General features: G+C 34.6%; 2 protein-coding genes, 1 non-coding gene and 1 pseudogene across 3 annotated transcripts; all 4 read right to left on the bottom strand.

Annotated features, from left to right (window-relative positions):
- Nucleotides 1–36,149: 36,149 nt before the first annotated feature.
- On the bottom strand, nucleotides 36,150–42,753 carry LOC145962394 (uncharacterized; annotated as a pseudogene).
- On the bottom strand, nucleotides 37,402–37,475 carry Trnas-gga (transfer RNA serine (anticodon GGA)). Its single transcript has one exon. It is a non-coding gene; the product is annotated as a tRNA-Ser (tRNA).
- Nucleotides 42,754–45,984: 3,231 nt separating the features above from the next.
- LOC145962395 (uncharacterized) lies at nucleotides 45,985–46,962 on the bottom strand. Its single transcript, XM_083083457.1, has one exon. The coding sequence runs from the start codon at nucleotides 46,960–46,962 to the stop codon at nucleotides 45,985–45,987; it is 978 nt and encodes a 325-aa protein (XP_082939583.1).
- A 1,116-nt stretch (nucleotides 46,963–48,078) lies between these two features.
- LOC145962396 (uncharacterized) lies at nucleotides 48,079–51,127 on the bottom strand. The gene is made up of 2 exons (XM_083083458.1): nucleotides 48,236–51,127; nucleotides 48,079–48,189 (listed from the first exon to the last, which is right to left on the bottom strand). The coding sequence occupies exons 1-2, from the start codon at nucleotides 51,125–51,127 to the stop codon at nucleotides 48,079–48,081; spliced, it is 3,003 nt and encodes a 1,000-aa protein (XP_082939584.1).
- Nucleotides 51,128–55,495: the final 4,368 nt, after the last annotated feature.

Below are 55,495 nucleotides of genomic sequence, written 5' to 3' on the forward strand. Positions count from 1 at the left end.
TAGAAATTAAAATTTTTATTTCGCATTTTGTCAAATTGAAAATAATTGCAATGGATTAATGGGATTTTTGTGATTAAAATGACACCAAACACGATATAAATCGGATCATTTTTAATTAAATATGTAATTAAAAATTAATAATTTATTTAATTAAAAATGATCCGATTTATATCAAGTTTGGTGTCATTTTAATCGCAAAAATCCCATTAATCCATTGCAATTATTTTCAAATTGAAAAAATGCGAAATAAAAATTTTAATTTTTATGAAGACAAGCCGTGATTATAAGATAAGATAAGATCTGGAGATTTTCAAGCTCACTCGAGAAGCCGAAGAACAAGCGATAAAAACATGTCTGATAGTAATACGTAAAGTCGCGCGGTTTTGTGTACATACATATCACAAATGACCAATCGCATGGCAACTGTGCACGTGCTCACGCGAGTTTATTTATCATTTACGAATGTGTCCGAAAAACAAAAAATATTCTCGATGGTTGGGAACAGAGCTGCCAGATCCGGGTCGCAAACAACATGCAACCCGTAGTGGAGGGGGTAACAGACATGTGAGCGTAAGCGTACGTGTGAGCTCGGCGCTTCGGCTAGCTTCGGGTAGTAGAAGAAGACAGAATACAGTTTTCTGTCTCCTTCCTACCAAGCTGACAACGAAGGCGACGGCGACGGACGACGCTGCTTACTTCTCGATATCTCGATATGACCCACAGCGTTAAATGTTTGTCCCTTACAGTTTTTTATATTATATATTTTTTCATATAAAAAATCAAACCATAATATTTATAAACGAACACACACACACACACAATATATATATATATATATATATATATATATATATATATATATAAACGAATTGTGAGAATACATGTTGAGCACGTTTGTCGAAAATGGTTTTGCTTTTATGATAAATTTCATGCTAAAATTTCTATTGTAATAATTCATTTTTAATAAAAAAAATAATTATTTATTTCTAATTAAATTTATTTCTTAATTTGTTATTATCAAATAAAATATAAAATAATATTATTTCTTCAATTTAAAAACGAAAAATTATTTAAAAAATAATAAATTTTTAAATCAATTATTTATCACTTTATATAATTATATTTTATTGTACACAATACAAATTTTAACATGAAATTTCTGATAAAAGTAAAACCCTTTTCGACAAACGTGCTCAATAACGCGTTCACAATTTGTTTATATATATATATATATATATATATATATATATATATATATATATGTATACGTATGTATATATCGTTTTTAAATATTATAGTTTGATTTTTTGTAAAAATATATAATATAAAGAGCTGTAAGAGACAAACACTCAACGCTGTGGCTCATATCGAGATATCGAAAAGTAAGCAGCGTCGCCCGTCGCCTTCGTTGCCCGCTCGATAGAAAGGAGACAGAAGATAGTATTTTCTCGTCTTTTACTCTCTTACTCTTTTACTTAATATATAATTAATCTGAATTAATATATAATTATAATTATACATTAAACTTTCTTTCTATACGTATATATTTATACACACAAACGATATACAAATGTATACTACGTTTACGGCAATTTTTAAATTATAAAATAATGAGTGGTGATTTTCCACACCACCCATGGGGTATCACCAGTGGCGCGTTAGGTTTTTATATGTGGACCTTCGCCTGGAGCCCTATTATACCACGTTATATTGTATTGTTTCGTCATTTACAAGTGTGTCTGTTATACAGACAAAACTTTTATACACCTATGATATACCTACCTTTGATACACTTTTTACAAATATGTTGTCTGTTATACAGACAAGATGTTTTTCACATACTTACGTTTTACAAATATGTTATCTGTTAGACAGACAAGATGTTTTTCACATACTTACGTTTTACAAATATGTTGTCTGTTAGACAGACAAGATGTTTTTCACATACTTACGTTTTACAAATATGTTGTCTGTTATACAGACAAGATGTTTTTCACATACTTACGTTTTACAAATATGTTGTCTGTTATACAGACAAGATGTTTTTCACATACTTACGTTTTACAAATATGTTGTCTGTTATACAGACAAGATGTTTTTCACATACTTACGTTTTACAAATATGTATGTTGTCTGTTATACAGACAAGATGTTTTTCACATACTTATGTTTTACAAATATGTTGTCTGTTACACAGACAGAATTTATTATTTATGACATGAAGGACCAGCTATATCAGTAGTATCTGCAGCATGTAATCTTAAAATACTTTTATCTTTTTTAGCAGCGGGAGCATATAATTTGTCCGCTGACATAAGTGACAAATGTTTTTCGTCAATTTTCATTTTCATAGCTGTTTCTCCTCTCGTTTTTAATGCAGATTTAAATACACAAATTGCATTAACAGTAGCCGACGAAAAACTGTTACGTTTTTTCGTTTTTAAATTATTTAAAAGAGAAAACATCCTCTCCGGATCGGCATTTGAATTTGGAAGCGATCTAATAGTATTTATAACATTTGTTAAATTGGGATATTTAACAAGATTATTGTATTGACTTTGTAAAATTTCTTTCCACATGCTGTCGAAATTTAATTTAGAAAAACTTTGTTTTTCTTCCATTGTAAAATCTAATGGTAGGGCAATCCATTCTTTTTTTAAACCATCTTCGTCAAAACAGCCGATAGTTTTAGCTATAAAAGAAATATCATTGAATGATGTTTCTCTATTATTATCAAATAAACTTATGTATGGCCGAAAAATTTGTAATTTTGATAAAAATATGTTATTTATAGGTAATCTTTTACGAATTTCTTCCGCAGCAGTCACATAAAATGTTAAACAATTCTCTCGAACAATTTTAACTATGTTTATGTGACCTTTCAGCGTTAATTCATTTAAATATTCTTCACATTCTGATCCCAAAATAATTTCATCAGCTTTTTGATTTTCTTTCAGTGAGAATATAATATTTGTAGAAAATGGTTTTAAATATTCTTCTTTTAAAAAATTTCTACAGATTTGGAAAAGAAAATTTACAGATTTTTGGGATGGAGTTCCGAAAAGGTCAAACCTCCGATTTTGCTATCATCACTTATACTTACGTATTTTGATGCGCTGATTACGAAAATGATAGTTAAAGTTACCGACTACTTCATTTTCATGGTAAAAACCATAAAAAAAGAAATCGTTAAAAAATGACGTTTTTTGATTTTATTTTATCAATATACTGAAAATTAAAAAAAAAAAAGTTTCAAAGAAAAGTTGTAGATCTTTTTAAAATATACATTTTATGTGCTATTCATTTTTACTGTTATTCACCACGGTCCCGATTGACCACGGTCCCGATTGACCACGGTCCCGCCTAAACACTCTAAAAAGAAATGATACGGCTCGCTTCGCTCGCCGCACCGGCCTGCGGCCCGCTAAAAAATAACTACCTTAGGCGATAGACATTGGGCTACGCTACCGACAGTGCCGCCCGACCCCTCTCCGCGGGGAAGGCGGCTTAACGGGCGCGCTAACGCGCGCCCTACCGCCTTCCCCGCTCCGAGGGGCGGGCTCCGCGATTAGGAAACATGTATTTGAACACTATAGTATATTAGCTAACAAGTGCGGGGGATCAAAAATCGGCCGAAACTGCGGACAGTCTCGAACAGTTCACACGCCAAAGGTTCCAGTATATTGTATATCTTTCTACTCTTCTCACTAAGTCAGAGTGTATATAGAGCTTTACAGCAAAGCAGCATTTGGTTTCAGATAAATTTTGTGACAATTGCAGTAGTTGTTTTTCTATTTTTTTTGTTCAAAATCTTTAAGTTCTGATTTGCTTTAGCCTGCCTTTTAAGGTTTTTTAATATTTATTATAGATAAATGAGCTTTGCCATTCCTAACACTGGTTGTTTAAAAGTTTATTTCTGTTTTGTTTATCATAAAAAAATGGACAGAACGTATAATTTTTTCTCATTGGCGTCTATTCTTCAAAATCGTTCCTCAACTCTCCAATGGCTTAGAGATATTGGTTTTATTCCGACGCAAAAATTTTGTAAAACTCATAAAAAATATATGGTTTTACAAGAATCACAGCATGCTTGTGGACAATTTCTTTGTATGAAAAAAGGAAAATATCGACATATTGCAACTGTTGCTGAAAATACATGGTTTGAGAGATGCCATATTTCTCCTGCAGCATGTATCTTTATAACGTATTGTTTTTCGGTCAATATGACGTTTGAGCAAACAATTCGAGAAAGCAGCATTTGTGATGGGCAACAGATATCTCGTGAAACTGTAGCTGATAGATTTTCTTTTTGTCGAGAAGTCTGCATGGCTGCACTTGATGAGCACTTCGAAAATGAAGATCTTTTAGGAGGTGTTGGTAAAGTAGTAGAAATTGACGAATGTAAGATTGGTCGTCGAAAATATGAACGAGGACGTATTGTTGAGGGGTCATGGATTCTCGGAATGATTCATCGTGGACATTCTGCTAATTATCGGCTTGAAATTTGCCCAGACAACAAAAGGGACAAAGATACTCTTCTAGCTTTGATAAAAAAACATGTTGCACCTGGAACAGAGATTCATACAGATTGCTGGAAAGGTTATATCGATTTGGATAAGCACGGATATGTTCATAAAACGGTAAATCATTCTGAGAATTTTGTAGACCCTGAAACTGGTGCTCATACTCAGAATATTGAGTCTTCCTGGCGCTGGATGCGTCGACATTTATCTCGTGGTGCTCATCAGGAGAATATTGCAGAACATTTATGCGAATTTTTGTGGCGTCGCCGTGTTCGAAAATTGAATGAAGATCCTTTCAAACAATTAATTATTGATATTAAAAAATGTTATCCAGGAAAAATGTAACGTATTAAAGAAATATATACATATATATATGAAAGCAGTTACAATAGCATCTAACATTAGTTTTTAAGTAAAAAAAAAAATCAAAAGCAAAAAAAAATTAAAAGCAACAAGAAAAAAACAAAAAAACAAAAACAAGGAGCTACAAAAACTTTCTACGTCCACGTCGTTAGCTCTGGGTAATGCCAAAGGAAAGTTAACTTATCGTACACAGCATATCGTAGTGTGATGAGATATATCTTTAAGTTTGATTTTCTAGAGAACTATCACTTGTATGGTAAAAATGAATAGGACATAAAATGCATATTTCGAAGAGATCTACAACTTTTGTTTGAAACATTTTTTAAATTTTCAGTATTTGATAAAATAAAATCAAAAAACGTCATTTTTAACGATTTTTTATGGTTTCCACCATGAAAATGAAATAGTCGGTAACTTTAACTATCATTTTCGTAATCAGCGCATCAAAATACGTAAGTATACGTGATGACAGCAAAATCGGGGGTTTGACCTTTTCGGAACTACACCCGATTTTTGATGTAATAAATGAATCCTCGTTTCTAATGCTTGAAAGAATGCATTAAATGCATTAAAGAAATTTAAAACATATTTTAAAAACAGAAAATAAGCTTTCATCTCTACGTTGCCCATCATAGACAGTAGATATTCTCCAGAATTTGTTTTTTCGCTCACAACCATTTCAGTAAGAAAGTATTTAATTGTATCCCAAGATTCAAGAAGCCTTTCGATACATAAATAACGCGACAGCCAGCGTGTATCACATAATTTCAATATTTTGCGATTTGTTTCTTGGAAACATTCACAAAATTCAAGAAAAATAGCCGAACGTTTTGGACTGCTATTGAGATAAGTAGCAATTTTTTTTAGAAATTCCTCGCAATATGCAGGTATTTTAGAACAAGCAGCATGCGCTGCTAATGCGAAGGAATGACATGGGCATGAAAATGTTAATAAATGTGGACATGTTTCTTCCAATTTTTTTTTAAACGATAAATGTTTTCCTGTCATAACAGATGCATTATCGCATGATAAGGCTACAATATTTGAAAAAGGTATCTGTAATTTCCACATTTCACATTTAAATGCCTGAAACAACTTTTCTGCGCTTGAATCTTTAGCATCAATGTCGATTAATTTAACTAATTGTGTGCGAATATCTAATGTCTCTGGATCAACGTATCGAACAAGAAATGTCATCCATTTATTATTTGTTATATCAGATGTTTCATCAATAAAAATTGTAAATTTTGTATGTTGAAGCTTATTGACGACACGATCTGTTTCAACTGGACATAGAACATTTGTAATAATGTTTTTACATTTCGTCCTGCCCATGCTCATGTTTTGTAATATATTAGGATCTTTTCCTATGTTTTGAAAGAAGCTAAGGATTTCTTTAGCAGTTTGATGCGAAATATTTTTATCAGCGATTAATGCCGCATACCGAATTTCTGCTGATTTTTTTCGCTCATCAAACGACAAAACTGAATCATTTACTATATTTATATTTTCCTTCGTATTCTTTATTTCTGTTTCATGTTTTTTAGATATTTCTATATGTGCTTTGGATTCTGCGTGACGATAAATTTGCGATAAACCACCAATCATAGATTTATCACAAAATGAACAAAAAAATGAATTTTCATCGTGTGACACTTTGCGTAACCATGGTTTAAATAATTCGACATCTAACCATTGTTCTTGAAATTTCTTCTTTAAATTTATGTTAATTGTTGCGGATATTTTTTTATTTGAATTTTTATTATCAATATTTAATAAAGACGGAGTATTTTCTTTAATATTATTTTTATGACACGCAGAATCCGCATGTCTTAAAACATGTGTGTTGCATGAAATATTTTTATTGCATATAATGCAATGATATAAGCTCTCGTCAAAAGATACTGTGCGTATCCAATGTTTAATTCGATCGTCATTGAGCCAAGCGTTTGAAAAGCTTCGCTTAAGTTTTTTTCTTGACAAATCACACATTTTTATAAAACAAAAAATAGACAGAAATAAAGAATCAAAGAAGAGTGGATAAAAGAAGGTAAAGACGAAAAAAGATAAAGATATATAGATATTTTAAATAATCAGAACTCACAATCGGGATTGTGACAGTTTCTTGAACACCAAGATTTCACAAATCACGTATAAAAAAATACGTTTACTTGAGTGTACAAGGCGACAAGATTATCTGATGAAAACGCCCCGAATGAACGGCATAAAACAAATGAAACGGCATGAAACAAATAAATGCCGCAGTGTCAATTCACGGTGACAGGACTGACAGGTCGAAGCACGCTAATATATTGAAGAGCAACATGTCTCGTAAGTAAATCATTTATTTGTAGACAAATATTAAAAAACTTTAATCCTTAATTATTCTCTTATCATTTTTCCTTTATTAATAATTTTATAGAGGATATAAACGCCGAGATGGATGCGCTGGTGCTGCAAGAAAGGCCAAATATGCAGCAGTTGATGCAACAATTGTTGCATCAAAATCAATTGTTGCATCAACAGCTGCAAACATATATGGAGCAGCAGCAGCAGCAGCAGCAGCAGCAGCAGCAGCAGCAGCAACAGCAGCAAGAATCACAGGAACAGCCACAGCAGGAGCAAAATAGTATATTATTTTTTAAATATTTTTATTAAATTTTATTTTATCAAATTATATATATGTATTATTATAATTTATTTATTATTTATGTTTTATTTTTAGAAAACAAACCAAAAAAAAGAGGAGGCGGACGGTCCCGTGCCCGCTGGTATCAAAAAAATGGGGGCACCAGGGGCGGATGGGGCGTCCGAGGCAGAGGGGGCGGCCGAGGCCGAGCCGGAGGCGGCCGAGGCGGAGGCGGCCGACGCCGAGGCGGCCGAGGTCGAGGGAACACAACAATAAAAAACTATTATTATTATTAATACTACTATTATATTACAATTATCAATTATTACTATTATATTATAATTATTCTTTAAAATATTTAAAAAAATAAATTATACCAAAAATAATAATTTAAGAAATATTTATTTATCCCTTCTTTTTTTTTTATTTATCCCATCTTGTCTGTATCACAGACAACATATTTGTAAAACGTAAGTATGTGAAAAACATCTTGTCTGTATAACAGACAACATATTTGTAAAAAGTGTATCAAAGGTAGGTATATCATAGGTGTATAAAAGTTTTGTCTGTATAACAGACACACTTGTAAATGACGAAACAATACAATATAACGTGGTATAATAGGGCTCCAGGCGAAGGTCCACATATAAAAACCTAACGCGCCACTGGTGATACCCCATGGGTGGTGTGGAAAATCACCACTCATTATTTTATAATTTAAAAATTGCCGTAAACGTAGTATACATTTGTATATCGTTTGTGTGTATAAATATATACGTATAGAAAGAAAGTTTAATGTATAATTATAATTATATATTAATTCAGATTAATTATATATTAAGTAAAAGAGTAAGAGAGTAAAAGACGAGAAAATACTATCTTCTGTCTCCTTTCTATCGAGCGGGCAACGAAGGCGACGGGCGACGCTGCTTACTTTTCGATATCTCGATATGAGCCACAGCGTTGAGTGTTTGTCTCTTACAGCTCTTTATATTATATATTTTTACAAAAAATCAAACTATAATATTTAAAAACGATATATACATACGTATACATATATATATATATATATATATATATATATATAAACAAATTGTGAACGCGTTATTGAGCACGTTTGTCGAAAAGGGTTTTACTTTTATCAGAAATTTCATGTTAAAATTTGTATTGTGTACAATAAAATATAATTATATAAAGTGATAAATAATTGATTTAAAAATTTATTATTTTTTAAATAATTTTTCGTTTTTAAATTGAAGAAATAATATTATTTTATATTTTATTTGATAATAACAAATTAAGAAATAAATTTAATTAGAAATAAATAATTATTTTTTTTATTAAAAATGAATTATTACAATAGAAATTTTAGCATGAAATTTATCATAAAAGCAAAACCATTTTCGACAAACGTGCTCAACATGTATTCTCACAATTCGTTTATATATATATATATATATATATATATATATATATATTGTGTGTGTGTGTGTGTTCGTTTATAAATATTATGGTTTGATTTTTTATATGAAAAAATATATAATATAAAAAACTGTAAGGGACAAACATTTAACGCTGTGGGTCATATCGAGATATCGAGAAGTAAGCAGCGTCGTCCGTCGCCGTCGCCTTCGTTGTCAGCTTGGTAGGAAGGAGACAGAAAACTGTATTCTGTCTTCTTCTACTACCCGAAGCTAGCCGAAGCGCCGAGCTCACACGTACGCTTACGCTCACATGTCTGTTACCCCCTCCACTACGGGTTGCATGTTGTTTGCGACCCGGATCTGGCAGCTCTGGTTGGGAACGGCCAGAAAATCAGTTGTCTTCGAGTTGAGCTGCCGAGCGGACGCCGAGCAACGTCTCAACGAGCGCGATGGGTAGATGTAAGTACAATATTTATTTTCAAATATTCGCTTCTCAATTAATACTTCTCTGATTCTTTAATAGTTGACAGATATATATAATATCAAATTTTATAGACAGTATTACAGTGCATAAATTATGATATTCTACATTCGTCAACTGTAAAAACTTGTATTTCATAGACTTTCTTCTCTCCTCTCTCCTCTCTCTCTCTCTCTCTCCCTCTCTCGCGTGCGCGCGCGCTTACTCGCTTACTCGCTTACTTATTCGCTTATTTTTCATATAAAATAGATAAAAATTATAAATATATTTATTATTTGCTAGCTAAAAGCGTGGGCAGTATTCGCGGTAAAACCCCGACAACAATGGCGGCGGCAACGACGGCAACGATAGCGAAGACGACGTCGCTAGGACATCATGGCACAAGAAGTGCCATGGCGACGACGGCACTAGGAAGTCATGGCACTTCTTGTGCCATGACGGCAATGCCACAAGACAGTCACACTTCCTGTGCCATGGCGACGACGCCACAAGAAAGTCACGTTTCCTGTGCCATGGCGATGACGCCACCAGCAGACACAAGGGAGACACGGATGATGATGCCCACATCATCAAATAACGTGTATACACGGAAGGCAGAAACGGCGGAAACGGGAAAAATAGTAAACGATAAAAAAGTAAGTAAAATTATATTTTATATGAAAAAATATTATTGATTATATATTAAATATATATTATATATTATATAACTATAAATATATATTATTATAATTGTGGATAAATTGTTGGTGGCATTATTAGCATCGTGCATGATCCAACACACACACGCGCGCGCGCATGTGTGTGTATCGCGCGCGACGCTGGTAATGGGGCCGACGAATTTATTCAATTACAATGTATATTTTTTTATTTCCTTTCTTCATCGATGAATATACATACATGAGTTGTTTTTTTGTCATTTTTATATAGTTAAAAATAATTAAAGATATATGTGTGAGAGAGTGTATGTTTCTAAAAATATTAATATTTAATTTTTATATATTTTTTTCAGCGTATCAATGATGCAGTGCGGCGGGCGGCAACTCGCGAGCGAAAAAGACACGTCGCTGGTATGCGACGTGTTTTAATGGAACCACGATATATGGCCCCAGGATATATGCCTGCTCCCTACGCATCGGCAGGATTCGTGCCTGCATCGGCAGGATATGTGCCCGCGTCGGTAGGATATGTACCTGCATCGGCAGGATATGTGCCCGCATCGGTAGGATACACGCTCGCGCCTGCTGCAGCGACAGGATATCTTCCCGCGCCATCCACACAATACGTAACACCTGCACCATTAGGATACACGACTGCGCCTCCCGCACCGTCAAATTACGTGCCGGTGCCACCCACACCAACTTATGTACCTGCGTCTTCCGCACCATCATATATGTTTGCGCCTTCCCCTTATGTAACGTTTAAATAGAGTATTTATAAATTTATTGACATTATAATATGACATTATAAGTTTTTATTTCATACACATACACACACGCGCGCGGGCGCATGCATATTACACTTATTATTACTTATTATTACTTGCGTATGTTGTGTAAAAAATATAAAATAAATTTAATTTTTAATATTTTTATACTTATTTATTTATACGTTCCTTTATTCCCCCTCCATTTCATTTATTCCCACTTTTACATACTATTTTAAATTTTATTTTAATCATTTTTCATATTTCCCTCTTTTTTTTTAAATTTTATTTATAAATTTATTGATATTATAATATTGGTTAAATATTCTATCTCTCTTTACACACACCTTTAGCTCTTTCTTATATATTTCCTATATAAAAAGAACATATATATATAGTTTTCTTTTAATATATATAAGAGTGTATGTGTGCGTGTGTTCTATCTAATCGCTCGTTCAATACATATCGTTTTGCTTCATGCTCCTCGCATATTTGGCTATTGACGTTCATTTATATATATATATATATATATATATATATATATATATATATATATATATATCGTGAAAGTTCATTATAGTTCATTATATTTTTTCTCTATAAACTTTCTTCCTATTTTTCTAATATAAAAATGCATTAATTTATGCATTTTTCTTTTATTGCATACATAAAATATGCAATTAGTTCCTTTCTTTTTATTTTGCTATTTTAAATATATGTATATAATGTAATCTGTACATATTCTTTACATTTACTACACAAATGATATTTATGAGAATAGATTGTTATTTACAGCAATTTATTAATTTATAAAAAAGAAAATTTGATATATTTTATAAATTTTTTTATGTTATGAAGCATGTATATAAAATGGTACAGTACAATTTCACAATAAATGTGTGTATTTATAAGCTGTAGTTTATATTAATAAAAGAATAAACTTTTTCTTTGAGTATATTACAATTATACATATATATATATATATATATATATGTATATATATATATATATATATGTATATATATATGTATAATTGTAATATACTCAAAGAAAAAGTTTACTTTTTTATTAATATTCTACAGCTTATAAATACACACATTTATTGTGAAATTGTACTGTACCATTTTATATGCATGCTTCATAACATAAAAAAGTTTATAAAATATATCAAATTTTCTTTTTTATAAATTAATTAATTGCTGCTGCTGCTGCTGCATAAATATATGCAGCTGCTGCTGAAATAATTGTTGCTGTTGCAACAATTGTTGCAGCAGCTGCTGCATATTAGGTGCATCCTGCAGCACCAGCGCATTCATCTCCTCATTTATCTCTTCTATAAAATTATTAAGAAAAAAAATTATAACAGAAACATTAAAATTTCTTAATAATTTTGTATAAATAATGATTTACTTACGAGACATTATGTTCAATCTGTCGCCGTGCTGAGCCGTGGTGAACAGACACTGAGGCACACTCGGCATTTGTTTCATGCCGTTTCATTTGTTTTATACCGTTCATTTGTTTCGCGGCCTTTTTTTTCATCAGATAATCTTGTCGCCTTGTACTGTCAAGTAAACGTATTTTTTTATACGTGCTCTGAAATCTTGGTGTTCAAGAAACTGTCACAATCCCGATTTGTGAGTTCTGATTATTTCAAATTTCTATATATCTATCATTTTTCATCTTCTTTTATTCATTCTTCTTTAATTCTTTGTTTCTGCCTATTTTTTGTTTCACAAAAATGTGTGATGAATTAAGAAAAAAATCTAAGCGAAGCTTTTCAGATGCTTGGCTCAACGATGATCGAATTAAATGTTGGATACGCAAAGTAGCTTTTGATGAGAGCTTGTATCATTGTATTATATGCAATAAAAATATTTCATGCAACACACATGTTTTAAGACATGCGGATTCTGCGTGTCATAAAAATAATATTAAAGAAAATAATTCATCTTTAAGTACTGATAATAAAAATAATAATAAAAATTCAGATAAAAAAATATCCGAAAAATATAAATTTCAAGACCAATGGCTAGAGATTGAATTATTTAAGCCATGGTTACGCAAAGTATCACATGATATAATTCACATGATATTCATTTTTTTGTTCATTTTGCGATAAATCCATGAGAGGTGATTTATCGAAAATTTATCGTCACGCAGAATCGAAAGCACATATAGAAATATGTAAAATTAAAACAGAAACAAAGAATACAAACGAAAATATAAACATAACAGATGATTCACTTTTGTCGTTTGAAGAGCGAAAAAAAATAGCAGAAATTCGATATGCTGCATTAATTGCTGATAAAAATATTTCGCATCAAACTGCAAAAGAAATCCTTAGCTTCTTTCAAAACATAGGAAAAGATCCTAATGTATTACAAAACATGAGCATGGGCCGAACAAAATGTAAAAACATTATTACAAATGTTTTGTGCCCAGTTGAAACAGATCGTGTCGTCAATAAAATTCAGAATACAAAATTTTCAATTTTTATTGACGAAACATCTGATATAACTAATGATAAATGGATGACTTTTCTTGTTCGATACGTTGATCCAGAGACATTAGATATTCGCACACAATTAGTTAAATTAATCGACATTGATGCTAAAGATTCAAGCGCAGAAAAGTTGTTTCAGGCATTTAAATGTGAAATGTGGAAATTACAGATACCATTTTTAAATATCGTAGCTTTATCATGTGACAATGCATCTGTTATGACAGGAAAACATTTATCGTTTAAAAAAAAATTAGAAGAAATATGTCTACATTTATTAACATTTTCATGCCCATGTCATTCCTCCGCATTAGCAGCGCATGCTGCATGTTCTAAAATGCCTGCATATTGCGAGGAATTTCTAAAAAAAATTGCTACTTATCTCAATAGCAGTCCAAAACGTACGGCTATTTTTCGTGAATTTTGTGAGTGTTTCCAAGAAACAAATCGCAAAATATTGAAATTATGTGATACGCGCTGGCTTTCGCATTATTTATGTATCGAAAGACTTCTTGAATCTTGGGATACAATAAAATACTTTCTTACTGAAATGGTTGTGAGCGAAAAAACAAATTCTGGAGAATATCTATTGTCTATGATGAAAAACGTAGAGATAAAAGCTTATTTTCTATTTTTAAAATACGTTTTGAATTTCTTTAATGCATTTAATGCATTTTTTCAAGCATTAGAAACAAGGATTCATTTATTGCATCCAAAATCTTTAAACTTTCTTTTCCAAATCTGTCGAAATTTTATAAAAGAAGAATATTTAAAACCATTTTCTCCAAATATTATATTCTCCTTAAAATAAAATCAAAAACCTACTAATGAAATTATTTTGGGATCAGAATGTGAGGAATATCTGAACGAATTAACGCTGAAAGGTCACATAAACATTGTTACAATTGTTCGAGAGAATTGTTTAATATTTTATGTGACTGCTGCAGAAGAAATTCGTAAAAGATTACCTCTAAATAATATATTTTTATCAAAGTTACAAGTTTTTCGACCATATATAAGTTTATTTGATAACAATAGAGAAACATCATTCAATGATGTTTCTTTTATAGCTAAAACTACCGGCGGTTTTGATGAAGATGATTTAAAGAAGGAATGGATGGCCTTACCATCAGATTTTACAATGGAAGAAAAACAAAACTTTTCTAAATTAAATTTCGACAGCATGTGGAAAAAAATTTTACAAAATCGACACAATAATCTTGCTAAATATCCCAATTTAACAAATGTTATAAGTACTATTAGATCTCTTCCAAATTCAAATGCCGATCCGGAAAGAATGTTTTCTCTTTTAAATAATTTAAAAACAAAAAAACGTAACAGTTTTTCGTCAGCTACTGTTAATGCTATTTGTGTATTTAAATCTGCATTAAAAACGAGAGGCGAGACAGCTATCAAAATGAAAATTGATGAAAAGCATTTGTCTCTTATGTCAGCGGATAAATTATATGTTACCGTTGCTAAAAAAAATAAAAGTATTTTAAGGTTACATGCTGCAGATACTATTGACATAGCTGGCCCCTCATCTCATAAATAATAAATTTATTAAAAACATTACGCTTGTAAAAATAAGTACGTGAAAAACATCTTGTCTGTGTAACAGACATCATATTTGTGGAAAGCAAAAGTATTAAAAACATCTTGTCTGTGTAACAGACATCACACAGAAAAAAAGGACATTCTTGTTTTGAAAATATATTTAATTTCAACGTGAAAATCTTGAAATGAAATTATATTGCGTTAATTAAAGAAAAATATAATTGCTTGAATAATTGCTTACTTGAATGAAGCCATTTTATATAGTTCAATCAAGAAAAATATATTCTTATGATTTAAGATTTAATTTTCTTGAATAGAAAAGAAACAATGTTAGATAAAAAAAAACATTTTTGAATCAAAGATTATAATTTTCTTAAAGTAGAATTAAATAATTATATATTCTTGTGGTGACAATTACAATATTAAAATAAGACATAATATTGTTGAAATTTAAAATTATTAAATTCTTCTAAGAAGATTATAAATTGTTGCGTATATATGAAACAATGAACGCGTTAGTTTAAGTATATAAGTTTTGATTTGACACTTATTTTTTTTTCTGTGCATATTTGTGGAAAGCAAACGTATTAAAAACATCTTGTCTGTGTAACAGACATCATATTTGTGGAAAGCAAAAGTATTAAAAACATCTTGTCTGTGTAACAGACATCATATTTGTGGAAAGCAAAAGTATTAAAAACATCTTGTCTGTGTAACAGACATCATATTTGTGGAAAGCAAAAGTATTAAAAACATCTTGTCTGTGTAACAGACAACATATTTGTAAAAAGCAAGAGAATAAAAATTATCTTGTCTGTATAACAGACATCATACTTGTAAATGACAAAATAATGCAATGTGGTATAATAGGGCTCTAAGCGAAGGTCCACATAAAAAAACCTAACGCGCCATTGGTGATACCCCGTGGGTGGTGTGGAAAATCGCCACACTCGTTAAATTTTTTTATTTTATTATTTTAAATGTATATATATGGAGAAAACAAGTTCAATTATTATATTAAATAGTTTTATAATATATTTTTGTAATATAATTAGTATATATTTATATTTGTATATATATTTGTATAATATATTTATAATATATATATATATATATATATATATATATACACATACACATACATATTATAAACATATTATACGATAAAAAAGCTGTAAGAGAAACATTGAGCGCATATCGAGATATCGAGGAGCAAGCAGCGTGTAGCGTCGCGCGTCGGCCGTCGCTTTCGTTAGTAAGAGGAAGACAGAAGACTGTATTCTGTCCTCTTCTACTATCCGAAGCTAGCCGAAGCGCCGAGCTCACACGTACGCTTACGCTCACATCCTCATTACCCCCTCCACGCCGTGTTGCATGTTGCTTGCGGCGGAGATCTGGCAGCTTTGGCGAGCGGTTCGTCCTCTCAGAACAAACACCACGAATCCGAATTATTAGTTCTGATGTTTAATTATTTTTGGATTCTCTGTAGGCGGCGAGCAGTTCGTCCTCTCCGAGCCGTCACTTCGAATCAGAATTATTAATTTTAGTAGTTAATTATGCTTCGGATTTTCCGTAGGCGGCGAGCGGTTCGTCCTCTCTGAGTCGTCACTTCAAATCCGAAGTCCCGATTTAATTATTATAATAAATTTATTAGCACGTGCCTGGATAAGAATATATGTATACGTTAACGTCGCGTCGCGTGGGATATGGATTTATTGAATTAGGATTCCTTTGAATAATCACAAGATTTAGCACACACTAATATATATTTCTAAATTAATACACACAATGTAATATATTTAAACTAACACTTAAACCTGAGAATGAATTTATAAATGAACTTAAAGTTTAAAATTGGGATTAGAATTAGAGTTAGAGTTAAGATTACGATTTGGAATTAGGATTTAGAGTTAGAGTCCAGCTTAGGACTTGTCGGTTCGGTGTCGCGAGTTAAACTGACTGAGTCTGGGCCTACTCTGAGGTCCCTCGATTTCGGCGGCTCGGCCGCTGCGGCGCACAGTGCTGAGGCGGAAAAAATTGATTTTCAAAAGTTTAAATTTATAATTTAATTTTACTATGAAAATGATGTCTAAAGATCCAATATCAATACTAAATGATTAATTTTTTTTATTCTTTATCTTTATTAACATTTTCAGTGGGATAAAGCCTTAAATATTTCTATTGTAGAAAATATCATGATAAGTAACATTCAATTTTGAATGTGTTTTTATATTTTTTAATCGATAGATTATAATTATATTTATTATAAAAATTTAAATTAACTTTGAATCTTCCTTAGAAAACGAGAAATAAATTCTTATTGACCATATTTCTGTACAAATATTGTTTTAAAAATGTCTTTAAAAAAAAGAAAATATAAATTGGAGGAAGTATTTCCTTGTTACCCAAACCTCTCCAAAATGTGTTTTTTGTCTACAATGGAAGGTAATCTTTCTAATTTAAAGAAACTTCAACATCCAGCTGCGCATATTTGCGCCACTGAGAGAAATTCGAATTTTTATTCAGAGATGTTAGACTTGAATGCATCACGTAACTAATATGGCGCAGTTTTCTCGCTTGTTGTATTCCGTTTTTTTATTTCTCTCTTAAATGGCGTTTTATGTTAACTCGTTTCTCGCAAATAGAAAACATCTTAATTGTTTATTTATATGATTCGAATAAATTTTGCCTCGGATCGAGCGATTATTAGAGCTGATCTGTGTTTTTGCGTACAAATTGTCTGTGATTGGTTATTGGTCGACTGTGAGAGAGATTTTATTTATGCATTATATATTTATGCATTTAATATTTGTTTATATATGTTATAAAAGTGTTACTTAAATACGAATTTTATTATATAAATACATATTATGTATAAAAAGTTAATTTCCTTTAATTTTATTTCTAACATAATTTGCTTCATTCTCTCTCTCTTCCGCGCTCTCTCTCTTTTTCCCTTTGATTTCTTTATAATTCCTTTAGTTTCCTTTAAATATAATATATTTTTATTCCTTTAATTATTTCATCTCATATAATATTATTAAGAATATAATAAGTATTGTTATTGCGTTCACACTGTTTAATTTTTAAATTTTCATGTTTAGTTTTTAAGAGTTTGCTATACAGGGCGATCCCGAAAAACCTTCTGTCTGTAAAATGACGTATTCCTGACACCATTCTAAGACAATTTTTCCTTTTTACCAAAATTTGATTTGAAGCGTAGTTTTTGAATTATTAAAGGAAGTAGTTAACGTATGACGGGTCGAATACAAGAGGCAGGCAAGGGTGGCGCGATTCACCGTCAGACGCGGGTGCTTACGCGGGGCGCCTGCTGCGATCAGCTGGTCGCTATACACATACAGACACACATGCGAACACATACATTCTCTTTCTGTCTGTCTGTCTGTCTGTCTGTCTGTCTGTCTCTCTCTCTCTCTCTCTCTCTCTCTCTCTCTCTCTCTCTCTCTCTCTCTCTCTCTCTCTCATTCGCTCACTCACCTGTAATTTTTTTTTTTTTTTTTTACGAGAGAGGGGAAAATGCATTTTATGCATACCCACCGGTCGATCCAGTGAGTTATGTGGGACTCGAGTACCAAGTCGAATTACCAACTCGGTACTCCCTACCCACTAAAAACCCCTCTCTTTTCACGAATTTCCTTTGACACACTGTCCCTCTGACTTCCCGAGATCTGTTTTCACATAACATCAAAAAATAGTAATTATTACCTTGTTCGATGACTTTTGATGTATTGCTGTAATTACTTGAAGGAGAAATGAATTTTCCGATAGATCGTACGTTCTCAAATTTAACGTAGATATCACGTTGCAAAAGACAAGAAATCCACACTAAATTATTAACTGAAAGTTTTTCTTCTTTCATGAACTGTATTCTTTTATAAACTTTAACGTAATCACATTTATTTACTCACTTGATGAGACGAGAAATTTACTAATGACTCTATCACTAATCACTATGAATCACTGTCGAATAACTGTTGGCGATTAAAAATCACTCGATGAAAGAAACAGGCGCGGACACGTTACTACACGACGCGACGACGCGACAATGCGACGATAATTACTCGGCGACTGCAAGCAGTTTTTTGTCATGGTAGGTTGCGGTAGGTTAAGGTACTACTGGCGCTATCGAACGCGATCATGTGTTCGATTGAAGAATGCGGTAAACATAATAAACATTTAACATATTAATATTATTATTATCATAAATGTGTGTGATATCCATACATCGTATGATATCTATTTAAAAATTAATTAGATTAAATAAGTGTTTTTAAAATATTTATTACTTTTACTATTATCTTAAATAAATATTTAATATTAATATTTTATATGATAACGTTAAATTTGAGAACGTACGATCTATCGGAAAATTCATTTCTCCTTCAAGCAATTACAGCAATACATCAAAAGTCATCAAACAAGGTAATAATTACTATTTTTTGATGTTATGTGAAAACAGATCTCGGGAAGTCAGAGGGACAGTGTGTCAAAGGAAATTCGTGAAAAGAGAGGCGTTTTTAGTGGGTAGGGAGTACCGAGTTGGTAATTCGACTTGGTACTCGAGTCTCACATAACTCACTGGATCGACCGGTGGGTATGCATAAAATGCATTTTCCCCTCTCTCGTAAAAGAAAAAAAAAATTACAGGTGAGTGAGCGAATGAGAGAGAGAGAGGGAGGGAGGGAGGGAGGGAAAGAGAGAGAGAGAGAGAGAGGGGGAGAGAGAGAGAGAGACAGAGAGACAGACAGACAGACAGACAGACAGACAGACAGAGAATGTATGTGTTCGCATGTGTGTCTGTATGTGTATAGCGACCAGCTGATCGCAGCAGGCGCCCCGCGTAAGCAGCCGCGTCTGACGGTGAATCGCGCCATCCTTGCCTGCCTCTTGTATTCGACCCGTCATACGTTAACTACTTCTTTTAATAATTCAAAAACTACGCTTCAAATCAAATTTTGGTAAAGGAAAAATTGTCTCAGAATGGTGTCAGGAATACGTCATTTTACAAACAGAAGGTTTTTCGGGATCGCCCTGTATGTACCACATTGTTTTCTGTTTACATCAATCTAAACTACTACTCATTTTATCTAATTTTTTCACTTACCATTTACATATCCAATTTTCTAATTCGTATAAATCATATATTAATAAACTATTCTTAAAGTTTTAAGATTATTTTACGATGGCGACTTTTTCGATTTCTCGTGAACATTTGCCGGAAATAATTTTAACTATTAATTACAATATAGACGAAATAAAAACATTATTAAAGAATAAATTTGCAAATTTGAAGACAAATCACTTCGATAAAATAATTGAAGATATTCATAGACATTTTTTGTATCAATTGAAGAAAAAATGCCAAAACAGTAAAAGAAAATCTGATAGATTCAAAAAAGAAAATAGAAATTGGTTAAATGGAATATTTACAGTACAACTTGAAGAAAAAGTTGACTGTGATGTGCAAACTGAACCTCTAATGAAGAAAAAGGTAGAAAACCTACAAAATCATTCGAAAAATGTTGTGACCGAGCAAAACGGTATAAGGCAAAGCATCTTTGTGAAGCTTTTCCTATTCAACAGTTAACTTTGGCTGTCAAGAATGTATCAGATACGAATATAACACGCGCGCGAGACTATATTGATACTAATCAAACATTAGCAATGATAACGAATGCAGACTTAAGTAAATATCAATATGAAGTAATTCGAGAAACACGAAAAAAAAGCAGTTTTGATATCTTGCCTCCTTATAAGAAAGTTTTAAAGACTAAAAAAGAATGTTATTCTCGAGAAATAAGAATAACTGAAAAGAAAGCTGAAATAAATCTTCTAAATTTATTAGATCACACTTTTGAAAGGATGTTTAAAAGTTTTGATATAAAGACGATTGCAAATATTGACAAAGAGGAATTAATTTTAATTTCCAAATGGGGATGTGATGGGGCTTCCGGTCAAAGTGAATTCAGGCAAAAGTTTTTAGATAACTCAATAAACGCATCTGATGCATTCATGTATATGGTATCTATGGTGCCAATTCAATTAGTTTCTAACGACAGTATTATGAAACAGTTTTGGCAAAACTCACGTCCATCAAGTCCAAAACTTTGTAGGCCAATTCAGTTTGAATTCGCCAAAGAAACACCTGAATTGATAAAAGAAACTGTACAACACATAGAAGAGAAAATTTCAAATTTGCATGAGATAATAGTAAATATATCCGGGCGTACATTCGAAGTTAAATATAACATGTTATGTACAATGATTGATGGAAAAACAGCTCAATCGCTCACTGATACAAAATCATCTTCAACTTGTTATATTTGTAAAGCTACTCCTCGAGAGATGAATGATCTCAATCGAATTCATCAAAAATCCTACGATGATAATGCTTTAAAACTCGGTTTATCTCCTCTACATGCGCGTATTAAATTCATGGAATGCATTCTTCATGTCGCTCATAATCTGTCTTTTAAAAAATGGTCAGCTACGAAAGAAATAAAACTTGAAAGAAAAGAGAACAAAAAGAAAATTCAAAAAGAATTTCAATCTCGAACTGATCTTAGAATAGATATGGTACGTCAAGGTTGTGGAAATACAAATGATAGAAACACTTCACGCCGTTTTTTTTCCCAGCCAAAGCTAACAGCAGAAATCACAGGAATAAACAAAGATTTAATTAAGCGTTTTTCAGTAATACTGGGGGTCATTACATGCGGTGCTTCTATTGATCCGAAAAAATTTTGCATATATTCTTATGATACTGCAAAAATGTTTGTCGACTTGTATGGGTGGTATTACATGCCAGTAACTGTTCACAAAGTTCTTCTTCATGGCGAAAAAATTATTACTGCAGCAATGCTTCCCATTGGTTTATTATCCGAGGAAGCACAAGAAGCTCGGAACAAAGATTATAAAAACTATCGAATTTACCATTCAAGGAAAATTAGTCGTTTAACTAAAAACGAGGATGTGCTACACCAATTATTAATCTCATCTGATCCATATTTATTCAGTTTACGAAAAGAACCATCAAAAAATATTTTGTCATTAAGTGAGGATGCGAATTCTCTTTTCCAAGATGAACCTGATTAATCATCTATTTAAAAAATTAATTTTATTTTTGCAATAATAATAATAATAAGAAGAAGAAGAAGAAGAAGAAGAAGAAGAAGAAGAAGAAGAAGAAGAAGAAGAAGAAGAAGAAGACGAAACGATAAGACAACAACAAGGAAAAACGCAACCACAACATGAACCAATAGACACAACAGACATAGAAGAAAAATTCGCACTAACATATATAGAATATAAGGACACAAATACAGACAACAGACCTTACATACATAAGATACCAAATAACCCACACATCAACACAACAATAGCACACATCAACGCAATCATACAAAACAAAATAAATAGCAACACAACTATGGAAGAACTTCAATCACTCATCTACACAGGAGCACTTACCACAGTAAAAATACATACTATACAGAGAGACCAACAATTAAGCAACACACAAAAGAAACTCGCAAAACCGGCATGGCAACATAGAATACAGGAAAAGATAAAAAAAATTAGAAAAGATATCGGACAACTAACACAATTTATACAAGACAAAATATCAAATAAGAAACGAAGAACAATAGGAAATATGTCAAAGCAAGAAGCAACAGAACTGCTAGATGAAAAGAAACAGAAACTACAAGCACTGGCCAAACGACTCAAACGATATAAAAAAAGTGAAAACAAGAAAACAAAACCAATTATTTAACACAAATCAGAAAAAATTTTACCAGACATTAGATAACTTAGAGACCATAACACCCCACCAAATATCAAAAATGTCGAACACTTCTGGAGCAGCATATGGTCAAACCCAATACAACACAATAGACAAGCACAGTGGATACAAACGGAAACAAACAAATACAGCACAATACAACAAATGCCCGAGATAATAATCAAACACGAAGAAGTCACTCAAACAATCAATTCCACACACAACTGGAAAGCACCCGGAAAAGATAAAATAGCCAACTTCTGGTTAAAAAGGTTTAAAGCAACACACGCACACTTAGCCAAACTATTCAACAGTTATATCACACATCCACACAAAATACCACACACACTTACACAAGGAATAACCTACCTGAAACCTAAAGACACAATGGACACAACTAACCCAGCGAAATACCGCCCTATAACATGCTTACCAACGATATACAAAATACTTACAGCAATCATAACACAGAAATTAACCGAGCACACAATACACAACAAGATAATCAATGAAGAACAGAAAGGATGTTGTAAGGGAGCCCGGGGATGCAAAGAACAATTGGTAATAGACGCAGAAATAACACATCAGGCTAAAATCAAACAAAAATCGCTGCACTTCGCATACATTGACTATCAAAAAGCCTTCGATAGTGTACCACACTCCTGGTTAATACAAATATTACAAATATACAAAGCAGACCCCAAACTAATACAGTTCTTAGTAACAGTAATGAAAAACTGCACTACACTCAACATCCGAACAAATACAGGTAATATCTCATCACAACCCATACAGATAAGACGAGGAATATATCAAGGAGATTCTTTAAGTTCTGGTTCTGTCTAGCCCTGAATCCACTAGCCAGCATGCTGAATAACACAAAATATGGATACAACATCACAGGAATATACCCACATAAGATCACACACCTACTATACATGGACGATTTAAAACTGCTAGCAGCAACGAACCATCAACTAAACCACCTACTTAAAACAACAGAAATATTTAGCACAGACATAAATATGACTTTCGGAATTGATAAATGTAAAAAGAACAGTATAATCAAGGGTAAGCAAAATAAACAAGAAAACTACATACTAGACAATAACAACAATCACATAGAGGCAATGGAAAATACAGACGACTACAAATACTTAGGATACAAACAGAAAATAGGAATAGAACACGCAAAAATTAAAGAAGAATTGAAGCAGAAATATAAGCAGAGACTAACTAAGATATTGAAGACAGAATTAATAGCAAGGAACAAAACGACGGCAATTAACATTTGCAATACCAATACTAACATACTCGTTCGGAGTGGTGAGGTGGAGCGACACGGAGCTGGAAGCACTCAACACACTCACACGATCACACTGTCACAAGTACAGAATACATCATATACACTCAGCACTGGAAAGATTCACACTGGACAGAGAGGAGGGGGGAAGAGGTTCCATAGACATCAAAAACCTAAACTACAAACAGATCGATAACTTAAGAAAATACTTCACAAAACGTGCAGAAACTAGCGACCTACACAAAGCAATCACACACGCAAACACATCAGCCACACCACTACAATTTCACAACCATACATACAATCCAACAGACAATATAACAACAACAGATACAAAAAAAGAAAACTGGAAACAGAAAATATTACACGGTAAACATCCACAGTATCTATCACAACCATACATCGACCAAAAGGCATCCAACACATGGTTAAGAAAAGGCAACATATACAGTGAAACAGAAGGATTCATGATTGCAATACAAGACCAAACAATCAACACTAGGTACTATAGTAAACACATAATCAAAGACCCCAACATAAAAACAGACAAATGTAGACTATGCAAACAACAAATAGAAACAATAGATCACATCATAGGTGGATGCACAATACTAGCAAACACAGAATACATCAGAAGACACGACAACGTGGCAAAAATCGTCCACCAACAATTAGCTATAAAACACAAACTAACATAACGACACACACCCACATACAAATACACACTACAGAATATACTGGAGAATGACGAAGTCAAACTATACTGGAACAGAAATATAACAACTGATAAAACAACACTACACAATAAACCAGACATCACATTCATACACAAAACATACGGAAAAAAACAACACAACTAATTGAAATATTCATACCAAACACAGCAAACATACAGAAGAAAACAAGAGAGAAAATTGAAAAATACATCCAACTGGCTGAAGAAATCAAAGACATGTGGCACCAAGATAAAGTAGAAATAATACCAATTATACTATCAAGCACAGGAGTCATACCACACAATATCCACCAATACACTCATGCACTACAACTACAACCAAACATATACATACAACTACAAAAATCAGTAATCATTGATACATGCTCACTCACACGGAAATTTCTAAACGCAACATAACAGCTATAAAGAAAACACGCTTGATCACGATCCGCGTATCTTTCTACTACCAACCAGACATATGTCTGAGGAAAAAAGATAATAATAATAATAATATTAATAATAAATGAAACTTAATAGATTTTAATTGCTAAATCATTATCTTTAAGTTAAAAAAAGAATTATAATTCTATTTATTTAAATTAAAAAGTTGCATTATTTTTTCCGACAGTATGCGTTCTGGCACAACTGTGCGGCGGTCGAGAGTGGGGAGTCCCTAAAATAGGGAGCTTGGAGAGTAGGATAAGCTAACGAAGCGCCGCGCTTCGGCGCTTGCTGGAGTTAGGTGTCATGGCGCGCCATTAGCGCGTAATTAAAACTGCGCTAAACGGACTTTATAATTTTATAAGAGAAAAGGAAAAGAAAAAGTTTCGAAAATTGGCGGGACGTGACAACGGAGAAACATGTGTATTATACAGTTTTTTAAAATTTTTAGTTTGTTACATTATGTATTACATGTTGTATAAATTATTCGTAAACTTATTTCTTTTAGAAATGGTCAGATATGATAGACAGTTTTGCAGACAATATTATAATGGCTACTCTCATTGCAAAAAAATTAAAATAAATTAATAATAATGTAAATTAATCGACATAATTTACATTAAATAACATAACGCATGAATAATTAAAAAAGAACATAAATGTAGATACCATGCAATGTAGATATTGGAGATAGTATTGCAGATTGTTCTGAAGATGATATAGGATTAATGTCTCCTTCATCGCACGTTGTACTTTGAATAGAAGGTACACACACATCTATCAAATCAGCATCTGTCAAATCTTGTAAACAGAAATATGATTTATTATCAAATCGGAAAACTAATCAATAATAATATATAAAAAATTTAGAAAGCAGCCGCATGGTTATAAACAAATAATTAAATATGTTATGTGTAACTTACGCACTACCATCCGCGTTTAGCTCTTATTGCCCGTTTAAATTTAAGTTTATGTTTTAATACACAGAGCCTAATTTCTTATAGTTATTTAAATATGTTATGTTACGTCCTAACGTTTCTCACTCTCTATTCCTTAGAATAGACTTTTCACCCTTGTGGTCAAAGACGAGGACCGGTTGAACATTCAATAATTCAATAAAATCAAAGACAAAATATGTTTAGGGTAGGAGAGCGTAGGGAAAATTCCTTTATTATAAAGCTCACTTGGAAGAATAGTTAGATGCTGCATAGATGTTCGATCAATCGTAATAAAATTCTTGAGTTGGATTTAATTCGCTAATATCCGATTATTATTTGCAGATCGCGAGTGACGAAGAAGATGGAAAAGAAAATCTTTAAGTATAAAGGAAGTTGGTGTTACGTCCCGTCACAAAAATTTTTACTTTGAATATATAATCACTATCAAACTGCATTATATTACTTTATATATCTCCACTCTTTAAATTTTGCTTTATATAATCAATCAACTTACTATTCATATTATCCTATATAATCAGAGAAAATATTATATCAATCTACCAGTGCTCTATTATAATATACGATTGCGTAGTATAATATATAATCCTGCCGCAAACGTGCGGTAATCATGCAAAGTTTTCTAATGCACGATTTCTTTATATTAATTAAATATTATAAAATACAATCCCACCGCGTGATTGACAAAATTAGATTGCCGAAATTCTCAAATATTCTATAATCCCTTCGCAATTATCGAATCTATTAAAGGAACTCAAATATCTTAAAATCCCACCGCGATTATTGAATCTAATAAGGGAAAAGTTAAATTCAACCTTTCATAATTCTATAAGAGAATATATTCAAGACTTCCTTCCTGCCAGAGACGATAACCTAAAATATATATGCCTCCTTACATAACCTCACTCAAAGTATTATTGACTCTAATTAAAGTCATTAAAATAATGTAGTAAAATTGCAAAAGAATATTACCAAGTAGACGCTAAATTACATAATGCTTCAAAACTAATGCTAATAAAAAAGGAGATGCACGTATATGTATCGTTGCTCGATGACAGAAATATATTCATGAAGTCTTGCCGGAACGAAAATCAAATCCACCTGAAAGAAAAATAATATTAGAAGGGATTTAAATTACAAAAGTTAATTTTTACGCATGCAATATTATAAGTCGCTATAAAGTGCTCAAGGCTAAGATGCGAGCAGCGCGTTATCTCTTGGTATGCATAAGCATCCGGTGCTCGCAGACGCTTACGTCACTTATATACGCACTTCGCTAAGCAAAAAATATTCATCGAATAAATTCTCAAGGCATAATGCAGCTAAGACTAAGGCTGTGTTCCGATATTCACTGCCAGTACTGATAGTACTGCCAACAGCGTTTCGATATATGTCGCAGTAAGCTTTCGGAACACTTTCGCGTACATATGACGTCATACATTTTGACGTCAGTTCCTGCTTTCGTTACTGCCGTTCGCGAGGTGAGGCATCCACAGTAGAAAGATGGCGGCGCACATGGAACAAGTGTGTCTCATAGACGCTGAAAGTAATAAGGAGTACACTATTCTCATAAATACTGAAGATGCAGAAAAAGCACGAAAAAGTACGAAGACAATGATTGCAATATTTTCATAAATCTGAATTGTTATAAATCAGACTATAATTCAAGAGTCTGAATCTGAAGGATAAAAGTCTGAACGCAATAATTGTGTATAAAGTTAAAATAATATTAACAATTATTTTAACTCATATATTCCCACTAAACAAAATTTCCTTTCATCAACATTGCAATAACGTTAGATTTAAGCTGTGCGACCTTTTCCGTGTCGTCCCAGAGACGATTATGCAACGTCGCCACAACTTGAAATGTCCTCACGCATTTACTGTTCCTATGGAACGTTCCATTTGCAACGTTTGTGAAACGTTTGTAAAACATACATAAAACGTCACTGAAAAGTTCATTCGAAACGTTCCATTTGCAACGTTTGTGAAACGTTTGAGAAACTTATGTAAACCGTTATTGTAAAGTTCGTGCACAACGTTCCACATGTAACGTTTTTTAAACTTTGCTAAACATACAGTCGGATTATTGCCAAAACCAGAGATAACTCCATTTTTCCATTATTTGAGTTAAGGGATAAAAAGATGACATTTTTTGTAACCTTTTCCTGTAGAAAATGTCATATCATTTTTATTCCTTAACTCAAATAATGGAAAAAATGAAATTATTTGGGTTTGGCAGCAACATTTTAATTTTCAATTGTATAAGGTATTACACGTTATACTGCAATATATTGATATACATATAATATATTTATTTATATTATTTCTTATATATTAGGGTTGGCAAAAAACTTATTTTTTTTATTTTAAACAAAATCATTGTTTTTTTGTTTAGAACAATGTTTTTTGTTTTATTTGTGTTTTTAAGTAAAGTAAAAAAACATGTTTTAAACAAAAAAAGCATGTTTTATACAAGCAAAAAACACTTAATAGCTTTGATCTGTGTAAATATTTAAATTTTTCGCTAGCGTTAAACTGTAAATAACATTGCCAAAATTGACAACGCTATTTACCGCTTCGAAACAAATGCAGGCGTGAACGTGCAAAATGTGGGCAAATGCACACATATTTTTGGTTACTTCGGAATTTCAATTTGGAGTCTACCGTATCAATTTTACTGTTTGGTTTTGTTCTTGAATTTATTAGTTACCAGTTTATTAGTTACCAGTCGACATAGAGTACATAAGTACATACTACATTCTGCAACTCAACACGAAGTAGGTAAGTGGCGATAATGCAAATGCAGTGTTGTTATTGTTGTTAGGTTGTGATCGGACCGAGTATGTAAACGCCTATAAAGGGTGTCAAACTCACCGGAACGCAGGTTGCGACGAGTTCCGCTTACGGTCGCCAGTTACTTTTACCTTTATAAGTAACAAGGCTTTATAAGTAACAAGGTAAAGAGATATGATCCTCCGGGGGCAGTCGTCCTTCCTGCAGGAAGTACTCTCCGCTCGCGCCGGTCCACGCCGAAGATCCTCAGAATTCTCCTTGTCGTGGAATGTTAGCCTCTCTCGTCCTTTGGCCGTCCCTGGTCGACACTCTGGGATTACCAGGGTCAACTCCTGATACGCCGGGGAAATTGTGGAGAGGATTATGAGAATGTTCGCGCACTCACTCAGAGACACAGAATTAGCTGTTATAAAACTCTTTAATAATGATGCGCTATACAATTCTTTTGTGAGCTACAATTACCCTACGCGTGGTACAACGCTTTTAAGCGCACTCGTGTCGACGCGTATGTCTATTTCGCGAATGATGCGAACGGGTTATATTACGACTCTTACTAACGATCTTAACTCGTTTAGAAGTTGTCGCGCACTGAGCTCTCGAGTCCTCGCGTCCTCGCCTTTTATCCTCTCGGTCTTCAGTAGGCGCCCTACCATCGGCCGTCCGGCCAATCGTCGCGACGCTCCCACCGCGAAGCTCTCGGCCAATCGCGTCATTCTCCGGGCTGGCGTCCACGCGATCACCTCGCTCCTCGCAATTACTTCCAATATAATGTTATTTGTTCCCAAACATGTACCGTTAAGATATTTCGCTCTTACTACATGTAATTCAGGCATGCTTGTATTCGCCTCGAGCATACTTCGCGTTTCCGACATAGAGTTCGATTTCCATGCTATTGTCAATTCCATTGTTATTACAACAATGCGCTTTCGATAGCTCATACAATAATATCGCTCTACCGCATATCGCATCGGCTTAAAATATAATAATGCTTTTTATATTCCTAGCTATATAAAACTATATATTAGGTGCGCAACTAAGTTCTCGCTGTTTTTTTTATGAAAATGCAACTTTATTGTGAAAAAATGGTTACAAATGAATCATTCAAAGTATTGCCCATCGCTAGCTACAACTTTTTCCCATCTTTCTGGCAGAGCTCGAATACCGTTACGGTAAAAGTGTTCATCTTTTGAGGCTATCCACGAATCAAGCCATTTTTTGATGTCTTCATATGAGCGGAACTGCTGATCAGCCAGACCATGTGCCATCGAACGGAACAAGTAATAATCGGACGGCGCAATATCTGGGGAATATGGCGGGTGGGGTAGGACTTCCCATTTGAGCGTTTCCAGGTAGGTTTTAACGGGTTTGGCAACGTGAGGCCGAGCGTTGTCATGCTGTAGAATCACTTTTTCGTGCCTCTGCTCGTATTGTGGCCGTTTTTCGCGCAGTGCTCGGCTCAATCGCATCAATTGAAGTCGATACCGTTCCCCAGTGATGGTTTCGTTCGGTTTCAACAGCTCATAATAAATAACACCGACCTGGTCCCACCAAATACACAGCATAACCTTCGCAGCGTGAATATTCGGCCGAGCCGACGACGTAGAAGCATGACCGGGCAGTCCCCATGACTTTCTTTTCTTTGGGTTGCTGTAATGAATCCATTTTTCATCACTCGTCACGATGCGATGAAGAAAACCCTTCCTTTTTTGCCGCTGGAGCAGTTGTTCACAGGTGAAAAAACGACGCTCAACGTCCCTTGGCTTCAAATCATAAGGAACCCAAGTTCCTTGCTTTTGAATCATTCCCAACGCATGCAATCGCTTGGAAATGGCTTGGCGGGTAACTCCTAATGCTGATGAAAGCTCTTGTTGCATTTGGCATGGATCCTCATCGAGCAATGCCTCCAATTCAGCGTCTTCGAAGGTTTTTGGCCTTCCTTCACGCGGACGGTCGTCAACATCGAAATCACCGTCTTTGAAGCGACGGAACCAATCACGGCACGTTGTTTCACTTAGAGCAGCATCTCCGTAAACTTTGTGGAGCTCTCGATGCGCTTCAGCCGCCGTTTTCTTCGAATGAAAGAAGAAAATCAACACTTCCCGCAAATGACGATTATTTAGCACAAAATCAGACATTTTCACACAACCAAAAGTATATGACGCCAAAACAAAATAACTACTGTGTCAAAACGGTTTGTTTACGCTTGGTACCATATGTCTAAGCTTGGTTCATGACGTTTTGGATATGTCGAAATCGACCAACACTTATTGGTGGCGCAATCTATTGACAAACAGCGGGAACTTAGTTGCGCACCTAATACATAAAAATAAACTTCGTTATGATTTTATCTATCATATTATTTTTATAATCTATACTACGCATGAAATAAACTAAATAGAATAGCATCAATCATATAACGATTAATTACTTCTAATGATTCTAACAAGAGTCGAGTGTAATTATAAAAGTAATTATTTTCTGTAATTATAACTTATTCTGAATTAAAATCATATCTTTACTAAAATAAATTACAGTCTGATCTTCCTCGTGAAAGATTGATCCCATAAAATAAAATAAACATAAATGGTACGCTATTACATAACGCCTATTTATCCCGCGTCTATATCTTGCGTTAACAAATGTATTTTATATATGAGTTTTTTATCGTTCTATTGATTACTTAATAATTTACTGTACAAGACCTTAAATACTATCCGGGTAATCTTGTCTCGCTCTATCATACGCAATCCACTAGTGCAATCGCATGCAACGGCAATTCTAGTCTTTCGTCCGGGAGACCCGCGATCCCTTCGCCTGTAATATCCGTCCGACGGCTATTATCAATTGGAATCGTCTCCTTTACGACTGACTCACGCAATTCAGTCGATCCACGCCTTGTATCGCGCGTGTGACAGTTCTTCGTTCGAACGACGATCACTCGGCCGCCTTATCTCTCGATCAAATTGTGTTCTCTGTATTGGCATGCATGTATCGCGACCTCCCGTCTGCAATCCACTGGTTACCCGGATCCTAAGTCTACTTATCCTAAATTAAGTCTTTATTTATTCTAGTTATATATATTTAATATTCTCAGGGTGATCTCGCTGTGCTGGTCGATGGTCTTGGCTCCGCCGCCTCGCTCGCCGGGCCCCCGGCCGCACTTGTGGCTGTCGGTCGCAAGGTTAGGTTTTCAGTTGTACTATAATTTAAAGTACTATTTGATTATTTTCAATATTTTACTTATTTACTTACACTTTCGATCACATTCTTTCAGTTCTTAACAAATACATAATGACGGGAAGGTAGAAAGATTCAATATGGTGTAATTTCACTAATTTCATTGAAATTAAAGAACATAACAGATCTGTCAAAGCAAGATGTAAAAAATGCGATACAATTATGGTAGGATTGGTCGCTAGAATGAGGACACATGTGAAGAAGTGTAACTCTACAATAGTTAATGTTGATGAAGATAACGCTTCTGATAGCAGCAGCATCCGTTCCCGGTCCCCGTTTCGCTTAAGTTAGTACATAATTGTTCGAGATTACGTTCAAAACGGCGAGAAGGGCGATAATCGCGCTTAAATTGCCGCGCGCCCAATAACGTGTGCTATGACGCGGCTCGAGCAAATCGCGGGCCCCGAGCCTGTCGTCATAGCGCGTCAATCACGTCGTTGGTCGATATCACCGGCGGCCTATCAGGAGCGGCCCGTTGGCGGTCAACCGCCACAACACAATATTTATGATCGAACAATTAATGCCCTTCCAGAAAGTTCCTAAAAGACTTCCAAATAAACAGTTTTTAAACAAAACTGTCGTCGGGAAAGTCGTCGACATCTCGAGAAGCCGGGATTCTTATGGAAGGGCACTCTGAAATAAATACGCCGCGCGCAAGGGCCGCCTGGCACAACTCCGAGTATTTCCGACGCGTGTACGTTATATCTGCCGATTAAAAATTCTTCGCAAATTTCTCAGTTCGACCAGAGGGGAGGCTCTTCTCAAATTCTCGCCGAATATTTCCGTTGCTCGCGGATTTTAGTCGTGAATGATCCTGTAAAGTAATTGGTTAGTGTAAATTCATGCTCGTGTGAATAAAAAAGTTGTGTCGTTAAAGGAAAGAAAACTGATTTATTCAGCAAACCGCATCCTTGCTCACGCGAACTCCTTTTAACCTTCTCGCGCGCGGATCTCGCTCCGCGTACTCCGCTCCCTCGCATACATAATTGCTGAAAAATATAGAGACAGAAGTGTCAAATCATAATAATATATAGTATACATAACATATTCTATTTTCTATTTGGTATCATTAAAGCATTGAACATTGACTACCTATATAGTAATTTTCGCGTAACTTTTTACTTTTCTCTTGACTGACAGTTTTTAATATTTTCTTTACAGCGGCAGCGATAGATACAGTCACACATACTTTACCATCAACATCAAGATTTACAATATCCACGCTAACACAGTCCAAATTGAGGTCAATGGATATGGAACCATTTATTGTGAGAACATCAATTGCAAACAAGAAAAAATTTGACATACAGATAGCTAAATTTATTTACGCCACAAACTCGGCCTTCAGACATGTGGAACACCCAGAGTTTATAAAATTAATAAACTTGTTGCATCCTGGCTATAAACCGCCTTTAAGACGTCAAATCGCAAACGAACTACTAAATGAAGTATTTGACTCAGAGTTGGTAAAAATAAAAGACTGTTTAAATGGAAAGAGTGTTTGTATGGCTCAGGATGGATGGAGTAACATTCACAATGATTCTATAGTGTGTATATCAGTGACAGATATCATTGACGAAACTGTGCATTTATGCGATACTATTGATACCGAAGATAATAGCCATACCGCGGAGTACTTGCTAAATTTGGCAGTAACTTCAATCAAAAGTTGTCAAAAACATAGTTGCAGAGTTAGAACCTTTGTGACCGATAATGCAGCAAACATGCGTAAAATGAGAGAACAATTGGCAATGTGTGAAGAACTTGGCATGCCTGACATTATTACTTATGGATGCTACGCACATATTTTAAATCTTCTTGCGCACGACATTGAAATTCCAGGAATCAAAGGACACATTAAAAAAATTATGAAATACTTTCGAAACACACATTTTGCCGCTGCTAAGTGTAAAGAAGCAGGTGGAAAAGCTTTAGTGATGCCACAAGATGTTCGATGGAATACCTTGGCCGATTGTCTGGAATCATATATTAGTAACTGGCATATTTTGTCTAAAGTTTGCACTGATAATCGAGTAGCAATTAGCTCGGATATTTCATCCAAAGTTAATGCTATGGATTTAAAAATTAAAGCAATGGATTATTTGGAAAAACTAAAAGTAATTTCAGTCGCTTTAGACAAAATTCAACGAAATTGCTGTACAATTGGCGAGGCCACAGAAATTTGAATCGAAATAATAAATCATTTTAAACTTCAACAGAACAATTTTTTGGAGTCTGATCTTAATTGTGTTCTGCAGCGTTTCCAAATGGCAATGACGCTTGCACATTATTTAGCAAATTTGCTAGATCATCGATTTAGAGGACTTCAGTTAAGCCAAGAACAATTAGATGAAGCAATGGAATATGTCAATTCGTATCACCCTGCAGCCATGCTTGACATAATGTCTTACTGAGCAAAAACTTCTCCGTTTAAAAATTATCTTTTTTTCTGAGGAATCCATTAAAAATGTTAAGCCGATAACATGGTGGCTTGCGCTAAAAATTAATGTCAATACTGTAACGTTCGACTTGATAACACAACTCCATACAGCAATTGCTTCTTCTGCTGGCATAGAAAGGCTGTTCTCAGCTTTTGGTTTAGTGCACATAAAATTGAGAAACAGATTAGGCATAGAAAAAGCTTCCAAATTAGTAACAATTTTGAAGGCACTCAACAAAAAAGGTGAAGTTGATCAAACTGAACATAAGATTGAGACTGAGCTGACTGAGTCTGTATAATCTGATCTTTTAAAAGTTTTTTTTTTAGTTGAGTAGTAGAAAAAACAAAAAACTACTATTCTTTGTTAATATATATAAAACTATATTCTTTATTTTATTTTGAGTTATTAAATTTAAAAGAAGGTATTAAAAAAAACCTAATATATGTAATATGCAATGACTGCAATGCAATTGCAATATGTTATCGTTACCGTTCATTTTTTTGTACTTAAATGTTTACTTTCTTTTTAGTTAAAGGATTTTATTTTTAGTTAAAGGACGTTTTATTTATTTGCAATGGGTGCTAAAATGCAATGTGTTATGGTTTATTTTTTTATAGTTTGTAGTTTTTAGATGAAAAAGAAGAATTGAGGTTTTTATTTTTCTTTTATTTATAATTTATGTTGAGAGTTAAGCATGAGGTTACTTAATAAGAATAGGAAAGAAACCAAAGTATTATATATTAAATATTATTAACTAGAACTTTTTTTTAGAACTACTGATCTGCTATGAGTTATGTACTATTAATTTAAAATGCTAAAATGTAAAATGTAAAGTCAGTCAATATCTTCTAAGTAATCTTTATTGTATTGATTGTTATTTAATATCCAAAAATAAATATTCTGCTAAAATAATACTCATCTTATCATTTTTATTTTATTATTTATATTTTTATATCTATATGTTACATAAATATAGATAAAAAACTAAAAACACTAAAACAAAAACTTTTTTGCAACATACACATCTATTAGTTTTTGTTTGCTTTTGATTTTTTTTACAATTTCTTTTCCAAATAATCATATATTTTATTTGCGATATTTTAAACAGTTCTAAATAGTAGTTTAAAACAGTTTAAAACAAAAATGTTTAAAACAGTTTTAAACACATTGTTTAAAACATGCCAACCCTGTTATATATTAATATTTATGAATTACATTTTATATATCTTAAAGTTTTATAATATTTTGTAGGCAATGTATTATTATTATTTTAATCCACGCGCGCAAACAGCGAGTTGCCTCTTGCGTCGCTAACGATAGCTAGGGAAGAAAAGGCGCGGGAGAGGGCAGTCGTCGAGATGTGCTCGCTACGCTCACAGCATGTACTTAACCTCAATAAAGATCTTTTGAAGAATCTAGAAACTGACTACGCCCGACCGGACTAAGAGAGTCTCCCGACAATTTAATTTTTTAAATTTAATTGCATAAAAGTTACTTAAAAAATACGAATAAATTTAAAAATATTATCACGTATCTCCATATATATCTAGTCATAAATTTTGGTGTTCTCCTTCTGCATCTCGGCCTGTAACAGATAGATTCAATAGTGTTATGGAAAATATATTTTGAAAACAATATCATTAATTTACAATACACACACACACACACACACACACACACATACACACATATATATATATATATATATATATATATATAAATGAAAAATATACCTGCTTCTCTCAGATATCTAGTTTTTGCGTATTTAAACCATGTGGATACATGATCTTGAAAATTTTTATTCGTGTCATTAGGAAAATGTTTTCTTATTGCACTTATAAATATGATAATAAAAGGTTATATATATTTTCATAATTAAAAAAAAAGAAATTTACCAAAAAATATAACATTATTCTTTTAATTTTTTTTAGCAGGTAAGAAAAACGGTAGCAAACAAATGAAATGCCTAACTTCCCTTTGCGCTGCCAACGGCGCAGTCGGGAGTTAAAAATAAAAGTAAGAAAATCTTGACTTCTACATACTTTTTAAAATTTCCATTGTATGTAATGAGCTCAATTGATAATTTCCCTTGCGCCCAAACCAAGAGCATTTAGATCCCAGCTTATTGGTAAATAGTCCAATCAATGGTATTTCTCCAATCCATTTTTACTTAAAACTTGGGCAATATTTCCTCCTAATAAATAGAAGAACATTTCCTATACAAAAAATAAAAATAGTTTATGTTTCGTGTAGCATATAGGACTTCATTTTTAATGTAATTATAATTTTAAATTATTTAAGTATATTTTACTAAAAGAATTCATACCAATTGTTTTGATGCGGTTATATTTGCTCTCAAGTTATTGTCAAACTTTAACAATGTCCTATATTTATTATAAGGTTTTGTAGGAATTATATTTGTCGTACTCTGTATAATATTTGGGTTTGCTGCAGCAGCTGCGTTTGAAGCAACATTGATATTAATTCGAGAGTCTAATTGTTTTAAGAACTCATTTTGCTGTTCTACCATTTTCCTAGTTGCCAAAACATTGTGTAATATTTTTAATATTACGTGGTTATCTGAAAAAAATAGTATTTGTTAAAGATGTCCAGAGAAAGATAGGGATGTATGTGGGAGGAGGTCGGACGTGTCTTTACGCCCATTTGATCAACGAGCGACCGAATCCATCCGCAACGGCATCGACGCATATCCTGTGGAGAGAGCATTCACACACTTTTCAGCCTAACGAATAATTGCTAGAAAACAATATTTGCAGACTAGAAAAATATGTGAGGCGCAAGTGGCTGGATCGGGAATCGAACCCGAGTCTTTCGCTTTCCGGGCAACTGCTCTAGACCACTGAGCTATCCAGACCTCACACCTAATGCTGCTTTTTAACACAGTGATATGCGACTCTAGAGCGATGTTGGTATCTCGCTCGATGGATGCAATGCCGATTGCCATGGAGGATCCTTGAAAAGGTCGCTCGCTGACCAAATAAGTGCCGGTGGAGGTATTCGCGTGCATGCTGGCTTCCGACTGGCCTTCCGTATGAAACGGCACCGACGAGCACAACGCCGTAGAGTGACCACATCCCCCAAGATCCCTCTAGTATATAATAAAATCCCCACTGTACCAAATAGCAGTGGCGGATGGACTAAGATAGGGCCGGGGCAGGCCTCCAGATAATTAAATAAATATTTTGTAAAAGTAAGATTAAAGTAAGATTAAAATAAGATTAAATAAATATTTTGTAAAAGTTACATGAAAAAAAGTAAAATGTAAGTTTTTATGTAAGTTTCACATTTTTACACTTAGCTTATTATTTAATAAGGTATAAACATCCCAACAATTTTTTAGATATTAAAATTAATAATACCTGTTCGTAAATCTTCAATAATAATGTAACCCGGAATTGTAAAATTCTCATCTCTATTTATCATTATAGCAGCAATATTATTTTCTTGGACTAAACAAAATAAAATTTACCTATCATTTTCGTTTTATACTTTAATTTCTAAGAAATATATCTTCTTTGTCGACTTCATCTACTATTGCGGTTGAAGTGCCATTATTGTCATTGAAACCACCCCCTCCTTCAATGATAACAATATCTTTTTCGGTATTTATATTATTATAGTTCCGTTCCTCATCTTTGTGTATTGACAAATCTACATGTGCAAAAACTAGGTAAATATGAAATAAAAAAATATTGTTCATAGTTAAAAAATAATAAATAATAATAACCATTATTGAGTTCTTGTGGAAGCAAAACTGGTGCTGTTTTATCATGAAGTAATTCATCGCATGGATCTAAAAAATAGTAATACACATGTAAGCGCGCGTGTGTTAAATGTTGTGTATTTTTTGGAAAATGAGGGTCATATTAGTGGTATTTATTTGAATTTATTTTCAATAATTAATACATCTTACCTGTCCGTATATCGTGAGAAATTGTTATCGAAGGAGGCGGTGTCATTCTCTGTGGGTCGTTATCGGAATTGTCACTGACATCTTGGCTCTTATGCTTTCTTCTACGATTACCTTTCCCTAGCTGGGAACATGATGTTTCCGTATCTGAATTTAATTTTCTTTTCGCGTAATTTAATGCCTTCTGATAGGAGTCTGCAATTGGAGAAAGTTACAGTAGAAAAAAAAGAAATATTTTTAATGCATTTAGGACTGAAACCATTATTCATGCTCTGCTTTAAGAGGATCCTAGCGACGGGCGAACTCCGACGGATTAGCGCCCCCATCTAAACGTAACTAAAAATGTTGATAATATCGATAATATCGACATTTTTAGTTCCGCCATTACCGACATTATTATTGAAACATGCATAATATAATAGAAAATGCAATCTTTTGCATTGCGTTCAATATATTGAAATGAGATAATATCAAATTTTTATTGATTTATATATACATGCATATATATAATATATTTTATATATGTATAAAATATATATACATATATATATTAAATATATTATATATTATATATATGTAAATATATTATATATATAATTGTATATGTAAATGTTTATATACTTGTAATATCAATTTACAAACATTTACACATTACATTATATATTTATCTCATCGCGAATATGAATAGAATAATGAATTTATTCATTTTTTCAATTTACAATTTCTGAATATAGAGTAGGCCCATCCATCGCCCATTCTTGTGAGATGCAATATACCTTTTTTGTCTCTCCAATTTTAATTAACGAAGATAATCTTTACATTGAAATTTTTTTAGATCGCCTCTGGGACAAATATATTCTTTAATTACCACAGCGCTCATGCAAGCCGCATCTGGTATAAAATATTTTTAAAAACCAGCACACACGAATAGATCGCCTCTGGGATAAATATTTTTTAATTACCACAGCGCTCATGCAAACCGCATATGGTATAAAATATTTTTAAAAACTAGCACACGAATAGATCGCCTCTGAGATAAATATTTTTTAATTACCACAGCGTTCATGCAAACTACATCTGGTATAAAATATTTTTAAAAATCAGCACACGAATAGATCGCCTCTGGGACAAATATTTTTTAATTACAACAGCGCTCATGCAAACCGCATCTGGTATAAAATATTTTTAAAAACCAGCACAAAAGAATAGATCGCATCTGAGATAAATATTTTTTAATTACCACAGCGTTCATGCAAACAGCATTTGGTATAAAATATTTTTAAAAACCAGCACACGAATAGATCGCCTCTGGGATAAATATTTTTTAATTACCACAGTGCTCATGCAAACTGCATCTGGTATAAAATATTTTTAAAAACTCGCACACGAATAGATCGCCTCTGGGATAAATATTTTTTAATTATCACAGCGCTCATGCAAACCGCATCTGGTATAAAATATTTTTAAAAACCAGCACACGAATACATCGCCTATGAGACAAATACTTTTAAAAGCAGCTAGCTCACTAATAAATCGTCTCTGCCACTAACTACTACAAATATATATATATATATATATATATATATATATATCTTTGACCATAGAGTATACTAGACTAACTACTATATATATATATATATATATATATATATAGTAGTTAGTCTAGTATACTCTATGGTCAAAGATTACATACTTTATATGTATATATATATATATGTATATATATATATATATACATATAAAGTATGTAATCTTTGACCATTTGTCAAAGATTACATACTTTATATGTATATATATATATATGTATATATATATATATATACATATAAAGTATGTAATCTTTGACCATAGAGAGGCAAGCGTTTGACATTATACTTACACACCATTATATGAACACTATAAAATAAATAAATATGTACTATATATATTTTACTTTCATTACTATAATCGACACGTTATAACTTAAATTAAAATTTTTATTTCGTACTTTTTCGATTTGAAAATAATTGCAATGAATTAATGAGATTTTTGCGATTAAAATGACACGACATAAATCGGATCATTTTTAATTATATATATAATTAAAATTTAATAATTAATTTGATTAAAAATGATCTGATTTATGTCATGTTTGGTGTCATTTTAATCGCAAAAGTCTCATTAATCTATTGCAATTATTTTCAAATTGAAAAAATGCGAAATATAAAAATTTTATTTTTCACAATAAGTTGACATGTATACATATGAAGATAAGAAAAACGAGCCTGCGAGCGAGACTTCGGAACTCTTTGATGACTCGTCATCTCGCTTGCTCCTTACTCCTTCTCGCTCTCGTTTCGAATCGGAGACCTTTCCTTATCTATAACAACTGTTAGAGATTTAAAATTATATTGTTTCTTTCCCTCTTGCATGCGTGTGACAATAATTTATATATACGCATTATTATTATTGTGTTCCCTCTCATATTTTTTCTTTCGTTTTCTCGATCATATGCTCATTCTGTCTCTTTCTAATTTCTCGCTCATTACATATCGCCTAGCTTCATGCTTCACACATACACGGTTACACATGTTGCGTTTCTCTCTCTCTCTCTCTCTCTCTTTCTCTTTCTCTCACTCTCTTTGTCTCTGTTTATTTGCTCGGTATTATATTCTTTCATTCGCTCATGTCACTTTTACTTTTTTGATTCTTGTTTCTCTATATGGAAATAGTTTTTTATATGTATGCATTTTTATTCTATAATAAATATAAAATATTTGTCTCTCTTTCTCTCTGTTTTGTTATAATAAATACATCTATATAATAGAATTTATATATATTTTTTACATTTACAATAGAATAATCTTTATGATAATTGATCACAATTTACAACTATTTACCAAGAATAAAGTTTAGTAAAATCAATTTACATCAAATATGTATATTAATAAAATCACTACTACGAGTTACCTCGACATATGATATAATAATAAAATTTACAAATTTTATTGTAGGAAAATTTTGTTTTTTTGACAAATATAGACTAGTTCTTATAAATTATAAATACATACTTATCAGCTATAAGAATCATGTGACTATTATTATTGTATTGTATGAAATAAATAATTGAAATAAACTTGTATGTACTTGTTTTATTAAACATGTATAAGCATATTCAATTTTATGATTCTTATAGCTGATAAGTATGTATTTATAATTTATAAGAACTAGTCTATATTTAAAAAAATATATAGATAATAAATGGTCCGTATGATAAAATCAAATCAACAAATATTAATAGGCTTAATGGACCACGTAATAGGTCTAGAATATGCGAAATACAGATTACTGTAGAAACATATGCTGAAGCATGTATAATCAATTTATTAAATGTGACAAACGCTGCGTTTCGATTCACATCGGATCATTTTCAATGTCGTATAATGAAATAATAACCGTCGACATGGAATACAAGTCAAAAAATGAAAACATAATAATGATATATACATAAGTTTCGGAAGCGCAAAAACGCGAGAATTGCGCTGTTTACAAAGTCAAGAGAGTCGAAGCAAATACGCAACAAACCCGATAATACGAAATGGCAATTGAATAAAAGCGCAAACACAAATTTCATGATCAGAATCGCAAATAAAAAATCGCAAAGAAAAAACATTAATTAATGAATCCGCAACGTAGCCAAGGAAATGAGCCGCTCACCTCAAAAGCAAAAGAACGGGGTAATATTCCATCCACCTTTCCTATCCAGTCGAGAGAAAAAAACGTAATCCAATGGTCCGTAAATAAAAAAGTTAATAATCTTAATGGTCCAATCCTTATAAATGGTGGAAAATTGTGAAAAAGCCCTAAGAGGTGATAGCCTGTAAAAGAAAGCAAGCAGAGCAACACACTCCAAGGATACAACACGGAGTCAAAAATCAAAGGAAATAAATAGTTAAAATATAAAAAATTCTTGAAATGAGAATGGAGAGAAATACGTACAAGTTAATGAAAATGGACGCAGTCTAAAATTCTCTAAAAGTATCTCACAACGGTGCGTAAATGCCACGCACATCCTCGCGGTATGTTGAAATATTATCATAAAAATTTTTATTTTGTATCAATTTTTTAGTATGATGATTCGTTTGTATTATTTCTCGATTAATTTGTAAAATTTGTACTAAGTCTTTTTTTACTATTCGCCGCAAATGTCTTTTACTTGTAAAATACTTCTTGATTTTAGTCATTATTTATACTACACAGTTATATAGAAGTTTATTATTTACACACTTTATATCCAATATATAATGGTTAGAAAATTATAATAAACGAGAATGTTATAAGAGTACACCGCATGCGGCACGAGAATGGTCGTGTGTCACGTGTTTATATTAAGCCCCGTTCACGTAGGAACAAATCTAGCCAACTTTTGTCGAGCTGACATATCAGCCGACAAGTTATGCCCCTACGTAAACGGGACTGTAAAAATATCAATTAATACGTTCGGTGAATTCTGCAAGTCACTCGCATTATTAAAATCCATTTTTTATAACACCACTGATATTGGGTATGTAACTGCGTTAATGCAAGATCGAGCCGGCTAGCACCGCACGCACACAGCAAGAACTGCTTGGGCTGCGTACATTAGCGAAAAGGACACACGGGGAGGGGATAGCTTTCAACTGTTTAGGCCAGTGATGTACAATCGAGGGAATTATTCCCTCGCGAGAGCCTCCGTGCGTATGCGTAAACTGACGTCACAGTTATCGTATATTATCGTATAACTCTCTTGGTCAACGCTCGTTTAGACCAAAGGCCGGCAAACGTGTCTCCGTGGGCACATTTCCCTTCACACCGCCTGCCTTAATCATGCATCGCGCATATATGCGTTATAGTTTGCACATATATATCGTTGTTGAAACGTTTTGTTATGTTACAAATGAAATGTTATATATGCAACACTACGACGTTGTGCAATGAACATTCTAGTAACATCAGATATGTAATGTCATTAAAACGTTTCTCAATGTCTCAAAATGAACGTTTTACATGAAAAGTTCATGTAACGTTATATAATGAATGTTTTAGAAACGTTTCATATATAATGTTAAGCTTACATTTTAAAATGTTACTAATGACACGTTACAAATTAAATGTTCTCTAAACGTTGCAAAACGATTAATATGTAACGTTACAAACTGGATGTTGCTTGAATGTCGCGCAACGTTTCATTTGAAACGTTCCAAATATTCGTTTTAATTACCGAAATGGAATGTTCTTGCGACGTTTCGTTGACGTTAGAAATAAAACGTTTTACCAAAACTTCTATGCAACATTGCATAAACATTCATTACGAAACGTTTTTAATACGATGCAGTCTTCTCAAATGTAACGTCGCCTGAAGGTTTCATGTTTAGTGGGTTTCGTACAAATAAATTAAATGTTTTTAACCATCTTGAGATCTTTCTAAATCTAAATGATACGTGACATTCAAGTAAATGTATAAAAATAAAGTCACTTAAACAGTTTGAAGGTTAAGTTGAAAACTTTTAAGTTTTATTTTTTATATAACTGAATTTGTTTATTTTCATACATTTATTTGAATGTCATGTTATTAAAAGGATCCTAAGATGGATCGAAACATTTAGTTTATTTGCTTGAATTAAAATAATTTAATATTTAAATTTTACGTATCAATTACTGTGTTCAAGTTACTGGCCTTTAATCACTGTCTGGTTTATATCATAATTATTTTTAATTTTTGTTTTTATAATTTTGAATTGTTATAATTTGCAGATATAAATTTTGCTACACAATTATTATAAGGCGCTAAAAAAAATACTATGATGCAACCTATGGATAATGACACATCACTAATTACAAATAATGGTAACATTATTATGAATATAAATATGTAAAATAAATAGTGCATGAAGTCATACATGTATAATTAAGTAATTTTATTTTCATTTTAGCAAGTACTTCTAAAGAGCACTTCGATACTGTGGAATGTACAGAAGGTAATTAAAATATTGTTATATAAACTCGCATATATATCATATATTGAAATTATTATATTCGTGTTTAATTATTACAGGTACACATGTGTGGAGCAAAAAGGAAACTATATTATTATTGCAAATATATAGTGAACACAAAGATACATTATCTAATGGCAAAGGTACTGTAAAACAATATTGGGAAAAAGTCGCTAAACTTATGCAAGAAAAGGGTTATAATGTAACAGGCATCAAATGTTCAACAAAATTCCAAGCAATGAAAAGAACATTTAAAGTTATTTTAGACCACAACAAAAAAAGCGGAAATGATCGCAAGGAATGGGAATATTTTGAGGTACAGCATATTTATGTCTAACGTGAATTTATTGATTTATTTATAATATATTTTATAATATATTTATATAATTTATATACATATATTTATTTATTTATATAAAAATATATCTACGTTCTATGCATACATTATAGAAACATGTGTTCTATGATACATACAATATAATTTTATTGTAAAAATAAATATGTATTATTCTTACAGACAAGGGCTGTATCCAAGGTTTATCAGCAATTATTCGCTGATAAACCTTGGATACAGCCCTTGTCAGTAGCAGAATCGCATGTAGATAGCACAGAAGAAAAAGAAAATATATTACAAGAAAAATGTAAGATAAAAAGAGAAAGAGCATGTTTTATAAATAGATGTAAAATAAATACATTGTTAGCAAAAGGCGCGAGAATAGACCGAGAAGTGAGCGCGGCGCGAAAGAAAGAGAATGACAAGTCCCGATATATATATGTGTCTATGTACAGTCCTTTATTCTAATTCACAAATACAATTTTTAATATATTTACAGTTTCTTGACTAACGACGAAGAAAAGATCGAAAAATTCAAGCTGAATTTTGAATCCGCAAGCAACGGAGAAAATCGATTTATTCCGCGAGCGACGGAAAGAACGTTTTTAATATTCGAGAGCTAAATGATCGCGTCGGAGACTTTTCGACAAAAGGCTCAGTGCTCCGTGATCGCGTCGATTTATACTCAAGCCCTTCTCGAAAGATCCCGATTTTTCGTGAACTCGACGGTTACCGAGACAATGTTTAAATTGAGCGATAACGGGTTATTTGTTGTTGTTGGATCTTTCGAGAAGGGCGAGCGCTGTTTTCGGATATTCGCTGACAAAGCGATATCTCGCTATCGGCTGCCAGGGGCGCCGAACGAACGGCCGGGCCCTCGACTCTCCTTTTTAGTCGAGGGCCATTGCGAGAGTTTTAATTAATTTTTTGATGTTTTTGAACATTCCGCCCGCCTCGCCGAAGGCGTTTGGCGAAATTAGGCTATTTGCGGCAGTGGATGCGCTGCACGCAATGGGAGAATTTATTTTACAGTAGGAAAAAATTTCAGAATAATATTCTATATCTAATTAAAAAATTCAGATCCGTTACTCGCGAGATCGGATCTATTACGGTTGAGGTCCGTAATCCTCGCTGCTGTTGACGGGTAGCACTACGAGTTTCACTACCGGTCGTACGAACTCGGAGGCTGCGGTGCGCACGGTGACGACGCGAACTTGGCCGTCCTCTCCGGGGTGGACTTTCGTGATTCGCGCGAGTGGCCATTTCGTTGGTGGTGTGAGTTCGTTCCGGAGAAGACATAGCCGACCGACCTGGAAGCCCGCCTCTTCGCGTAACCACTTAGGACGGTGAGTTATGGAGTGGAGGTACTCCTTCGACCAGCGCTCCCAAAAGTGATCCCGCATTTTTTGCAGGAGCTGCCAGCGGGATAAACGAGTCGCCGGTTGATGCAGCAAGGACGGCTCGGGTACGGCAGTCAGGGCGGCTCCCACCAGGAAGTGTCCGGGTGTCAACGCGGCGAGATCCTCAGGGTCGTCCGAGAGCGCCTGCAGTGGCCGCGAATTCAGGCACGCCTCGATTTGAGCGAGGAGGGTGCTCATCTCCTCGTATGTTAGAGTGGCGTTGCCAAGCACCCGTCGGAGATGATGTTTCAACGACTTGACGGCGGCCTCCCAGATACCACCGAAGTGCGGCGCGGAGGGAGGGTTGAACTTCCACTCGATTTTCTCGGAGGCGAGTCTGTCGATGACCCAGAGACTTTCGGGGGTGCCAGCGGTGAAGAGAGCCCTCAACTTCGAATCGGCTCCCACGAAGGTGGTTCCGCAGTCACTACGGAGACTGCGACAAATGCCGCGGCGAGAGATGAATCGTCTGAGGGCCGCAAGGAAGGCCTCGGCCGTATAGTCCGAGACCACTTCGAGGTGTACTGCCCTGGAAGCAAGGCAGACGAAGACCGCTACGAAGGCCTTGTAAGAGCGATGTCCACGCCCCTTGGTGGTGCGAAGTTGAATCGGCCCGGCGTAGTCGACCCCGGTGTGAAGGAAGGGCCTCGCAGGTACCACGCGTTCTCGTGGAAGGTTGCCCATCAACTGCTGTGGGGTTGCCGCCCGCCATCGCACACAAATGAGGCATCGCGAGATAGCTCTTTTAACGATGGCTCGACCTCGTGGAATCCAGTATTGCTGGCGGATCAGAGACAATGTGAGCTGCGCTCCGCCGTGCAACGCTCGTCGATGACAGTCCACGATTAGCCGGGTGAGGTGCGAATCCTTTGGCAGGAGGACGGGATGACGCTCGTCGTAGGCCAAGATGGAGTGCTTAAGCCGGCCGCCAACCCGCAAGAGGCCCTTAGGATCTAAAAAGGGACTAAAACGGACGAGTGAGTTTGATTTGCTGAGCGTAAGATCCTGACTTATTAATTTTAATTCGGCCTTGAATTTTTCAGATTGCACTCGCCGGATCCAGGAAACTCGAGCCTCCTCTATCTCGTCAGCAGACAGTCGTTCCGGGGGAGCGCCGGCGAGTGACCGCTGCACAACCTGCCTTCACGTTCAGCCACCGTCGGCACCAGGCTGTTACGCGCAGGAGTCTCTGCAGGGAGGAGAAACGCAGCAACTCGGCGGCCTCGCTCGTTGATGCCTCTGTTGCTTCGACGTGGACTCGGATGCGCTTCTCAGGCAGGTCCTCCTCGATGTTATGGCTGATGGTAGTCGGCCACGCAGCGGTTTCTAACCTTAGCCAAGGTGGACCCTGCCACCACAGTGGGTGACTCAGCAGCGCACTGGGAGAGAGACCGCGGGAAGCGCAGTCGGCTGGGTTGTCCTGGCCAGAGACGTGATGCCACGTAGCCTCCGGGGTTGTCCTCTGGATCTCGGAGACGCGGTTCGCGACATAGGTTTGCCATCTGGTCGGGTGACCTCGAATCCAGCCCAGCGTGACGGTGGAGTCCGTCCACAGGTGAAGCGGTGCGGCTACGTCGAGGATCGCCATGGCGTGTTTGGCTAGGCGGCAGAGAAGGACGGCAGCGCATAACTCTAAGCGAGGTAAGGAAATCTGTTTGAGCGGCGTGACCTTCGTTTTGGCGGTGATCAAACTGACGGCCCATGAATCGTTTAATTTTGTCCTCAAGTACACGACGGCGGAATACGCGCGTTCAGAGGCGTCGGAGAAGCCATGGACCTCCAGGTGCGTGCAAGAAGGGTTCAGATTGATCCAGCGAGGTACTCGGATTTGCTCGAGTACCGGGATTTCCGCATGGAAGTCGACCCAGTTTGATGCGGAGACGTCGTCGAGCGGGGCATCCCACTCGAGTCCTTGAAGCCAAGTAGATTGGAAAGCGATCTTGGCACGGACCACGACCGGCGCCAGCCAGCCGAGGGGATCGAATAGTTGCGCCACCAAAGACAGCACGGATCTCTTAGTGACGGACTGCAAGGCAATGTGCCGGGTAGCGAAAGAGAAGTCGTCCGTAGCGGGATGCCACTGCAGTCCCAAGGTGGAGTGAGCCTCGTGTGGTCGCCAGTCACGGAGTTCGCGCTGCAACCGATGCTCCATCGGGATGGCGGAGAGGAGAGCCGAGTCGTTGGTCGACCACTTCCGGAGAGGAAAGCCGCCCGCCATGCAGATGTCGGACAGCTGTTTGCACATCTCCTTGGTCTCCGCGAACGTTGATGCTCCAGTCAGAATGTCGTCCATGTAGACGTCCCGTCGGAGTGCGGCCGTCCCCAGTGGATACCGCTCACTCTCGTCCTCGGCTAACTGCTTCAGGGTGCGCATCGCCAGAAACGGCGCACACGCGAGACCGTAAGTCACCGTGCTCAGCTGATACTCCGCTGGACTGTCTTGCTCGGAATAACGCCACAGAATTCTTTGCAGGTCCCTATCGTCCGGATGTACCAGGATCTGCCGGAACATCTTTTCTACGTCGGTGGCGAGGACGTATCGGTGTTGTCGCCACCGGAGTAGCACGTCGGCGAGAGGAGGCAGCAAATTCGGACCCACCATAAGATGATCGTTTAGAGTTCTGCCCGAAGTAGCTGGCGTGGAGCCGTTGAAGACCACGCGCAGCTTCGTGGTGACGCTGGTCTTCCGCAGAACGCCGTGGTGAGGTAGGTAATTCACCGACTCATTTGATTTGGCGGCAGGAGCTATGGGTGACATGTGGCGCAAGTCCTCGTACTGCCGCATGAAGTCTGAATAGAGCGCGTGAAATGGAGGATCCCGAGTGAAGCGCCTCTCCATGCTGAAGAGAACTCGCAGAGCCGAAGAGCGCGTTGCTGAAAAGTCTGGCAGAGGAGAAACGACCGGCAGACGCACGACGTATCGGCCGTCGGCGGTTCGCGTATGAGTCCGGCGAAAGAAGTTCTCGCACTCCTGATCCACAGGCGAGAGAGCTACAGCGGCGTCAGAGAGCTCCTCCTGCTGCCAGAACTTCTGTACGAGAGCGCTTAGACTTTCCTCGGCCAGGCAGTGGTGTGCTAGCGTGCGACGCGGAGTGGCTGTTGCGCCGACGGCCCCAGATAAGATCCAGCCTAATGCCGTTTTTTGTGCCACAGGTTCCTGTGATTTGCCTCGCCGAAGTCCCTCCTGGAGGATGGTGGCGTAGACATCAGCTCCCAAAAGGATGTCCACGGGGTCCGCAGCTGAGAAGTCCGGATCGGCGAGCTCCAGTCCCTTGATGTGCATCCACGCTTGACGGTCGGCCTTGATCCCGCCTTCATAAAGGGTGAGCCGGGGAAAGACCAAGGCGGTCACGTTTATTAAAGGCCCGTCGCATAGAGAGCGGATCTGGAGAGCGACCTGACCGCGCGCGAGGCCCGTCTGCTTGCCGCCGACTCCATACACCGCGACCGAGGTAGGAGATCGCACCAGACGAAGACGCTGGGCTAAAGCTTCGGAAACTAGTGAAGACTCCGAGCCCTGATCGACTAGGGCGCGCGCAGTGTGGACGCGGCCGAACCGGTCCATTACGCGAACGCGCGCGGTAGCAAGGAGCACCGACACCGTCGGCTCGGCCTTGCGTTGCGCTAAGTGCGACGTCTTAGCGACTTCGACCGACGGACACGCCTCGTGGAGAGTCGAGTGATGACGCGCGCGACACAACGAACACGTCTTCTGAGAAGCACACTCGCTTACCTTGTGCTTCCCGAGGCAGTTAAGACACAGATCGTTCGCCTCGACGTGACGCTTCCTCTCTTCCGCCGTCTTGTTCTGGTAGAGATCACAGAACATTATGTAGTGGTCCTGACTACACAAGGAGCAGCGACCTCGTTTGCTGTCCTGCTTTCGCGCGTGTAGAGTGCGGGTTTTCTGCGTTGTACTCGAACTCGACTTGGAAGAAGCGGCCTCGACCTTGACTGGCTGCAACGATTCCAAGGTGTGCAACCGACGATCCAAGAAGAGCTGCAGTTTATCATACGAAGGTGGATCGTTTGAGTCACTAATAAAATTCTCCCACTCGCGACGAGATCGAGGATCGAGAAGGTCGACAACCAGGTGCACAAAAAGGTCTTCGCCCTTCGTGATAGGGCGCCCAATGCTCTCCAGTGAGCCCACGGTGCTCTTTACGCTGTGGTAGAGTTTGCGCAGATCAATCACCGACTCGCTCTTCAGTTTTTGAAGTGACGTGAACTGGGAGATGTAACTGCGCACCAGGAGACGCTTGTTCTCATAGTAGGCAATGAGAGCATCCCACGCGCGCTCGAAGTTCTCACTTGTTGTAGGCAGGCTTCTGACCAATAATTCTGCCTCTCCCTTAAGGCACGCCTTCAGATAATGGAGCTTCTCAACTGGTGTTGTGAGGGTGTCCCTTCCGATTAGGGACTGAAAAAGGTCGCGGAAAGCTGGCCAATCCTCGTACTTCCCGGAGAAATGAGGCAGCTGGATCCGTGGAAGCGTAGTGCGAGGAGCCTGAGAGGACGGCTCTAGCGCCTTCGTAGCAGCTTCCTCGGTCTTGAGGCTACGCAGAAGGTCCAACAGCAAACCTTTATTACCGAGGTAGGCCTCCTCAGCCAGAGCAGGTATGTCGAGTTTTAAATACTCCGAATCTGCGATTTGGTCTAGGTGGTTTAGAAGCTCATCGTTGTGAGTGTCAAATTTGGTCCAGTACCTCTCCAAGGACTGCAGGCGCGCCTCCACGGCGCCCACAGTGATTCTGGCAGCGCCCAGCTTCATCAGGTTCTCGTGAGTGCGAGCGATTTTGCCGTAGAGATCCGTTGCGGCGGTAATTATTAACTCTGCCTTACGACTCATGATGGCTTGAATTTCAGGTGACTGATCTCCGAAGCACAGAGGAAGCACACCACTTTTCACTCACACGGCGTCGTATAAAAAACCGGTCACGAAGATCCGGCTCGAAGGACCAGCAAATGTTAGCAAAAGGCGCGAGAATAGACCGAGAAGTGAGCGCGGCGCGAAAGAAAGAGAACGACAAGTCCCGATATATATATGTGTCTATGTACAGTCCTTTATTCTAATTCACAAATACAATTTTTAATATATTTACAGTTTCTTGACTAACGACGAAGAAAAGATCGAAAAATTCAAGCTGAATTTTGAATCCGCAAGCAACGGAGAAAATCGATTTATTCCGCGAGCGACGGAAAGAACGTTTTTAATATTCGAGAGCTAAATGATCGCGTCGGAGACTTTTCGACAAAAGGCTCAGTGCTCCGTGATCGCGTCGATTTATACTCAAGCCCTTCTCGAAAGATCCCGATTTTTCGTGAACTCGACGGTTACCGAGACAATGTTTAAATTGAGCGATCTAACGGGTTATTTGTTGTTGTTGGATCTTTCGAGAAGGGCGAGCGCTGTTTTCGGATATTTGCTGACAAAGCGATATCTCGCTATCGGCTGCCAGGGGCGCCGAACGAACGGCCGGGCCCTCGACTCTCCTTTTTAGTCGAGGGCCATTGCGAGAGTTTTAATTAATTTTTTGATGTTTTTGAACAACATTATGCAGTCGTATATTTGATATTTATGCTTTCATAGGTACTAAAAGAAGAAAATTTAATATAGAAGAATATATATTACAAAGTAAGGAAGAACGGGACAAAAGAAGACAGATTCGAGCAAAAGAGCATGAGGAGAAAATGTGTTCCTTCAAACGATTAGAGAATTTAATGGAAAAATTAATAGAAAAAGAAAATAAGAGTTAGAGAAAGACATTTTCTATTATTTTGTTATTAAATTAGAAAGTTTAAACGTTTTATGTGATATATCTAAGTGTAATACACATGACAAAGATTACGATATAAGGAAAGTTCCTTAAATATTTTTATTTATTTTTTTATAAAATAAAAATAAGTTTATTTTTTATTTAATGAAAATATATAATAGTAATAGTAATTTATATTTTGAATAAAGTATGTTATATGAATGAAAATGTTATATGTGCTAATATATATGTTTAAACATTTTGTAATAAAATATATGAAAATAGAAGTTAAAGCATAATTAAGAGATGGTGTATGATATTTATTTTTTACATTAATTATTAGAAACCATAAACTTAATACAAACTTAATACAAATTTATTACAAACAATACAAACTCAAAAATTAGAAATTATCCTACCTTATCCTACCTTAAAAAGTGTATGTTAAGTCGATTACTCCAATATATCGAAACGTTGAAGCCTCCTTTTCTGCGATGCTGATTGGATGCTGGTGCGCTGCGATATATTCGCGGTAAGTAGCGTAGCGCTCGAGCGCTTCGTCATCCATAACCTATTTGTTACTTTGGTCTTTCGTGCTACATAGTTCGTTAAGAAAGAAGTAAAAAGAATCTCGTGAAGAGGATAGAAAAAGGAGAAAGAGAAAAAGAAGAAAAATCGAATAAAGAAGATATGTAAATATGTGTATAAATAATGTTCTTTTTTAAAAGAAAGTATGAAAAACTTTGATCGCGAAAAGGTCATACCACTTGTACATATTTATATTTACAATTATATTTACAATATGTATAAAATATATAAGCTATATTGTAACTATATGTATGTACATATATATACATATATATAATATATATACATTACATATACAGGGTGTCCTAGACCACCCGTACACCCCTTTTCTTTCAAAAACTAAGCATTTTAGAGAAAAACGTTTTCGACAAAAATTGTATGGTTTTGAGGCGAACATAAGATGGTGTCATTGGTTTGACCTTGGATGGCATCGTTAAGGTGAGGTCAAGGACACCTTTAATTTCTTAAATGGAACCACCTATTTTTTATTGCATATTCTTATAGCTTATGTCGAGAGCTTTCCAAAATACTATAATAAAGTATTTTTTCATCAAGTACTTTTCGAGTTATAAGGCTTGAAAGTTACAGTATTGTGACATAATATTTTGTTAAATATTTATTTTTCAAATTCCTTACTTTTTATTTTTGCAAACAATACAAATCAATAAATGTAAAGAAAACACATAATTTTCTTAAAGAAACACTTGTGTAAGGGCGTAGCGTGGCACAGTACATAGCGCACTAATCTACAAAACTGAAGAACAATTTTAATGCCATTTACATTTAATAAACTAAACTACTCAATTTTTACTTATTTTATCCTTATAATTGTTTAAATATTACAAAATCAATTTATATAAAAAAGTAAGATCCATTTTAAGAGCTTTATTTAAAAAAAATGAAATTTTTAATCTTCAAATCTCTAAAATATAAAATTTTTACTTATAAAAGTTATAAATTTTTACTTATAAAAAATAAATATAATACGTAATTAACATTTGCTCAAAATCATTCAATTTTTTTTATATGTAATAACTTTTCATATAACATATAATTTTTTACAAATTAAAAACTCAAGTATATAAATTAATAGATACCTCATGCTATATAGTATATTACAATAAATGAAAATATTTTTAATAAATAATTACAATTTTGTAATATTATATATATATATATATATATATATATATATATATATATATATATTTATATTTATTTATACTATTTATATTTATTTATTAATATTTTTATACTTTTTAATTATACCGTCGTATTTAATTGTTAATAATATGGAAGATATAAAAAAAATTGCTGGACATATGCTATTATTAACATTGATAAATGGTACAAAAAATTTAAAAAGAAAAATAGAAGAGATAGTTTCTAATCAGGTATAATTATTATAACTAATATTAAAACTATTAGTTTTTAATAAAACTTATTAAAGAGAGTGGTGAAACTCTCAAAGTTTCACTCTAAATTTTTAGTCTTACAGTTGATAACATTCGTAATTTTAAATTATTTTTTGATAAAACTTGTAAAAAAAGGATTATAGTTTCTGAAGTAAAGTGGGAATAGATTAAAAATAAAAATCAATATATTTTTCACTATTTGAAAGAAAATGTTTAATCAAATATTCTTCTATTCTTGAATAGACAATATTGTTAAAACTCTTATAAAAATGTATAAGTTAATATTTATAAAGATAGTAATAAGTCAGCTATACAGACGTATCAAGGATGACTTTTTCTAAACTTCAATTAATTTAATCGTCAATTAATTGCTTCGTAATCAAACAGACACAAACACTTTGTATTGACAGAATACATATTTTTTAACCATTTTTTCAATTAGTGAAACGCATTATTTTGATACTTATATATAATTATTATATAATTATATAATTATAATTATATAGTACACATACACACACACATATATATAAAATTAATTTATATATTTTTTTATAGGATCAGAATAAGAGGAATCCAACTTCCACATAATGTCCTAGTTATTGTTACTTTCTTTCTATTGTTACTTCCTTATCTTCTCAACAAAAAATTAATAAAAATATTTTTTTTGTGATATTGTACTTGTGATTTTTTTTATTTAATATTACTTTACATAATTCAAACTTTTAATAATATAGATTTATTATATTTCTTATATTAGTATGAAATTAGTGTAGAATTAGTATAAAATTTATATATTATTATAAAAAATAGTGTTTGTCGTAGCTAAAAACAGCGTGTGGTAATTAAATTTAAAATACGGTTATTATTTTCATTACTTATAACATCCATTTGACGAAACTTTTTTATGAATATTTAAAAATGTTTTTTTCTATCTAATAATTTTTTTTAATCTATAATATTATATAATATATAATATTATAGAATTATAGAATTATAGAATTATAGAATTATTATATAATATATAATATTATAATCTATAATATAATAATATTGTACTATATATATATAATATTATGTATGTAATATTCTTATTTCTTTTTTAGTTTTTAACTGTCACAAAAACTTATGTTAAGATGTGCCAAAATGTTATTATTCCAAACTTTTGTGTTATATAGACTCTTTCTGTTTCTTTTATGAGTATTGAAACAATCTTTACAAATATTAATCAATAATTTATTACAAAATATCTTTATAAAATGTTACAAATTATTAATACTATTATACCCGCGATGAATATATAAAAGTTAATAATTGATTTAATAATTTGATTAATCAAATCAATTGATGATATATTGTAAATTACCTTTCATTAAAATTTGTATCATTTTATATACTTTGATATATTTTACTGTAATATTCTGCATAATTCTTTTTATTGGCGTAAATTTATGTTTT

The sequence above is a fragment of the Camponotus vicinus genome, unplaced genomic scaffold, assembly GCF_025532165.1.
Source record: "Camponotus vicinus isolate PSW18456_S1 unplaced genomic scaffold, iyCamVici1.0 SCAF_12, whole genome shotgun sequence".
Classification (NCBI taxonomy): domain Eukaryota; kingdom Metazoa; phylum Arthropoda; class Insecta; order Hymenoptera; family Formicidae; genus Camponotus; species Camponotus vicinus.

Bases quoted from the DNA above. Each gene is read 5' to 3' on its own strand.
- LOC145962395 (XM_083083457.1), bottom strand. From the start codon at position 46,962: ATGGGCAACCTTCCACGAGAACGCGTGGTACCTGCGAGGCCCTTCCTT.
- LOC145962396 (XM_083083458.1), bottom strand. From the start codon at position 51,127: ATGAGTCGTAAGGCAGAGTTAATAATTACCGCCGCAACGGATCTCTAC. The intron at 48,190-48,235 runs GTCGTGGTCCGT...CTTGGCTTCAAG, and splicing joins CCCTCGGCTGGCTGGCGCCG to GACTCGAGTGGGATGCCCCG.